We start from the raw sequence: 72,089 nt of genomic DNA on the forward strand, positions 1-72,089 counted from the left end.
TTTACGGTTGACAAATCTCTTCACAGTAACCCAATGAGATAAGTGAAGCATTATTCTTTGCCCCTCATCTTGTTTTAGTTAAAGAAACTGATGATCAGAATGCACCAGAGCCTTGCCTGCCTTCAAATAGTGGGCAAGATTCAGGGCTGAGAGCCCTGGGAGGCCCCCTGCTTCTTACACTGAGATCTTTTGCTCCTTCCCCCCTCCCTCCGCACCCCGTGTATTCCCTGTTTAGACCAACCAGCTTCCCTCTGCAGGGGGTGCCTTTTGGAAGAATTGTCCTCATTTGGTTCACTGATGTAAAACATCTAATTGATTGGGGTTTGGGGATTTGTGCGTGTGTGTTACTAATTTCAACTTTTATTAGCTTGTAATACAACTTAAAGCAAGTCTTATACAACATTCTGTATCTTTTTGGTGAAGCAGCAACAATCTAGATTTTAAGAAAGCTCCTCAACTCAAAACTGTATTTTGCATTTTTTAAACCTTTAAAAAATTGAGACACAATTGACATATAACATTATATTAGTTTCAGGTGTACAACATAATGATTCAATATCTGTATATATTGTGAAATATAATCGAATGCTTTTGACAATGAGTAGTAACAGCTGCCATGGTTAATTGTCAAAAGGATATCTGACATGGCCTGATCTTTAGTTATGTACGACTGCTTTCTGCTTTCTGGAGCTGAGACAAAGAAGGTAATCTTTCTCTGGAGCCAGCCCAGAACCTAGATCAAATTACATGAAAATCCACATTGGTTTAGTGGTTAGTCAATCACACAGTCAACGTGAAAAAACAATACTGGGCATTTTATACCATGCATTATACTTCAACATCCATTCAAATACATTACTGCGTTCAGGCCATCCATCAATCCTGAGATGGGAGGTAAGGTAAACATTTTTATCTTTAGGTGAAAGATAAGAAAACAGTTCAGAATGATTACCTAGATAATCAGTAAATTACCTAGGGTTGGATAGTTACTATTTTCTTGGCTATAAAAAATTTTAGAAGTCTGGAGACTAGTTAAAAGAACTATTATCAGGAACCAAGGTGAATATGCCCTATGGGTCAAGAGACTTGAAGCACAATAAAACAAAGCAACCACGCAGTGAAAGAGGGGGAAACTCTTTTGTACCTAACTGGCAAATTTGAAAGGGTTAGTGTTGAGAAACAAGTAGCAAATAAATAAAAAATCATGTTTATTACATTAATCTCTGGCAGGCAAGTATGGAAGCAATGGTATACTCTGGTTGGTTAAAATGGTGTTACAACACCCAGAAAAAAGAAAGTGGATTGTACTAATGCTACAAACATTGCTAACTGTGTAAGAACTCCTCGAATACACTGTGGAGGAGGGTTCTTTTATGATCCTTGGCAAACTCCAAGATCTTGATTTCTACTGATATGCCACTTAACTTTTTTGAACCTCAGTTTTTTCATCTATAAAATGGGGGAAATGATGCCTACTTCATACAGTGTTGCTGAGGGAGTTATATAGCTCAGCATCTAACACCTAATGGATTCGTGAGAGGAGGGAGAGATTCAGTAAGTGTTACTTTAAGATGTTTTCCTTCAGATGAAAGATGTTACTTTTCCCAAAACTGTAACAACAAGGATCAGTGAGGTATAATATGTAACTGTTTATAATATAGCTGGTACTTGTAACTAAACAAACCCTGAAATCACAAGCATGCCAGAGTAGTGTTGCCTTTCAAACTGTTTCCCTCGGGAGAACGTCTACTTATTCTTGTGATACTCAAAACATCTCTAGGAACAAGAATTGCCTTCAGAGCCAATTACAAGGCTGTCAAGAAAACCAGTCTCATTTGTTAATTGTCACACTTCATTTTCAACTCAAAATGTATGGCCTAGCTCTATCACTCCTCTTATTCATTTGACTTCACTCTAAGTGACACATGGCTATTCCCAAACACCTTGTCTATTCTCCGATGACCAAGATCTATTCCAACCGAGTAAATCTGAACATGTGCCACAGGCCATGAAGGGACTTATCAAGCATCTGAATAATCTTTCAAGGATATTTTTTCAAAGAGACTGCACACATGCTTCAGTTCTGCCATATTTGTTTTTAAATCAATATTATCACTTCATATTAGCCGTGTATAAGTAGATATTTGGAGCAGAATAAATGAAATTGAAGCTAAGACAAACGTCATAGCTTTGTTTTGTTGTTGGAATTGTGTCACTGTCCCTTATACGTTCTATCTCTACCTCAGTACTTGAAGCCTTCTTGAGTCCCAGTAGCAAATGTTTGCTAAATATTCATGGAATCGTTCAAATCCTTATTTTGATTTTTAAGAACATGGACAGTGTCTCGTACAACTTTGGCTCCCACAAAGCACCTAGCATAGTGCCTCGCACTGAGTAGAATCATAGATTCATAGACGACTAGAGCTAGAAAGAGCCTTAGGAGATTGAAACTCAGAGAGAAGAAGTGATGGGTCTGTGTTACATAAGGAGCTGGCACGCTGCTTGAGGAGCAGGCTTTCAAACCCGGACCTTCACACTTCTCAGTGCCCTGCTGCAGCCAGCAGGCCACATTTCAGTGGTTGATAAGATCTCCCGGTTGCTTATTATTTGAATGAACTTTGTATATCCAACATGGGTTGGCAGTCTTATTCCTGTAACTCCTCTGACTTCTGATTTACTGCTGGAAATATACTACACTTTGGTATAATGGTCCCAGTTCAAGCCCCAGCCACTCATTTCCTAACATGATACTGCATATGTGCTTTTCTTGATGTGTAGGCAAAAATCAGCAGAACCTCTTTTATAGTACCCAGCAGTCAGTCTCAAATATTTAACAAAAATCCCTATTATTCATAATAATACACACTTAATTTTACTTCATTCAAATAATAACATTAGCAGATATTAATGACATATGTATTTGGATCAGTATAAGCAGATCTAAAAATAAACAATAATGCAGTTTGTTTACCTTCACCCCTTTTGGAGTCGTAAGAAAATATTGTCCAATTGCCAGTAACACCCAAAATATGAAGTTGTGTTCAATCAAAATGTTGCTTTAAATGATGTAATTATGTGATATGATTATATTATGATTACATTAGGCAAAAGTCCAACCAGAAGAACCAAATTTTAACATTTAATAAAATATTACACCAAAGCACAAATTAGCTAGTTGTTTGGGGTCACTTTTCAAACCATAAAAATATCATTTCTGGACCTCCTTGGTGGCACAGTGGTTAAGAATCCACCTGCCAATGCATGGGACACGGGTTCAATCCCTGGTCCGGGAAGATCCCTCATGCTGCAAAGCAACTAAGCCCGTGCGCCACAACTACTGAGCCTGCGCTCTAAAGCCCGTGCTCCACAACAAGGGAAGCCACTGCAAATGAGAAGCCCACACACCACAATGAAGAATAGCCCCCGCTTGCCGCAACTAGAGGAAGCCTGCGCTCAGCAACGAAGACCCAACACAGCCAAAAAAAAAAAAAATATATATATATATATATATATATATATAATTTTAAAATAACACAACCATCTACTGCCACATATCTTCTATATCTTCTGTCTTTTAACTCATGGAAATATGCTGTGGTTTAGCAAAACCAGAGCCTTTGGAGACTCTCAATTCTGAGACTGTCCCACGTAGTGACTCTGAATTGGATTCTCCCCCTTCAGGTGAAAGTCTAAAAATCTCTTGTTTTTCTTTTTTGTTTGTTTTTTGGTTTTGTTTTTGTTTTAAATAGCAAGTTTTAATAATTATGAAACACAACATACCTTGAAGACTCAGGCTGCTCTGAGTACAGTTTACTTTGGAAGGCCCAATTATTTATTTGAAAGGTTTGTCTGCATAATGTGAAAGCGAATCTAACCTTAATCATCTTTTTGACCAAAACGCACAGAAACTTTAAAAATTAAAGAGGATAGGTATAATTGTGTTGATTTTTTTTCACACACACACACTGTATTTTATTTTTATAAGAGATAAATAAACTGACACCAAGCATTGTAAGTGGATGACCACAACAAAAGCAACAGTGATTGCAATTACCAAACACGAAACACACTCATACTATGTCATAATACTGACATTCAGTCCAGTAATCCTCCACGGTAACAGCTCCTTTACTTTGCAGTGAAAATTGATTTGTATATTTTTTGCCTCTGAGTCCTTGTGGGATTTTTTTTTTATTCAAACAGAAAGTTACAAAAATTATAATCATCCTCATCAGTTCACTCAGTCTCATGTAATTAATTTTTTTTCACCTTGATCTTTTGTTAGCACTTTTATGAATTCATCAGTTTTCCATTAGAGTTCCGAAAATGATTATTCATTCAGTTCAGCAGTACAGTCAGTTAGAAACCTGTACTTGTCTGAGTCTTTTCCATGAATTCCTTGAAGATGAAACCCTTTTACAGGAACGTTTTTGCAAAAGCATCAGAGTACACTCAGAACTGTCTGTAAATGACAAAAGACTTAAAAATGACCACAGTTAAAGATTTGATGAAAGTTCATAATAATGCAATTGACAAGGAGAAAAATCTCTTATTTTTCTTAATTCTCTACCTAACCCATCCTCTATACTTTTCTCTCACCTGCTCACATCTCACTGACCTCAAAGAAACTTCAACAAGTACATGAAAATAGCTCACAAAGTCCAGCTCAACCAAGAGCCCTCAGTGTGCAATGCCAGGGTATAGGAACGAAATTCCTTAATTAGAACCCCTTTTATAATGTAAACAAATTACACCGTCTTGCACACGATAGGAATTGGATCTGGGGAATCCATCCTTTGAAGAAAGATATGGAGACAAAATGTACCTCTAAAGCCATTAAAATTTAAAAATGAACTTTTAGATATTCATATACTGCTATTAATGACATGGAAGAGGGTTTCACAATAGTCATTTAAATGAAAACAGCAGGGTACAAAACAGTAAGTACAATATAGTAATATATATATATTATTAAGATATATGTGTGTGTGTGTGTATATATATATATATATATATATATATATATATATATATATTACATTTAGTACCCTTGATATGGGTTGATAAGAATGCCCCTCTACTTCTGTGGGTCTTCTTCCGCAAATCTCATAACCCCAGTGTAATTATGAGAAAATCAGGCAAATCCCATTGAGGGACATTCTACAAATACCTGACTGGTACTCCTCAAGACTGTCAATATCATCAAAAACTAAGAAAGTCTGAGAAACTGTCACACCTAAGAGGAGCCTAAAGAAATATGACAACTAACTATAATGTGATAACTAAATGTAACAGATGGGATCTTGGAACAGAAAAAGGACATTAGGTAAAAACTAAGGAAATTTGACTAAAATATGGACTTCCATTAATAATAATGAACCAATACTGATTCATTAAGTATAACAAATGTAGCATACTAATGTAAGATGTTAATAATAGGGGAAACAGTGTGGGTTGTATGGGAATTCTCTGTACTATCTTCACAATTTTTCTATAAATCTAAATCTCTTCTAAAATAAAAGTTTATTTAAAAATATGTAACTGTGGCTACCTCTGAGTAGTAGTAGTATTTTAGATGAAGTTCATGTTCTTCTGTTTTACAGTCCATAGTTTCACATATATGTACCAGATCTATTTATTGTGTATAGACAATGTTTGTTTTTTATATAACCCTTAAGGGATCCACAGCCCCTAGTTTGGAAACTTTGACCTTAACCTTAGGTGAATCTGGAATCCTGTTCATAGTCCAGTCTTTCCTGAATACTGAAAGGAGGCTGAACTTTCCAGGCTGTCTGAAAACATTTTGGAATTCCCACTTTTATTCTCTGCTACCTTTTCCCAAGTCAGATGCATTCTCAATTGATGTCATTAATCAATGATGGTTAGAGAGGAAAGTAGGGTAAGAGGTGGGAAGAAATATTTATAATCAACCTATAAATTATGAATAGTGGAACACAATTCACACCCAAACGACTCCTTCCTAATCTTAATATGAAATGCTCATCTTTTCTGACACGCAAATATGTGCCAAAAAAGATTTACTTTCTCACGATAAATTCTCTTTATTTGCACATATTTAATTTTAGTTACAAATTCACATAAAACAGAGGAAGAAAATAAAGGGCTTTATTTCCTATAAGGTACCTAACACGTTGTAGTTGATGAGTTTGGACAAGTTTCCTTCCTTCCCTTCTTCTTTGCTATTAGGTCCATAGCTCTTATGTTTTTTACACCACTTACTTTGGATGTCATCTTAAGTGTCCAAAAACTCATCCTCCATAAATCATGGTTTACAGAGCAATATGTGGCTGGAGGGGCAAGCATAAAAAGGGATAACCCTCATTTTAATCCATTAAAAGTTTTATTGAATACCTCCTAGGTGTGGGGGATACAGGGCCTGGCACACAGTACTGTTCAATAAATATTTGTTGAGTTAATGAACAAGATTCCTGCCATCATGAAATTTACACACTCATAGAGGAGACAAACAGAGAATTAAAATACAGTGGGTAAGTACAGTGTTCTATGGGAGCACAGAGGAGGGGAAGGGGTACCTTATCTTTTCTAAAGCACCCAAGAATGGCATCCTAAAAGTTAAGACATCAAAGCTAAAATCTAGGGGAGAAGTGGGAGTTAAACGGGAGAGGTGGTGAGTACGGGGTGGGAGGAGTTGGAAAAGGGAAAGGTACAGAGGCAAAAATTCTCATGGTATGTGTAAGGAATAATTTAGATATACAGCAGTTCCTGTTGAGGATTCATAAATGAAAAAAAATTTTAAAGTCAGTTTAGAACCAAATGAAGGAGATCCTTGATTGCCCAAGTGAAGAATGTGTGCTTCATCTTGGAGGTGGTAAGGCATTATCACTTATTTTTCAGTAAGGCACTGACTGACACGTACAATATTCTAGGAATCTTGGGTCAACCTGGAAAGGACAATGTAAGAGGTGGAGTGGGGTATTAGGAGGCTCTTGTAGTGTGAGGTGATGAGGAACTGAACTAAATAGTGAGGCTCAGAATGGGTAAAGGTGGTGGTAAATGAATGCAGGAAATATTAATAAGAAAGGATCGATAGGATTTGGTGGCCTGACCAAGTATAAGGGGGAAAGGGAGATGATCCATACAAGAGATGCTCATTAAGTACAAGTGCTTCATCAGTTGGTTTGACTTGCCGTGGTTCTCAAACTTGATTTTGCATCAGAATCCCCTGGGGGACTTATTCAAACCTAGATTGTTGGGCCTAACCCCTGAGCTTCTGATTCAGTAGGTTGACAATGGGACCTGAAACTTTGTGCTTCTAACAAGTTCCCAGGTGATACCCATGCTACTGCTCTGGGGACCACGCTTTGAGAACCACTGGACTCTGGAATACGTCCCATCTTCTGCAACAAACAGGCCATTAAAATCTTGTTTTAGTCTTTTTGGCAAATGGTGCTGAAACATCTAGTTAGCTACATGCAAAAGAATGAAATTAGACCGTCACCTCGCACCATACACAACATAAACTCAAAATGGATAAAAGACCTAAATGTAAGAGCTAAAACTATAAAACTCTTAGGAGAAAACATAGGTTAAATTTTCATGACCTTGGATTTGGCCAAGCATTCTTAGACATGACACCAAAAGCACAAGCAAAGATAAAATGGATATATTGAACTTAATCAAAATTTAAAACTTTTGTGCTTCAAAAGACACTATCAAGAAAGTGAAAGGACAGTCTATAGAATGAGAGATCACATTTACAGATCATGTCTGTTAAGAAACTTGTATCTGAAATATATAAAGAACACTTACAACTCAATAATAAAAAGACCAATAACCCAATTCTAAACTGGGAAAGGGATCTAAATAGACATTTTCCCAAAGAAGATATACAAATGATGAAAAAGCATGTGGAAAGATGCTGAGAGAACAGAGTAGTAGTTACCAGAGGGGAAAAGCTTGGGGGGTGGAGGGCAAAACCAGTAAAGGGGGTCAACTGTATGGTGACAGATGGAAATAAATGTTTGGTGGTAAGCATAGCACACTGTAGTGTATAGATGTAGAAGTATAATGTACACATGAAACTTATATAGTGTTTTAAACCAATGTTACCTCAATAAAAAATAAATTAGAATGAAAGAAAGAAAAGGGAGGGAGGGAGGAAGGAAGGAAGGAAGGAAGTCAACATCATTAATCAAGGAAAGGCAAATCAAAATGATAAAAGATACCATGGCATACCTACTAGTATGGCTCAAATCAAAAAGTTAGACAATGACAAATATTGGGGAGGATGAGGAGAAACTGGAACTCTTATACACTGCTGGTGGAAATGTAAAATGGTGCAGCCATTTTGGAAAACAGTCTGTTTCTTAAATAGTTACCTAGAATGACCATATGGCACAGCAATTCTACTCCTATGTATATATCCAAGAGAAATGAAAACATATATGTCCACACAAAAACTTGTATGTTTATAGTAGCATTATTCATAATAGTGAAAAGGTGGAAACAATTCAAATATCCATTAACTGATGAATGGATAAACAAAATGTGGTATATCAATACCATAGAATATTATTCGGCCATGAAAAGAAAAGAAATACTGATCCATGCTAGTACATGGATGAGCCTCTCCATGATGCTAAGGGAGAGAAGCCACTTACAAAAGACCACATATTATATGATTCCATTTATACAGAATGCCCAGAACAGGCAAACCTATAGAGATGTAGATTAGTGGTTGCTTAGGGGTGGAGGGATTAGGGGTACAGGGTGGGCAGTAGCTAAAAAGTTTCTTTTTGAGGGGATGAAAATGTTCTAAAAAACTGTGATGATGGTTGCACAACTCTGTGAATATAGTAAATGCCATTGAATTATACAATTTAAATGGATGAACTATATAGTATGCAAATTATATCTCAATAAAGATATTTTTTAAAAAGAATGCTGATAAGAAATCCATAGGGGAAAAAATGAAGAGAGGGAAAAGACTTCTAGGCAGAAGTAATATCATAAACAGAGGTACATGGGAAAGAAATATCATATATGCATAATAGTATAAGCAGTTTAATCAATTCCTCACTGTTTAACACTATGTTGCAGGCACTGTTCTAGGCGCTGGAATATGCAGTGAACAAAACTGAGTAAAATCCCTGTCCTTGTTGAACTTACATTCTAACAGGGGAAATATACTAAACAAAATGCCTAGTTAGAAGAGAATAAGTGTTATTGAAAACAAAAAAAATGAAGCAGATAAGAGGGATTGAAGGCATTGTATTGGGGGGTGGTTTACAATTTTATATAGAGTAGCCTCATTGCAGAAGCAGCTTTTGAGTAAAAGACCCAAGGAGAGGAAGGGAGCTGTGTGTCTCTGGGGAAAGAATTCCAGACAGATGGCACAGCAGGTACAGAGGCTGGTGTCAGAGTGTGCCTAACATTTTGGAGCAGCCAGATCATGCAGGGCCTTCTAGACAATTCTAAGGATGCTGACTTCACTCTGAGTGAAGTGGGAAACCACTGGAGGGTTTTATGGCTGTAACAGGAACACTCTGGTTCCTGTGTTGAAAAGACACTGAGTGAGGGGTAAGTATGGCAGCAGCAAGAGCAGTTAGGAGACTAGAGCAATAACCCAGGAAAGTGAAAATGGTAGTTTGGACCAGATTCATTGCAGTAGAGGTGGTAAGAAGTATCACCAAGCAGGACCCTGTGGGGTCTTCCCGGGACAGACCCCTTCCCCACATCCTCTGCTTTAGCTCCTCTCTACAGTACCTAGGTAAGAGTATCTGATGCACATTTCCTGAGTTGTTTTGTAGATGATAAACCCCCACCAAATGGAAGAAATTAACTACGTGATGACCCTGACCGCATAGCCCCCAGACCTACTGAAGCCTAAGGATCGATAATGTTAACCCTTGTGACACTGCCCTGTCACCTCACCATCAACCAATCAGAGAACTGTGCACGAGCTGATCACAAACACTGGGACTCCCTTCCCTCACCTGGCCTTTAAAAATGCTTTGCTGGGGCTTCCCTGGTGGCGCAGTGGTTGAGAGTCCGCCTGCCAATGCAGGGAACGCGGGTTCGAGCCCTGGTCTGGGAGCATCCCACATGCCGCAGAGCAGCTAAGCCCGTGCACCACAACTACTGAGCAACTGCTGAGCCTGCACTCTGGAGCTTGTGCTCCACAACAGGAGGAGCCACCGCAGTGAGAAGCCTGCGCACCGCAACGAAGAGTGGCCCCCGCTCGTCGCAACTAGAGAAAGCCCACGCGCAGCAACGAAGATCCAAGGAAGCCAGAAATAAATGAATAAAATAAATACATTTATTACAAAAAATGCCTTGCTGAAACCTATCAGGGAGTTTGGGTCTTTTAAGCCCTAACTGCCTGGACTCCTTGCTTGGTGCCCTGCAATAAATGCTGTACTTCCCTTCACCACAACCTGGTGTCAGTAGATTGGCTTTACTGCACTCAGATGAGTGGACTCAAGTCTGTTTTGGTAACAGAAGTGGTCAAATTTTGGATATATTATGAAGGTAATTCCTTCAGTATCTCCACATGGATTGGATATGGCAGGAGAGAAACAGAAGACTCAGGGACCATCACAAGGGTTTGGCCTGAACAGCTGCAAGCTGGAATTGCCATTTACTGAGGATTTTTTTTTTTGAGGAGAGGTGGTTGTCAAGGTTCAGTGTTGGACATGTTAAATCTGAGATGTCTGAATACATACAAGTACAGCTATAGAGTAAGAGTGAATCTAGAGCTGAGGGGAATGGTCTGGGCTGCACATGGAAATTTAGGAGTCTTCAGTTTAAAAGATGGTATTTAAAGCCCTGAGACTGGGTGCAAATTTACTAAAACCGTGATGAGTTTAGTTGCACTAGAACATAAAGGATGTGAAGGTGGGGGATGTACTTGGAAGGTAAGCAGGTATGAGCAACTCTATGCCAATTAAACCGACAACCTAGAAGAAATGGACAATTCTTAGAAAGGTACAATCTCCCAAGACTGAGCCAGGAAGAAATAGAAAATATGAACAGACAAATTACTAGTACTGAAGTTGAATCAGTGATTTAAAAACTCCCAACAAACAAAAGTCCAGGACCAGATGGCTTCACAGGTGAATTCTACCAAACATTTAGAGAAGAGTTAATGCCTATCCTTCTGAAACTATTCCAGAAAATTGCAAAGGAAGGAATACTTTCGAACCTGATACCAAAACCAAAGATGCCACACACACAAAAAGAAAATTACAGGCCAATATCACTGATGAGCATAGATGCAAAAATCTTCAACAAAATACTAGCAAACTGAATCCAACAACACATTAAAAGGATCATATACCATGATCCAGTGGGATTTATCCCAGGGATGCAAGGACTTTTCAATATCTGCAAATCAGTCAGTGTGATACACCATATTAACAAATTGAAGAATAAAAACTATATGATCATCTCAGTAGATGCAGAAGGTAAGCAGGGACAAAATTATAGGTGACCTTATATTCTATGCATATGAATTTGCAGTTTATCTTGATAGGGAGTTGCTGAAATCAGCAGAAAGATGTACTCAGACTTGCTTCAAACACACTTGCTTCATGACACTCTGGAAGTGTGAAGGAAGGATTAGAGACATACACTACCTAGGTTACTACAGACTTTAGGAAGGAACTTTCACAGTAATGTTTCTCAAATCTCTCTATACACCAGACCAGACATAGGATGGGACAACTCCCAAGGCTCATCAAAGTGAACCATTATATTAATTTTATTCACCTTGTTCACATGGGAAAAGCATTCAATGAGTTCATTGACACCAGTGCTGTGGTCAGCTTGAAAATTAGATTTCTCTCTGTGAAAGAATTCATTATTTAGAATTTTAGGAACTAGTTCACCCTCACCTCAAAACTTTAATCCTTTCCAGGTGACACAAAATTGAGTACCAGGCCATTCAAAGTTGAAAGTCAAACTAAGACTTACAGTTTCTTGAGCCATGGTGATTCCCTCTGGTGCCTCTCTTCCACTGATGTCACAGCGGCAAGGAAGTGTGTTGTGTCGTCTTTTCTAAAATCCAGGAAATGTATTTTATTTTTATTGTTATGAAAACTTTGAAAAATAAAGAAAAAAAAGTGGGAGTTTCTATTTAATGTTTTGCTGACACCTAGTGCTGGAACTCTGCATATTCAACTAGCTGCTCTTAAAAAAGAAAAAAAATTAACAGGATTTATACAGTGCCATGAGTTCAGCAATAACAACAATCTCTTTTGGCAAATAATATCTATCTAAACATCATTTCTCATACTTATATATCAGCCTTTTAAAGCATTCAGACACCAGTCCTTTTAAATGACTAAGAATTCAATGTGAAGGCAATTTCTTTCTATTCTCAATTTTGGTTACCTGCTGGGGGAATTCCTGAGAGCACATGAAGGCCCAAGGAGGTCAAGATTTCACTTTCTGGAAGTTGTGAACACTTAGGATAAATTCCCTTTAGAAGTTGAATCAGGTGGGACTGAGGATAAATTCCCTTTAGAAGTTGAATCAGGTGGGACTGGAATTCACAATGTTTTCATAACCATACTTTTCAACTATTTAAGAATCCTCAATTTCACATTGAGGGTTTATACTAAACAGCCAAAATTTAGCCCTGTATGTAACTATTATAAACTACCATTTGCCAAAAAGAATGAATTAGTAAATGGGGGAGGGGAAAATGACTTCTTTTTTCCCCCAGCTTTATTGAGACATAATTAACATAGAACACTGTGTAAATTTAAAGTGTGCAATGGGACGATTCCATGTATGTATATGTTGTGAAATGATGACCATGATAAGGCTAGTTAACACATCCTTCACCTCAGTTACGTCATTTGTGTGTGGTGAGAACTTTTAAGACTTACTCTCTTAGCAACTTTCAAATACACAATACAATATTGCTAACTACAGTCACCAGGCTGTGCATTCCATCCCCAGAACTTACTCATCTCGTAACTGGAAGTTTGAACCCTCTGAACACCTTCACCCATTTCCCTCACACCCTTGGCCCTGGCAACCACCAATTTACTCAGTTTCTGTGAGTTTGGGTTTTTTTTAGATTTCACATATAGGTGAGATCATACCATATTTGTCTTTCTCTGTTTGACTTTTTTCACCTAGCATAATGCTGCCACAAATGTCAGGATTTCCTTCATTTTTATGGCTGAGAAGCATTTTACTTTATACATACATATATATAATATATATAATATACATACTATATAATATATATAATATATAATACATAGTATATTTAGTATGATAATATAGTATAATATTATATATAATATATATTATATATAATAGTATATATATTTTATATTATACAATACATACTTATATATATTTTATAAAATAAAATAAATGTGTGTTTGTGTGTGTGTATATATATATATATATATATACATCACATTTTGTTTATCCATTCATCTGTCAACAACAGACACTTAGATTGTTTCCATGTCTTGGCTATTGTAAATAATGCTGCAGCGAACATGGGGGTATAGATATCTCTTTCAGATACAATTCCATTTCCTTTGAATATATACCCAGAAGTGGGATTGCTGGATCAGATGGTAATTCTGTTTTTAATTTCTTGAGGAACCTCCATATTGTTTCCCATATAGGCGTACCAATTTATATTCACAAAAAAAGTGTACCAGGGGTTCCTTTTCTCCGCACCCTCACTAACACTTGTTACTTCTTGTTTTTTTTTGATAATAGCCAAAAAGTGACTTCTTATGGTATGCAATAATTTTGAGGCAACAGGCATTATTTGCATACACATCATTAAAAACAGGGTTTGAACTATTGTCTGGTAACTAAGTCATGTAGGCAGTAGAAGCATTCAAGAGGATTACATTTGTGTTTGGAAGTGTTTTAGCTACAGAGGCTAAAATGAAGAAATGAAAAATGTAAGGTTTGTAAAAATGAAGGTACCGGTTCTCTGCTTGAATCTGCATCTGCTAGTTGTGTGATCTTAGATCTCAACCTCCCTGAGCCTCAGTTGCCTCCTCTTTAAACTAGGGATAGTAGTACTTGCTGTGGGTTGTGGTGAGGATTGAAGTGTTCTACAAAGTTCCTGACGCATAGCAAGTGCCCAATAAACAAGAATTGCTATTTGTAATAACAGTATGAAAAATAATTAAGCTTATTCCCTGCCCCCTCGCATGGAGTTGAATATGGTCCCAGGGGCAAGAGAAGGAGGTTCCCTGTTGCAAAGTCTCCAGGGCATTGTGGAATGTAATTGTGACAACCTCGGCATCAACAGGAAGTGCCACAGACCCAAGTTAAGTGGCCCCTGGCAGGTCATGGCTGCATGTTCTCAGAGGGGATAGGAAATCAGTAGGAACAGTCAGCCTTGCTCACGTTTAGAGAAACAGAAAGATAACTCCGAAATTTTTAACACTGTTTTACCACTCATTCACTACTCTATATGCCAAAGAAACAGAACTGCTTGCTCTGAAACAAGGTGGTTAATACAGTGTAGGCTCTGGGGTCAGACTGACCTGAGTTTGAATTCAAGCTCTGCCACTGACAAACTGTGTGACTTTGTACAAATTACTTAACTTCTCTGAGCTTTATTCCATTCATTGTAAAATTGGGAATAATAATAATAACAATTAACTCTTACAGCTATTACAAGAATTAAATGTGTGTGAATCACTTTGCACAATGCCTGGAATATAGTCTGTAATCAATAGATCATTATTATTATACCATTAAATCATCCAACTTGCCACTATGACAAATATGGCCTTGATGTTTGAACTAGCCTGGTAGTCTCAAATGAATTGTAGTTATCTGAGAGGCATGTCTTCCATGTCTTTAGCTTTCTAAAGGTTAAACCTGATCATAATCACCATTCATTAAATCATCATTCATTAGTACATGCCAGGCATTTAGGTACTTTTTCTTCCTTAATCTTCACAACACCTAAATAAGGTAAATACTATTTTTCTCTTTCCACATAAGGAAAGGGAGACCCAAAGAAGATTCGGTAACTTGCCCCAGGTCATACTAGTAGCAAAGCCAAGTTTTGAACTTAGGCCTGGTTTCTGAATCCTCTACTTTTGCTCAGTGCAGCACTGCTCGACCTTTCAAAAACCACCTTCCATGACTTCCTACGGCCTCCAGGGCAAAAGTCAAACCCCTCAGCTTACTACATAAGGCTTTTCTTTAGCTGGGTCTGGCCCCTACTAACCCCTCTGGCGTCCATGCCTACAGCCCAATCACTGCATCCAAAAATCCTTCCCTGATGCCCTTCAGGAGCACACTGGCCATATCTCTGTCATGGCACTTGCCACACTATAATATAAATATTGATTACATTGTCTGTGTTCCTCAAGGGGCCATGAACTCTTTAGGGCGCTGTGTCTTATCCATCTTTCTATTCCCACTATTTAGCAAAGTGCTTGGTGTAAAGTAGGAATTCAACCAATGTACATTGAGTGAGTGAATGAATGAATGAATGAGTGGATAGATTAATGAATATTGAGCAGGGAAGGTCCAAGTACAAAGTCCTACCACTTTTTAGAACAGTGGTGCTTAAAGTGTGGTCCCTGGACCAGCAGCAGCAGTGCAAATTATTTTCCCCACCCCAGAATCAGAAACTCTGGGGCTGAGACGGAGCCATCTGTAATTTAACAACACCCCCAGGTGATTCAGATGCACAGAAATGAAGGGTATGGTTATACAACAGATTAAAATTTTCAATAAACATGCAGATATAAACAATTAAAAGATTATGGTTATTTTTTAAACTACTTCCTATATTTATTTGGTACTTAATAAATTAACAAAAGGCTTTCCTAACTACTATCTTTGACATTAAAAATGAAACGGAGGTCTTCCCTGGTGGTGCAGTGGTTGGGAGTCCGCCTGCCGATGCAGGGGACACGGGATCGTACCCAGTCCGGGAGGATCCCACATGCCGCGGAGCGGCTGGGCCCGTGAGCCATGGCCGCTGAGCCTGCGCGTCCGGAGCCTGTGCTCCGCGATGGGAGAGGCCACAACAGTGAGAGGCCCGCATAACGCAAAAAAAAAAAAAAATGAAATGGAGAGGAAAAATTATTAAGGAGTTCAGATCTGTTTTAGGTACATACCTATTCAGTAGGCCCCTGAGTTCCAAGGAACTAACTCTCTCTGCCGTCATATCTGGAAAATAAAGAGTTTTGTGTCTCCACAGGAGTGTTTGCCTGGCTGGGCTCAGGTAGTGGCCTCTGTGGTAAGCAGCCCTTCTGGTGAAATCCCATTGGGTGGATGGAGGATTCCAGGTGGGCAAGGTTAAATGTGATTAAATACTAATTGGGGTCATACGAAAGCCAAAGCTATGGGGGAAAAGATGTACTCAGGCTATGAGGGCTACATGAGTATTTTTAATACTTTACACAAACATGAAGTTTCAGTAAGTAAAAGAAGCAGCTTGCAAAATTATACGACCCCATTCTTAGTTTAAAAAATATTCTTTCATTCTCAGAGAAAGAAATTTGTGAATGGCATTAATATATAATGGTGATTTTTTTCTTTGGGTAGTGGGATGACCCTTAAAAATGTTTTTCAAAATGTTTTTTGAAAGTTTTTTTCAAAAAACATTTTTTATAATGAGAAAAAGATAATAAAGGTATAAAATTGCTTCTGTGGACCTGGAGGGGACTGACATGCAGAACTAACAGCTGGTGTAGCTGGAGGCATGATTTGAAAAAGAAGATTGGAAACTTAGAGGCTGGAAAAAACCCAGGACGATCTGATATCGAGGGGCCTCCCGAAAACATTGAAGAAGAGGCGATGCTCTGCTGGAGATTTCCATAGGCAAAGACCGAGGACACTACAGACTTACTTTTCTGCTAACTCAAAGGCAGCTTTAAGCAAAGAGAAGGCAGGCGCCTGGGACGTGGATAGACATGCCCTGGGTGTTTGTGGGTTTTTTTTTCCAGGACCTGGAAGGTGAGAGGGCTCACTTGGAAGGTGGAATTATCCAGAACAGTTAATGGCTCCAGGGATCATAACGGAAGTAGGTATAAACTAGAAGGGAGGAATAAGAGAAGTGAACAACTAGTGCCTGAAGCAAACTGTTTAGCACTTTAAACTTGTGCCAAGCTAAGTGCATAAAATGAGCTTATGTACCTGTAATTTACAGATACTGCATATAGTTTATACCCTAAGATTTCTTCACATTGTGGTAAAACTCAGCTGTGTTCTTGAAAATGATTGCCCCAGCAATAGTTACTTTGGAGTGGAGGTTGATACAGAATTAAAGAAAAATTCTAAATCTCAAGGGCACACTCTTGGGAGAAGTGACCCCTCCCCCCATCTTTGAGCCTTGGAAGTGGAAAGTTATTATTTGCGCAGTTACATTTATTGAGCAGTTAGTGTTTGGAAGCCTAAGTGCGTTGAATGGATTGACTCATTTATTCTTCAAAGGAGCCTTATGAGTTAGACACTGCTATTATGCCCAACTTTACAAGTAAGGGAATCGAGATCTAACTGGCAAAGGGCAATGTTAGGACTGTCTGACTTTGACGCCCAAATTCCTTCCATAACGCTAGCCTGCATTCATTAGTCCTGAAAATACCCTAAAGCAAGTAACAATAGTTATAAAATACTACACTTAGTAATGCCTAGGGTGACGTTATAAAGAAACAGATATGTTTCTGTGGTGGTCATACTATGTTCATAGGAAATGTGAATTACTGTGATCTTTTTGAAGGACAATTTGGTAATATTTACAAGAAGAATTTTAATGTAAGTACCCCTTGTTTCAATTATTGAGTTACTGGAAATTCACCCTAAGGTTTAACTGACAAAGAACATGTGCAAGATGTTCAGTGCAAAGAACTAGAATCAACCAGTGTCCTTTAGTAGAAAACTGGTTAGCTAATTCATGGTTCAGCCATTTTAAAACATGAAGTAGATCTATATGTTCTGAAGTGGAAAAATCACCAAGATATAGTAAGTGGAAAAGGCAAGGTGCTGAATGGTGTGTATAGTAAGATTACTTTTGTAGTAATTTAAAAAACACATATAGAAGATGGATTGATAGATGTAGTAGCATATAAACATTTTTTCCCCAAAAGGAAACAAAAAAGCCTTTAACAATAAATGCCTTTGGAAAGAGTAACTGAGTTATTATATTTGTACCATTTGGAGATACTTGGGCTTTAAAAGTTTTGTTTTCTTCTCCATGTTCACTGAGTTTTTTTTTTTAGAAAAACACTTTATTAAATCTTTAAAATAAAAACCCAATAGCTAGCATTTATTGAAGGTTCGTAATGAGTGAGGGACTGTGCTAAGCATTTTACATATAATTCATTATAGTCTGACATTAAATGATTAGCTCCATTTTCTAGGTGAGATGTTCGAGGCTCAGGTGAAATCACTTGCTTGAGGTCCCACAGCTAGGAAGTGGGGAAGCTGCCGTTTGAAATGCCTGTCCACCTCAATTCAGGGCCCTTGGCTCTCAACTACCAGGCTGTGCTCTTCTAATTGGTCTTTATATTCTCATCGCCTAATAAGAGTGAACTGGCAAACAACTGGAGTCTAATGAGGTAATGTATGTGAAAATACTTTTCTAAGTATAGAGATGTTTGGGGAGGACAGGCTGAGCAGCAGGAGGGAATTTAAATTGGGAGACCTGTCCACTGACCCCTAGACAGTCAGGATATTGGTGTTTTTCTTTTTCCCTGAAGAGGGGAGGATCAACGAATTTTTTTCTCCTTTAAAATATCATAAAATTATATTTATTCCCTTTTTCCTCAATAATACCTGATCACTGTTTTAAAATTACAATGATATGGAGAAATGAAAGTCCTTTCATAATACCCCTCACTGATAATTAATGACTGTGTTTCAGATTATAATGGCTATATAACTATATATTGCACACACTCCCACATATTTTACATAAATGGGAGCAACTATATATTTGTTCAGTATATTGCTTTTTTTAATCCTTACAGTATATCTTGGCCATCTTTTCATATCAGCACTTAAAAATCTACTTTTTTTAATAGCTGCACGGTATCTTATTTTGTGAATGTGTGTGTATGTACACATTATTTTTTAAATCATCTACTGAAGGACGTTTAAGTTACTTCCAATTGTTTACTCTCCTAGACGCTGCTGTAACGAATACCCTTCCTAAGAAAGTTTAGAAGGATCTTCAGACTGTGTGACATTTGTCTACCCTGTAGTCGATGAGAGTGACCCAATCGGACTCTGTACCGAGGGCAGGAGTATGTTTCCCTGCGGGGAGAAACGAAGAATTCTCTCCAAAATACTTTGGCCAACACAATCATATTAGAGTTGCCAACAGGTGGGACCACCTCAACAAGAAGGGCACCCTGTTTAGCCAGTTTAGTAACAGCAGAGACTTGCTACAATTGCTCAGCACTGATTGCTGGATCAGAAGAGGAATTTCCAGACTCAGTTACAAGCAGGGCTGGTGCAGGGCTGTGGATTCCCCCAGACAGTCTGGAGACAGCTAGCCAGGGAGGTGGGCAGCAGAGCTCCAAATCAGGCAACAGCACGTGTGGAAGCGCAGTGACCTACAAGGAGACTCATAATTCATAGACCAAACCTCTTCCAGCAGAGGGCAGTGCCTCAGATATCAGGTGGGACTCAGGCCAGCTGGAGCCAGAGCTGGGGACTTCGCGGGACAGATGACACCAACCCTAGGCTGAGGAGAAATTGAGCTAAACTCTCCTTTGGATACTGTAAGTGACATTGGGGAGTACTCAGGGAGAGACACAGTGGGACTTCACACTACTGTAATTTGCCTGTTGTCTAATGTCTAACAATCTGGGTTTGGTAATAAATCCCTATTTATACAGTTCAGCCATTAGGGCTTACAAGTAAGGGGATTTGGGGTCAATTTAATTCGACTGGCCACTGACTCAGGTTTCTGGGTGCATGCCTGAATCAAAAAGGGAGTGACATGCCTAAAATATAACCTAGGCTTCTGGGACCCTGGGGCTCTGTGGATCTGACACAAGGTTTACAAATAGAAAGTTAGCAGAGGGAAAGATATGTAAGAAGTACCAATTTTATCTAAAAATAGAAACTTAGTGTGTTTAACCCGAGTCCTTTGCTTCTGAATTCAAAGACTATGAAGGATGGCCGTTAAAACAAACTTTAACTTGGAAGAGCCAGCCATGCAAATTGCTGTGTCTGCAAATAATGAAAAGATTAAAAGAAGTTAGTCTGCTGGCCTAAACAATTTCCAATCAAGGCTTCCCTGCTGCGTAGCGGTTGGAATAAAACATGGGGCAAAGCTGAGTTACAGTACCGTAAAGTGTACTTCTAATCCTGTTGTTTTTCGACCCTGGTGATAAGAAAGAAAGGAATGACTTTGGCATTTGCTGATGGAGACAAGGCAGATTTGCCAGATGATAAAAGTACCGTGTGTGTGCTTAATTATTTGTCAGGCACGGCTAAATAAAACACACCACAGAGGAAATCAGAACCATTAGCGAAGTCGAAGGCTAGTTTGCACGCGTTTCTTCGAAAAATGTCAAGTGGAAGAAATACCAGCAAAGAGAATCAACTTTCTTGGCTGTTTTATTTTCCCTTCTGCTTCTAGTCCGGAGATGTTTGGCGTTCTCCGGGTCGTTAGATCCGCCAAGAGTGGATCGAGTCCTCAGGCCGGGCTGGGGGCAGCTGAGACGCGGAGAGGCTTCCGCGAGGTCGGGGTGGGACTGTCCGCAGCATCAGCAGCAGGAACAGCAGCTGCGGGCAGCCGGGCGGAAAAAGGGAGGACGCCGGAGGTTCTGGGAGAGGCCCTTTGCCAAGGCCATAGCCCCGACCCGAAACCGTCCCCTGGCCGTCTCGCCCAGCAGGGCGCGGCCCCAGCGCCAGCCGGCTCGCCCCGGAGAGGTGGGACTTTCCCCACCGGAAGTGATCCCGTCCAGTCTCGGGGAACTGGGGCACCTCAACCAGTGTGTCAGGGAAACCCTTCCGGGTGTGTGCGGTGGGGGGGGGGGGTGGGGGGTGAGAAAAAAAAGAGGTGGGTTCGCCTGGAGTCCCAGCGGCCGCCGCCGCCGGACGGCCCCCGCCCCTTTTCCCTCTGCGAGCCGCAGCGCAGGGGCGGCGGTGAGACCAAGGAGCCGGCCGATGGCCATGGCCTTGGCGTGACAGAGCCTCCCGGGCGGCCGGGCGGGTGAGGACGGCAGGGTAAGCGGCGGCGGTGTTGGCGGCGGTGGCCGGGTCCGGGTGGGAGCCGGGGGCGGGGGGAGGGGAGGCGGCCGGCCGGGCCGCCCGGCTGGGGCGGGCGGGGGTCCGGCGGGTAACGCGCGCCCTCTCCCCGCCCCATCACAGGCCGGACGACGCCCGCGGGAGCCGCGGCCCAGAGACCCGTCCGGGCAGCAGAGACTGGAACAGAGCACACAGGCCCGGGCCGGCTCGGCGGCGCGAGCAGGAAGCGGGGTCCCTGGGCCCCTTTGTGTGAAGGGCGGGGGAGGGGTACGGGGCAGCCCCCGGCCGCAGGCTCCTCCGACGCCCGCCTTCCCGCGGGAGCCCCCGTCGGTCCTGCGGCGCCCACCCCTTCCCTCCGGGGGGCGCGCCTCGCCTCCCCCCCACTCCGGGCTGCTCCGGGCTCGCCCTCTCCCCACGCCCCCTGCCTGGGCTTCAGTTCCTATAGGAAGGGCATTACCATCCCATCCCCACCCACCCCGACACTTCGCTCTTTCCCCTCCCCCTCCTTTAACTTCCTCTTCTTCCCTCGTTGGGCCCTCGGCTGCTCTGCACTCTCCTCCCGGGTTCGCAGATTTCCGCCCACCTTCCGCCTCCCAGAGCCGCGCCGCAGCGAGCGGGGTGTAATTTTTCCCTCCCTCTGGTAGGAGTTGGGGAAGGTGAGACTCATGAGGGAATACAAGGTAGTGGTGTTAGGGAGCGGAGGGGTTGGCAAATCTGCCCTGACTGTGCAGTTTGTCACTGGGACTTTCATTGAGAAATATGACCCCACCATTGAAGATTTCTACCGCAAAGAGATCGAAGTGGACTCTTCCCCCTCCGTGCTGGAAATTCTGGACACCGCAGGAACTGAGCAGTTTGCCTCCATGAGAGATCTCTACATCAAAAACGGCCAAGGTTTCATCCTGGTTTATAGTCTGGTTAATCAACAGTCTTTTCAGGTAACCAAACCAAGTCTTGTAATTTGTTAGAAGGGGGTGTGGTAATCCTACATTTACTTCTGGTTTGCTTGCACCGTGCGTAAATGACTGTGTTTTGCTTTTGAAAGTTAGACATGGCGCATTTTTGAGGTTACTCCTGGCACGGAAAAGTATCGAGTTGTTTCTGTAGAGAGGACTAAAGTCTCAACCGTCAACAAATGTTTTAAAGTTATTTTTAAGTGAAAGAGAAGTGAAAAAGAAATGTCAGCTTGTGTATATTTAGCCTGGACAATATAGCCTTCTGAAGTTGCTTGTTCAAGTCAACAAGTCTTGGTTAATGTACTCAACAAAACAACATTTAAAAGATAATCTCGGGCAAATAGAGCACTTCAGAAGGAAAATTATTTGGAGCCGATTATCTGTTGCACAGATAACTCCTCTGCGTCTGCTTCCCCCCTCCCCCTCTCTGTTCTCAGCCAAGTCTCTCAGCCAGATTTATAAATCTTAGGGCTGCAAGATGAAGAACTCAAGACCTGCCTTCTAGGCATTTTACTTACTTGGAGCGTGTGAAGGGAAGTTACTAATTGAAAAGACTAGTACCTAGAATTAATAACGAACAAAAATCTAGAATGACTCTCCTTTTTTGCAGTTCATCCAAATCATTTCTGATAATATTGACAATATTTATAGAAAATATGTGGAACTGGGAACACTGAACAAGTGCAGATTTCTAACCCCCGGCCGGTGGCCGAACTGGAGGTGGTCCAATTTCTTCGGAAAATCTGTCGTGTCCTTCACTGGAAGACAGACTGGAGGTTTAACATTATTTTAAGAGATGCAATAAATGTTGCTATTTATTCCTTGAAAATAAATAACCTCATATTGACCCGTTATATTGACCTCCATTGATTTAGGAAATGGATATTTTTTTCTGCATTTAAAGGTGTGCACTAATGTTGCTTACATAAGGGACATTAAGTGCTTTAGCCAAGCCAATGTGCTAATTCCACTTTTCTTAGTATTTTAACTTAAAGTACTATAGTGAGCTTTTCCAGTAACCAGATATAGCAACTTCAGGATTTTTTTTCTTTTAAAGGTAATAATAAATGAAACAACGCTACTGTGACCAAACTAAAGTTCATTTTATGTAGGCTTAAATTCCAAAGCATTACTATTATAAAAGCATTTTTCACCAGAAAGTACCAATGTGCTAAAGGTGCTATTTGACAGGCGTTTTCTTTCTAAAGGATCCTTGGGACATTTGTTATTCTATTAGCTGACTCTCTTGAGGCTGGCAGTCTTTTGAAGGGTTTTTCATAAGATATCCATTATAGCTACTTCTTTTATACACATAAATAAAGAGTGAAAAACTGCCATTATTTCAATGGAGACTGAAACTCTTTTAAGCCCAAATGCCGTAAATTTGGATTCTCAGCTGAACTTGTGTTTCCATAAGGACACAGGGAAAAGAAGCTTAACCTAGAAGACTGAATTGATATGTGATCAAACAAAATTGTTACAAATGTCAAATAACCGTATGTTTTTGTAAATTTTCAGTCCCTTGTTCTTCCTTCATCCTGCAAGTGAATACTGTGCACTGTAACTATTCAAATTAAACACGTGTTATATTTAAGTCAAATCTTTTAAGTTACAAAAAAATCCAAAAAACTAATGTTAGTATTAAATCTATAGCATGTCTTAAATCAGTACTACCCGCCCCCCCCCCAAAGTTCACCCTCCTAGAGAATTGTTAAGGCTCTTACCTTTTGTAATTAATTGTAATTACTTAGAAAAAGTAATACATGCGGGAGAAAATTCAAGTTGTAAACCCGAACATAGGCAAAGGAAAGTTTGACTTCTTCCCGCCCAGACTCCCCCCTGCATTGTCCCTCCCAGGAGCTGCTCACTAGTGTACAGTAATTTCTAACATTGAAGTGTATTTTGAGGATAAAGGCATACCGTTACATTTAAAATGAAACATTGACATGTGTGAATCTGTTTTTAACTTTGGTCTTCTAGACACAAAGCAGTGTTTTTGTTCCCACCTAAAACACTTTCTCTCAAGCGCTCTTGCTAAATGGCTAGGAATGCATAGATGCTGCCATCCTGTGCTAGGATAACAGGTGTTATCAGGAGTGATGACAAGCCGGCAGGTTTAAGGACATGGCCAGACACCCTTTTGTACAAATGGATTCATCATATTTGGGAATTTGCTTTTCAAATCAGTATCGACTGAGGGAAAGAAGTGATTAAATGAGTCCTAAAGTTAGTGTGCAACCTATGTTTTATATTCTTGGCAGAAATCCAGCAGGTGGAATCTGGAAATTACCTAGTTGCTACTTCAATGGAGAAAATGACATTTTCTCTATTTGGGTGTGTGGTTTTATTTTGGATTCAGCGTTCTCTACTTACTGAAGGATGACTTCTTGCAATATTGCAATATTTCTTTTATGGTTATGCAAATAGCATAATTTTTTTCCTTTCTCTTTGTGACTGTTTACATAGGATATCAAGCCAATGAGAGATCAGATTGTCAGAGTGAAGAGATATGAAAAAGTCCCACTGATCCTAGTAGGAAATAAAGTGGATCTGGAACCAGAAAGAGAGGTTATGTCTTCAGAAGGCAGAGCTCTGGCTCAAGAATGGGGCTGTCCTTTCATGGAGACATCGGCAAAAAGTAAATCAATGGTGGATGAACTTTTTGCCGAGATCGTCAGGCAAATGAACTATTCTTCCCTGCCCGAGAAGCAAGATCAGTGTTGTACAACTTGCGTTGTCCAGTAAAAAAAAAGATAACCTCAATCATGGCCATACCGAGCAGGTTAGTTGTTGATGGAACCTTATGTTTTTGGTCAAGTGGAACAAAAAGCTGGGTAATACTAATAATACACATTGTGCTACCTTAAATTTCTTTATTTTTAAAATAGTATTTCCCTTAGCGCAAAATAGTCAACATTCAATGTAGAAAATCGAAAAAAATACAGATTAGTAAAATGAAGGTAAGAAATTGCCTGTATTCCCATCACCAAGATTTGTTTTTTAAAGCAACTTACTGTGCTTCTCTCTCTGGTAACATTCCTTTGGGGTGGGGTAAGTTAAAGGATGATACACCTTTCCCTGTTTTGGTGATGTAGCATCCAAAATGCATGGGAGAGCATCCAGTAATAATTTGAGAAGATGATTAGCTTTGTGTTTTCTATACTTTTCTGGGCTGGAGAGCTGCTGTAATTGAAATCATCAATTTACTAATCACCCAAGTGCTAGATTTACAGGATGATTATTTAATCAAGTTAATCTGTACCTTGCACTGGAGGGACTTAAGTGACCTCTGATAATAATAAATTATAGTGCCACAATGTACCTTGACTTCATTATGAATATATGGTCCAGATGAGAATCTGGTGAAATCATCTGTGATGTGTTTAGAACGGACAGTCCCAAGCCTAGGAAAATAATGTATTCAGTTTAATAAATAATGGAGTTAATAAGAACAATAGTAAAATCTTCAAACCTTTCATTGGGCTAATAACTTAATAAAGGTTTTTTTAATGAATGTGTTTTTGGAAAAGTAAGGTTATATAAAATTTACTGAGCATTTAAAATGAGATTATTTTATTCATGTCATGATCTTTTAATCTAGATTGTAATTGGGCAGATAGTCTCACTTAGACAATAATACTTAGATTATAAGATAAGACAACAAATATCCTGGATGACTGAGAAACCACAGAAAATGCCAGACTAGCCTGACAATATCAGGAATGGAATTGATTGTTTTGAGCCAAGACTGACCTCAAGTCTAAGAGGCAGTGTTGCAAATGGCAACAGTCATTTCAGATTGCAGAGATGATTCCTAATCAAAGGTCTGGCTTTATATGTGCTCCCTGGAGAAAAGACTAACAGTCCCTAATTTATCTTTTCAGACAAGATCTTCTGTCAGCTGGTGTCATCTTTGAAAATGAAGGATGACAACAGTGCTTTATTCAAAATGCTTTCACTCATCAGTTTTTGAGCATACCAGAATGAGATGAAAACACATTTATTGTCTTATACCTAGCTCCATCTGTTATCATATAGTGTCACTGTGCAGACTGTAGCCCAGCATATGTTTTGTTGATAGCATCACACTTGCAATATAGTTTTTTGAGGCAGGAACAGGCCTATGTAGGTGATTGAGTCCAGGGTTCTTGATACCACAATGTCTCTTCTTAAATTGTAAGCCAGCTTCAAGTTTGAGCAAGTTCTGTGTGGTGTCGCATCTTTACCGTTATGCTCTACTTCTCTATCTGACACTTCTAACCAGGCAAATGACGTAAGTGTGTGCATTTTAGTTTTATCATCTTTATAAAAAATTAACCAGCTCCTGCAAAATGTTCCCAGTTTTTTTCTGTCATTAATGTAGACAGCTATAGGAAGGAAACTGAATAAAATTGGTCTCACATGTAGAGGGCCACTGTCTTATTCAAATTGGCAAATGAGTAATGTCTAAAGCTATTTTTAAAGATTTCTTATTCTGAGTTATTTCTGAGTTTATTTCATTTTGCAGCTTGTGTGATCTAAATTACTTTTAATCTGTTTGGTTACCTACACGAATGATTAAGTAGACTTTTTAATATCTCAAGGAAACTATGTTTATATTTTTTGTTAACTAAGGTACTGAAATCAGAAAATATTAATAACAATAATTGCTCATTTTTATAATAATGGGTTAAGTTGCCTGTGTAGTTTTTGTTTGGTTTTTATAAGCAGAATACACAATTGAAGGTGTGAGTCTTGAAATAAAATATCTAATCAGCTGGATTTCTGAAAATGTTATAGGGAGTCCCCTGACCAAGATCTTTTAGAACAAAGCACACTATACGCAGTGGGTTTTTTTGCTATCAAATAAAATTGAACTGATGTGCACAGGTATCTGTAATTGGAGGTCCATAAAGTTTGTGGTTGTGCTTGCTTACTATTTATTTGAAAAAATAGGTGATGGATTCTGAGTCCTGTAGCTTGAGTCATAGAGCTCTGAAGTCTACCAGTCCCAGATTCAGATTGAAGATCAAACTTTGACAAATAAAGGTGATTTGGGAAATGTTTGTCCTTAATATTTATAAGAGTACCTTGTCCAAATTAGAGATAGTAAGACTCAAGTGAGTCAGAAGAACTGTGATTGTTGTAAGTTGGTTTCTCTTAATTGAAAGGGAAAATATATTAATGTTCTAAGCATTACTGCTGATAATTCCTCACATTTATTTCTTACCACCCTTCAATTTGAGTCACCAGTCTGTTGCCCAACACCTGTTTATCTGCATGGCTCCCAGGATTGTTTCCTCACCTTTCACCCTCCCACTGGCAGTAATCTTACTGTAAGTCTGGAAGCAATGCCAGATTCCTTATGCACTGCTTTCGTGGCTGGTTTCCTTACTGACCTGAGGAGCCTGCCACCAACTGCTTTGAAGGACTTCGTTTACTATGCAGCAGAAGTATAATAGAAACCCAGGTCAGTGTTGCAGCCCTGTCTTGGTTTTATTAACTGTATCATCGTTCCCCTGTATTGGTGTAAATAGTTGACATTAGGCTGTTGTGAGATACTGTCGTTGAGAATGATGAGTGTTTTGTTAATAATCTCATAATACTATAAAAGAAGTAAATCACAGTGCTGTGGGGTTTCAGGGAAAGGAGAGACCACGTTCAGTTAGAGCAGGTTCTCAACATTCAGGACTCTTTGCTGTAGCGACCATCCTGTGCATTGCAGAATGTTTAGCAGCATCCCTAGCCTCGACCTACTAGATGCCAAGAGCATTCCCCCCGCCCCTCTGTCGTGGTGAACAGTAATATTTTCAGACATCGCCAGGTGTCTCCTGGGGGGCAAAATTGCCCCTGGTTAAGAACCACTGATTTAGAGGAACCGGGGAGCAGTAGCGTTTGAGTCAGGCCTTGAAGAATGGGTAGGATTTGAGTGGATGGGGGGAGGGGTAGAGGTGATTTCCAAACAGAGGGAATGCCAGAAAGAAAGAAAATAATATCCTAAAAATATTCTGTTAGGGAAGTACAGTAAAGTTATTCCTTAAATGTGATCATTTGGTAAATACTCTTTTGGCAAATAGAATTTTTTTAAAGATTATTTTTTCAAGGATTCCTGTATCTCAGTCCAGTATTGACAGAAATTAATATAATTATTTTTTTAAAAAAACAGGAATAAAAGAAGGTGTTCTTTACTACAGCTTGAAGGTCTCCTGCAGGATTTTATCCTATTTTTCTCCGTGTATTATGGACGGGTTCTCTGGACGAGAGTAAGTGGTGCATAAGAGTACCAAACACCGGGAATCAAACTGAAAGAACAAAGATCATTATTTATGTCAGCCTCAGTTCATTATATATGTCAGCCCGAAGAAAAAGGGAGATTCTTGATTCAAGACTAGTACATCATTTCACGTGGCGGCAGAATGCCCGGGATGTTAACAAAGGCTCCTGAAAGGCTGAACCATCTATGAATGTCATTTTAGTCTAGCTGGCCTTACTATTTCTAAACACAGTGGAATTGATTAGCATTTTCAGGTTTTTTTAAAATAAATAAATATGTGGAATCAGAATTGTTTCTAATCTTTTTTCCAGCTTTTAATTAGATATGATATGCCGGGGATTTAGCAGATGTGAGGGGGAAATCATGAAAATTAAATCACATTTTGTACTTTAAAATGCTGGCATTTTCATATCCAAGTTAAATATTAATCATGTCAGTAAAACACTGGGGTGGAATTCTATTGTTGAAGTTACAGTTTAGATAGATACTTCCTTTTTTCCCCCCTGCCCTATCTTGCTTATCACTTTGGAGAAGATAGCTTACTTTAAATGCTCGTTCGTCATCCAGTTCACATAGTGAGCCAGAATGGAGCCTGTGACACAGCGGCCCTGAGTGGAGGGGAGGAGAAAGCATTCCTTGGGGTAGTGTGCACCATATAGATCTGCAATGGACCTGGGGGAAAAGGGAAGAACAGAGTTGCCTTGTCCTTTCTGCCCACTAATTCTCCCAGACCTTCACTGACCCCCACAAGGTTCATGGTTTGGGACTGTTCAGGGTGGATAGGTGCCTAGTTAGACCTGCTCTGGGTGTGGAGGTGTCTGTGATTAGAATGACTCTTTGTATATCTGTTCCCACTTTAACTGCTTCCTTTTAACCTCAAGATTAGGCTTTTATTGCAGAATAAAATGCATTTGAGCCATTCACTTTTACTCTGTTACCTCTCTAGCTTAGAATGAGCCATCAGTAGAATTAACAAAAATTGCATCATGGAGTTGGAGAATTGCCACTGAGGAAGTATTCTAGCCATACTTCAGGAAAGATTCTCCTCGTGGGAGTACTTCTCAGTGGAATTCTAAAATCCAGAAGATAATATCACCAAGAAAAACTTAAATCCTGTCAGCTGTTGGAAAAACTTATCCTACTAAAAACATACTCCCAAATTCCTTTGATTAGCCACAGTCTTAGGAGTATGGGATTCAGAAAAAGCAATTTAGAGTTGAGGGAAGCAGTGCCCTACCTGGTTTAATTCAAAGCTAGCAGCTCGGATCAGATCATTGGGCTCACACTGCTTATTATCAGTGGGCATGACCATACTGTTTGAGATCTCAGAATTGAATTCATCATATTAATTTAAACTTAGAGATTTTAGGTCTAGGACATAAGAAAAATAGCTTTTCCTTTTTACCCTGGGTTTACTGTAAACTTTTAGTGTGCATGTTCTCCTTAAAGCACGGTTCACCTTCCATTTGAGGATTCTATGCCATAGGTTCAGCTTCTGCTCTCTAATGGGTGACAGATGAGCACTTTTAATGATCCTATAGCTCTCTCACTCCACCCCCTAATAAGCTTCATGAGTGTTATGCAAATTACAATGGAGAAACAAGCAAGATATTTGACAAAAAACATAAACTCTATCAACAGAATTCTAGCCTAGTGCTTTGCTAATATAATTAATATTTAACTTGGATATGAAAATGCCAAGTAAAAACGGGAAAACGAAATTTCTTTTTTTAAAAGTTCCTTTGGTTAAGTCCCCAGAATATCATATGTATAAAACTGGAAAAAGTTAAAATTGATTATGGTTGCACATTTATATTTGCTAAAAAGAATGCTAGTAAATACCATTGTATTTAGAAATGCTAAATCCAGCTAAGCTAGAAAGGCATTCATAAACTGCTAAGCCTTTTAGGAGCCTTTGTTAATATCCCAGGCATTCTGCTGCCACGTGAAATGATGTGCTAGTCTTGAATCAAGAGTCTCCCTTTTTCTTCACGCTGACATAAATAATGATCTTTGTTCTTTCAGTTCTGTGTTTGGTACTCTCGTGTACCAATTTACCCCACTTGGGAGACCCTATTTCATAATTTCCTGAGCAAAAGGTTTGGACTGTTGTTTGGGATTTTTTTTTATTCTTTCCTAACAAAATCTAATTAGAAAAAAGTGGAAAAGTGAAACCAGTTAAGCAAGAATTTGAGCAGAAGCTTCCAGCGTTCAGATTTGTTGGGTGTCTTGCTGGAAACTTGAGAGTAAGGACGAGCATCACTTGGGTTCTATCTCACAAGTAGCATGTACTTTTGCAGTGTGTCTGGATGTGATATCCTGGGAGTTAAAAAGTATGACTTTGACCAGCTGCCTTTAAAACTTCTGGAATGTTTTTTAAATGAATAAGAGTTGTTAGTACACTGAAAATTTTGCTTTCATAGTGTGGAGCAGTAGCGTTTACATTTTGCATTCAGGGAACTTCTAATCTGAGAGAGACTGTACTTTTGGCTTCATGCAAGCTTTTGCCTCAGAATTTATTACTGCAGAGAATTAAAATTTATTACTCTCTGGAAAAGTAGTTGGTATTAATACTTTGTTTAATGGTATGCCTCATATTAATACTGTTGAATCTGACCCGAGATTTATCTATGTCTCTTGATTTCACTGGAGTATTGTCATCCTGTGGAATGTGGATAGACCAAGTATTAACCAGGTTTTTAGAGGGTGGGAAATAATGCATTTATCACATTTTATTTAATGTAGATTATGGTTAATAAGCTGGTATGTATTCTTAATGTTTATTTTGGCTAGAAATAATTACTACTTCCTCAATTTGATTTCAGAGAATGCCTGAACTATTAAATCATCCAAGTCTTCCCTATTTAAGAGACATATTCATATTTGGAAATCTTAAACTCTTTATAATTGCTTATTTTGAAAAATGTGGGTTAAAATTTATAGTCAAGGGCTTCCCTGGTGGCGCAGTGATTGAGAGCCTGCCTGCCGATGCAGGGGACACGGGTTCGTGCTCTGGTCCGGGAGGATCCCACGTGCCGCGGAGCGGCTGGGCCTGCGCGTCCAGAGCCTGTGCTCCGCAGCGGGAGAGGCCACAGCGGTGAGAGGCCCACGTACCGGAAAAAAAAAAAATTAGAGTCAACTTACTAATTCATGTTAATTGACGAAAGTCTGATCTGAAAAAGAGTCCTCACAATGAACTGAGTATATAATGAAATACTGTTGTGTTCAAATAGGTATAAAAATTGAAATGAGGCCAAAAATTAAAAATATAAAGGTCTTTAATTTGGATATCAAAGGCATAATCCTGGTCTTTTCGAAATTTATAACGTAGTTGAGAAATGAAAAAGTTACCTGACGTTTGACATGTAAGGTGCTTTCACATAGTACCTTATGTGATGTTTACCACAACCCTGTCAGGAAAGAATTTTTATCCTTATTTTAATGATGAGGAAACTGGACTTGTCCAAGCTTAAATAACCAGTGTCCTAATTAACAACTTGCGTTAATGCAAAGAAAGTCTTAATTTTAATTGGAAGAAAAATTTTTCTTTAATAATTTCTGAAGAGGCAAACTTTTGTTCTGTTTTTCCTAATGTGTTTAGGTGGCAGAATTTCAATAATAATGAGAGACGTTCTTTAAAACTAATCATTTTTATGATATAGCTGCTAATAAAGAGTTCTCTCAGGCTCTTTGAACACTAATAGATGTGTAGCTGTCAAATGAAATTAAAATTTTGCATGTATAAACATTGGTAGAGCCCTAAGATGATCTTAAGTTGGTTTCACTTGGCATTGTTTCATAGTTGCTATTCTACTCTTTGTTTCTGGCTTTATTTAACAATTTTAATCTTTTACACTAAAAAATGTAATTCCATTCCCCTAGAAGCACTTTGGTGATCCAGCATATTTAAAAGACATTGTGTCTGAATGATAGATTTTTTTCCCCCTGGTATTAATTAGGAGGGCAGAAGTCTACCAATTCTAAGAGCAGAGACTGAGAAATCTCAATCATAGGAGAAGCTTTTATGGTTGGGAGGATGTACTGAAGAGGGCAGACCAGAGTGGGAAATTTGAACTACTGCTGTCACCTAGCATCTAACCCAAGTCGGGGTACCTAGTAGATGCTTGATAGCTAGACTTTGATTGAATTACATTCTCTTATTTTAAAATCTCAAAAAAAAACCCCTAACTTTTGAAGTTTTGCATATTGTCAAGTTAGTTCATAATCAGTATACATTTAATTCTAATACTATTTCCCAATAAAAACATGAAGAGATCAAAGTAGAAGTGACATTTGCCACTTTTACACTGTAAGATCTTTTAAACATGTAATAACATTTTTAATATTGTATACTTTATAAAATATAATATTTTTAAAAATAGAAGTTACAGTATATTACATCCAGTGCATCATTATAGTGTTGCTAAAATTTAATGATTCTTTTGGACCACAGAAAATTATTTTTGCTTAAATTTATGGGGAACACAGTGAAATTCCACTTTACGATTCTGGTACCATTTGCATGTGTATAGAGATCTGTTGTCAGTGTTTTCATTTTAAACTGTAATCTATATTTCTACATTTTAATGACATTTTAATCTTAATTGCAGATAAAACTCAGAGGAAATTTGCACAGATGCTGCTTTGGAGAACTTTACAACCTGGGTTGCAGAACTGAGCCTTGGTAAACCTGTCTCTATTACAGCATGTTGCCATACATCTAATTAAGTGCATAAGGTCTTTGGCCTTCAAGATCCATTGACCTTAAACAGGAATGCTTAGCACGTTTACCATATGTTTAAAATCTGTTCTTTATCAATCAGTCCTTTTGTAGCTTTCTAAGTTCTTATTGATGGCTAATATGCAAGAATTAATTTTTAATATTTTAATTGATTTCTTTAATCAGTTTCTCAACTTGTATTTATTAAATACTCAAACTCAGTATTACCTACTCAATGCCTTTTAAAAGAAAGTTATAATGGAGAAAAAATTGAGCCTTAAACAAATGGTTACTTCTGTATATTACCTCGCACCAGTGCTTCATTCTATTTGTAAAATCTTTCTCCTTTAAATGGTTGGTTAATACTTTGAGCCTTTGTTTACGTGTGGCAGTGTTGTAAAAAGAAACTAAAGATCACATTTTACCTGTATGGATGGAATATCCCTTTTCTTCAAGTGCAGTTTGTGATGTGTTTTTGTAATTAAAATGTTCTGAAAGTTACAATTGATATTTGAAATTGACTGTAGAGCATTTAGCTGAAGAGTTAAGTATTTGATTCCATTAGGTTTTCACATGTGTTAATCTCATTTACAGCATCAAATTGCAGCAGTAACATTTTCCTTTCTGTGAAGTTCTAAATTTAGTTATGACCTACTTAGCAATGCCTTTGAAGAGGGATATTGTATCCATGGTAAATTAATTGTATACCTAAACAGAGATAGCTCAGCTTTGCCTGTCAGGCTTGCAATTGACATCTAGTAGACTTCTGCACATGTAAAATTAAATTCAAATAAAATCATATACAGTTTCTAGTTCTTAATATTTGTCTTTCTGAGTAATAGTTTAAAGCAATATTTGTTAAAGTTTTCTTGCACTATCACAATTGCTTTTTAGTTATTTCTCAAGAAGCATGTTTGTAGTAGAGACAAAAATCTGTGTAACAGGAGGGAGGATAGCGCCAAGTCTCTGGGCGTTTTGTTTTTGTTTTTGTTTTTTTTGCAAATGTGCTTCTAATAGCCATTGCCTTCCATGTTGTTTACCTAATCAGCACATTTTGTCTGAATACTTGAACATTTTAACAGTAACACAGGTATAGAAGCAGAAAGAAAACTTATAAAGAGTAATCTTGTGGTTCAGTTTTAACATCATGACGAGCGCTTTTTCTAGCAATGATTTAAAAATTTTGTAAGTTTGACAGTATTTTGTTGTTGGGTTTTTATTTGGTTTTAGTTGTGTGCTTTTAATTTGCAGAAGTTAATAACTGCAGCTCACCTACTGCACCAAAGTTCTCGATTTTAGGAGCCCAGCTTTAGTCATTTGAACATGCTTCTAAATAAAACAAAACAAAAAAAACCAAAACTATACTTTTGATCTATAATAATAGCTCAATAACTTTGTCAAGGAAAGCTCTAATATATGCAGTGATGGTTTTTGGAAGGGTGTGGCAATTTTAAATTTATATTGTGTGTGATGTTCAAATAAAGTGTTATCTACATTCATGTGATTTATTGGTCAGCATGACCATTAATTATTGCGTAGAAATTAATTAAACTTTGATTTCCTTTTTTAAAATCGTGTTGCATTTGATTCCTGATCAAATTCCCTCAAAGTGAACTCTTGATTTTAGATTTTGAATTTTATGGTGAGATTGTAAGGGTGGAGGCAATTGAAACTTTGTTTCTTATTTATAAACTGCTTGAAATGAATACCTAATTTAAGTTTGCACTTTAACACCAAACTTAAAACCAAACACTCAGTTCAAAGTAGGTTAGGTGATTGTGGTTCATCTTTATTAGCTTTGTGAAATTCTAAAGGAATCAAATAATTCATAATTTAACTTTTCTGCAGATGGATTTTTTTTTAATACAGTGTTTCTTTCCTATGGATAGTTCTCATTCTCTTGCTCTCTCTCGCTCTCTCTGTCACTGACCTCAGCAGCAAGTTTAACTTGAATTCACTTAGGATCACAGGAATCAGGGGAAAGTGATTTAAAGGTGGTTTCTCCAGCACATTTTAAGAAAAGGGACCAAAAGTTATTTTAGCTTCCTCAATAGATTGCATGTCAAGTTGCTTATTAGGATAATAAATTAATATTAAATGCAATATATGTCTCGTCTTTACTATGGCATCTGTTTAGGAGTTGTTCAAATCACTGCAGTAGGGCTCTGCAAATAAAATCATGTAACCTATTATCATGGATCTAATGTACTGTAACTTTATCAATGAAAGGTAAAAAATCTCGAATAACAAGTACAAACATTGAACAATGACCTATAAAGATTTGTAAAAGTAAAATTTTTCCAATAGATTTCATTCTTGTCATTTTGTAAGACGACCCTGCAGTCCACCTGTTTGTAACTTTTTTAATAAAATAGACATCTGTATTACTGAGGTTGTTTTCTTGAATTATTTGGTGTATTACTACTTGTTATTTGCTAGCTTGTAAATCTCATAACTCAAAGTCATTACTTTTTATCAAAATGATAATGTGTATTGCAGTACATGTTTAGACAAGTTAAACGTTCACTTGTGTCCTTAGTCACCATTCTGGCATATATGGGGAAAAACTGAGATATATCCTAAAATGTAATATTTAATCAATTGAATAACTTATAAATAAATTAGAAATTAGAAATAATGGGTAAAAAAGTATAATGTATATGACTTGTCCCAAATGGAGAAAGTGGCCCAGCTACAAATCTGGCTGGGAATTGTCCATGTGTAGGACTTTCCAGATGATATTAAGCAATATAATTAAATTCTGAAATAATGAATTAAGAAAATTCAACACAATTATCACTTTGTTTTGTCCAGTGAAAGGTTTTGCCAATCACTTTAATTCACTGCTTAACCTAGTGTTTTTAAATTGTTGAACAGAATAGATGTTTTAATCTCAATGTTCTTTAAAGCCACATGTTTTCTTCGAAGTTGGACAGTTCTGTCTGTCCAAATGTATTATGAACTGGACTTTTTTAATTGTAAAAAATGGGCAGATTTATATACCTGTGTCATAACATACAGAAGATATTATGTTGTTTATTACCATCGATTATCAGTCTTTAGTTGGGCTCTAAATACCCCATATATGCCATACTAGATGCTGTCCTTCAAGTCCAAAAGCCCTTTTCTACAAGGAAGGCTCTCATGACTTCAGAGCCCTCCCCCTTTTTTTCTACCGAAGGAATAGCATCCCTCATCCAGCAAGGTCAACATTTTTAACCAAGTGAATAACAGAGAGAGAGGGTGGAGTAGGGTAAATGCCTGATGAGCCATATCAGTAGGGTACTCTGTCACAGCCAGGTCACCTTTATATCTTCACCTTTTCTGCCCTTTTCATGTTCTCATCTGGGGAGAAGATTCATCCTCCAGGACATAGCCGCTTGTGTGGGTCAATATCCAAAGCTGTAAGACTTCTCGTTCAGATTTAAAACAGGGACAGTTTTTAGATAGGCTCCTGCTTTCACATATACTTATCTCATTTGAACCTTACAGCTATCTGGTGTTTTGGACTTTATCGTCCCCAATTTGTTGTTGATGAAACCAAAGCTCAGGAAAGTTGTGACTTAAGATCATAAAGGCAAAGTCAAATGATTAAAATGTTGAGGAGGATACTTTGGGACAAGGCTTAAAATTAATTCATCATTGGGTAGTGTCAAATATGTGCTGTTAAAATTATAAGCTCATGGAAACAACACAAAAGACACACAGCAAGAAATAACTGTTTTGAGTCAGTGTGACAGTTCATATGTAACAAAATACTATGCGTCCTATTTAAAGGTAATGTGTTTGTTATATTGCTAAGAGTTTATGTAAGACATAAGCTATTTTCATTATAGCTATTTTTCTTTGGAAAGTCAATGTCTTAAATCAGAATTTGGCAGTCTTTGGCCGCCAGGCAGAATCCAGCCCAGTTAGCAGTGCCAAAAGAACTATAGTTAGGTTTAGCAGCTGTATCCTGAATCCATTGCAGAGTTCAGCTGCACCCTTTTTCTACCTAAACTTAGCGTTTGAATGGAGGACCAGAAGTGCAGTTGATCCCAGACACATCCTTTGTCAGCAAACAAACCTACTTCAGTGCTTAGGCATTGCTCTCTATGGCCCAGGCTGCCCCATTCACAAACTCAATGGTCCTGTCATTGTACAGGACCCATTCATCAGTTTTCTCCCATAGACTGTGAGCTCTCTGAAGGTAGGGCCTTGCCTAAGTCACTTCTTACCTCTAGTGTGTTATAGGTGCTCAATAAATATTTTATGAAATTATAATCACAGAACCAGTATGGCAGATGGGTGTTGACTCTTTAGAAAACTCTAACCCTGCCATTTCCTACTGGTCATTTTCATTTATAGCAGGTAGTATGGGAAATGCATTTTCTTCCTCCACCTTCCTGCATCCTCTGCAGCACTAAGTTGATTTTTTTTGCTCCTTTGTTTTGCTTTCTGTTTTTGTTTATGAGAGAAGTAATTGTTTCCAAACTCATTTTCAAGAGAAATGTATACCATAAAGAGATGGTCCATACAGGCATACCGTAAATATGGACGGAAGGGCCTTGAGTCTAAGATTAAATTCCCCCAGAATCTAGGGAGGAGAATACAGTCAAGAAAGAGTATTTGCTGCTCATGCCTGGATTTCCTCTCCAGTAGATTTCGAAGCTGACCCAGACCTGTCCCAGCCTCATTCTTAGACAAGTCAGAGAAATGTTCATATTGGGTCCCCCAACCTCTCAAATATTTCCCCTTAATGAGGCAATAATTCCTATTCTCTCTGCAAAATCTCAGGCGATTCCCCACCTACACCCCTACAGTCATCTTCTTGGCCTTTCCTTTAATCCTTGTCCCCATTCCTTCATCGTACCTACCAATTAACTTGTACCCCATGTAACCAAACTCCTACCCTGCCCCCTCCCTTCTTTCCATAAGACAGTTTTATGAGTAATAAAACTAATGGAAGTAAAGATTTTTTACTCTGGTTCCCCCAACACCAAGATTCAGTCTCCAAATCCTTTGACACCAGTAGTTGGAGACATTTTCAGGTTGGCCTTAAACCAATGTCAGGTTATCCCCCAGATGTTAGTCCCATGTATGTGCTTCAATATCAATGATCTGTGCAGTCTGCCGTGTAACCAGAGACTCCCAGATGCCCCAAAAAGCCCTCCAGGAATTGGCTCCTGAGGCTCTAGATACTTTTACTCATGCTGTAAGCCTCAGAGAATGCCCTGGACTTAGTAGTTTGAAGCTCCTACCAGCTGCTGTAAGCTTTAAAGTTTGGAAGGGGGATGTGAGGGAGCGAGGGGCTTAAGCCCATCTGAACTTTCTCTTGGACCTTGAAAGTGGACAGGTGTGAAGTCTATAGTTAAGAAATGTAAGGATCTCTGGGGGTTCTGACCCTTCAGTAAATCCCAGTTTGGGGGTTCATTGTTTAGGAGGGAGCCTCAGGAATCCCTTATACAAGTGGGCATCGTTTTCTCTGGTTTCCTGCAGTCCCTCTTTTGAACACTTGCATGGTTACCCTTAGAAAAATCCCAACCAAAGCATAGACATTATGCCATGCCCCCAGGATATCTCTACAAGTGTTTTGGCCCTTTGCTCAGGTCCCAAAATATATAGAAGTAAATGGGGGGTGTGGACATTTAAATGGCAAATGCAAGGCTTTATCATGCTGCTTGGTTACAAGCTGAGTCTGGTGGATGCTTGAGTCTTCTGGCCACTATGGCATGGCAATCGAAACCCTTGTTCTCTAACCCAAGAGAAGTCTGAGCTGCAGGCCTTTGGCTCTCCAGCTGGCTAAAAAGAATATTTTCAGTGACCGAGGGATGGAAATCCGACCCAGAAAAGAGTGATATCCATTTGACAGTAAATAGTTGCTTGGTGGGGAAGATAACTATTCCAGACAAAAAAGGGACAAGAAAATCAACACCTTTATTTAACTTCATTTAACTGAGCTTCTATGTATATGCCAGGCACTGTACTATGAGGCTGAGTTTACAAGAGGAATGTGATATGACTTTATCCTCTGGTGGAGCTTACATTCCAGCCTGGGAGACAGCCCTACGAGCAATAATTATGAGGCAATATGCTGTATGCTCTAATATCAGCATGTACCAGATGCCAGGGAGCCCAGAGAAGGGAAAGGATTTGTGTATCCAATATTTTCATCATGAGCATCTTTGCCATAAGAATTTTTGCCACAAACATTTTTGTTGCATAACTAACTGGCCGTAAGATAATTTTGCCATAAAAGATAAAATAACGAAAAATAAAAGAGGGGCATTGAGAAGGACATAATGAAACATGAAAAATAAATAACAGAATTAAAAGGACCACATTTTCACCACATAACTAATTGGCTGTAAGCAGTTTTGCCCTAAAAGATAAAATAATGAAAAATAAAAGAGGGACATTAAAGACAACATAATAAAGCATGAAAATGAATAAAATTTAAAAGACTATTGCAAAATACAAGAAAGCATTTTAAATGTGTGTAGATTCACGGCAATGCTACAAAAATAACTGATTTTATTTTGTGGGTTGTACGTTAAGTACTTATCTTCCAAGTCTTCTGTTCATAGTATTTTTTCCTTTTTTCTAACTTGTGGATTCCTCTCCTCGTTTGGCATTGAACTTTTTCTTTTTTGCTAAAATGTCTTCCTTCATTAAGAGAGGTATCAATTTTCAAATGCTAGGTTGCATATCCATAACAGAGCTCTGGGGACTTCCCTGGTGGTCCAGTGGCTAAGACTCCGTGCTCCCAATTCTGGGAGCCTGGATTCGATCCCTGGTCAGGGAACTGGATCCCACATGCTGCAACTAAGAGTTCGCATGCTGCAACTAAAGATACCACGTGCTGCAACGAAGATCCTGCGTGCCACAGCTAAGACCTGGCGCAGCCAAATAAGTAAATAAATATTAAAAACAAAAACAAAACAAAACAGAGCTCTGTATTGTGTTGTGAAAGCCTCTACACTGTTGGGTGTTCTTGGCATGTTGTCACGTGTCCCTTGATAGACATTCCAAAGTTCTATGGGAAACTCAGGTTCAAGTCTGTGCCTTTGAGGCCCTTGGCCTCTTTCTCCTCCAATACAGTGTGTTTAAATAAGAAACTAACTCGGTGCAAATTATCATCCATCATCTGTCAGCTCCATAAAGCCATCAATAACATCACTAATTGGAGGAAATGCATTTCAACTAGTTGGAACCAAACTGTCAAACCAAAAACTGTCAACCAGTGTTTTTAATTTTTCAGGGCAAAATTGCCTTACAGCAAATTAGTTAAATGGCAAAAAATGCTTGTGGCAAAGATGCTTAGAGTGAACGTAACTGGAAGTGGGGTTTGTTCTCCCTGTAGGGGGTCAAGGGAAGGTCGAAAGAACTTGCCTTATGAGTTGGTTCTTGAAAGCTAAGGAGAAGTTTGCAGTAAGGGCATTTCAGATAGACTTTGTAGGAGGAGAACGAGAAGAGATGTGGAGCCCCAAATGTGCCTGGTGGTCTTGGGAGCCCTCTAGTTAACAAGGATAGCAAAAGGGGCAGGCTGGAAAAAGGATGGGAAGGAGGGATGACAGATGAGGCTGGACAGCAGCACAGGCTGGATTACAAGGGTCTTGCGTGCCGTGCAGCGATGGGGAGCCACTGGCAGGCTGCAGCAGGGCAATGGCAGGAATGGATAGGTGTTTTAGAAGGATGCCAAAGTGGAGGATAAATTGGAAGAGGATTCTGGGGCAGGGAGACCTGTTAGACCACTGCAATCATATAAACAAGAAAGAACAAGTGCCCTAATAGGGCAAAATCAGGATGTCTTCAAAAAATGAAGAGATGGTGATAAATTAATATGGCCTAAGATAGGGACTCAAGTCACAAATCTGCTCATATCACATTCTTCAGCTTAAAATTCTCTCATGACTCTCCAGGATCCACTGCCCTAAACAAGGGAGTTCACATTCCAACTTGGTCTACCTCTCCAACCTCATCTTTTTCTATGCCTCCTTTCATAACCTAATCTCCAGTCCCCATGACCCCAAACTTTTGCTGGTTCCCAAATAAGCCCTGTTCATTCACATTTCCATGCCTTTGCAGGAGCTATTCCCATCATGGGCAGTACACTCTCCCCAAATCTCCTCCCTCTAGAGAATTCTACTCATCTTTCAGGACGTAACTCATACCTCATCTCCACGGATCCCTGATTTCTGTCTCATTGCCCTCAGGCAGAGACATTCATTTGTTTCTCTCTTCCTCTTCCTGCCTTGACAGCGCCCAGTGAGTACTTATCACATTATTTCACATTTATCCATTTACATATCTGTCTCCCCCCCCCAAAGACAATCAGCTTCTCTTAGGAGAGAAATGGATCCTTTGTCATCAAGCCCAGCTTTTGATGCATAGAAGGATTCAATAAATGCTGAGTGATTAAGTCAATTTTGGCGGTAGAACTGACAGGACTTGATGTGATTATTGGTTATGATGAAGAGGGGGAATAGAAACTAAGTAGTTTCTAGCTTGGGTAATTGGACAGTCATAAATAATCTAGCTTCCATAGAGCTTCCCCTGCCTCCAATCCTGACCCACTATAATCTTTCCTTTACGAAACAGCCGGAGTGATCTTTTACAAATGCAAATATAATCCTGTATCTCCCCCTAGCCAAAAGCTCCCCAAGGGCTCCTTATCACTATCAGACTGAGCCCAAACTTCTTAAGGTAACATGGCCCCTGCCTATTTGTCCATCCTTATTTCCCCCACTCTGTCCTCACACCTTTCCCTTTAATATCCTGTGGCTTTGTAGTTTCTTGCATATACTCTCATGCCCTTGCTCACTCTCTTTCTTCCTTCTGAAGCCCCTTGCCTCTTCTTCTTTGCCTATCTCCTACACATACATCGAAATTGCTTGTTTGCCTCCCTTGGCAAGAAAGTAAACTCTGATAGGGAAAGGACTGTGTCTTGTTTACTAGTTATTCTACAACCTATCACGAAGCAGACCATCAATAAAGATTTGTTGAACTGAGTTCAGCTGCATAGACGATGATACTATTAACAGAACTGTCATATAGCAGCAACTCTTGAAAGGCTTGAAGCCATTGAAAGGTCTTTGAATAAAAAATTCCATCAGAATGGTGCTTCACCAAGATGGCTGGAATTGAGGTATGGAGAAGAAGTAGGAGGGGAAAGGGTTAGAGACGGTTAAGGAGAATGTTGCAGTCATCAGGCGAGAGGTGTTAGAGGCCTAAGGTAATGACAGTGGAAATGGATGTAAGTGAGGGGATCTGAGAGACATATTACAGTGGTAGATTTTTTTTTTGGCTTGCAGGATCTTAGTTTCCAGACCAGGGATCAAACCTGGGCCCCCTGCAGTGGAAGCGTGGAGTCCTAACCACTGGACAGCCAGGGAATTCCCTACAGTGGTAGATTTGACAGCAAATATATTATGAAAGTCAGTAGATCCCACTGTGGGCCTGTGTTGGTCTTCCATCAACACTTAAGGCAAAAAAGAAGCAACCCATCTCCTTTGTGAACAATGACACTGCAGTCTTACTCATCAGAAGAATGTGGGCTTTGTGACAGGGCCAAAAAAATTATTAGCAGCACAGAGGACATTTATTGAGTCTACATTCAGATAATGTATTTGGCTTGGTCCCCTCCACTCTTCAGTTTGCCTTCCCCCAGCTTGTGCAGTGAGAACTGATATTTCTAATGCTGTCCTTCTGAGCCTTCAGGCAGAAAAGAAAACCAATGATGGCAATAGCTTCCTTTAATAGAGTGCTGGCTTGCTAAGTGTCAGATGCTACACATACATACTTTCATTTGTTTTCCACACTAAATCCTCCTTCCAAGCCTATGAGACAGAAATTATTATCCTCATTCTCCAGATGAGGAAAATGAAGCTCAGAGAACCACAGCTGGGTCACCTAACGACACAGTCATTTTGTTCCGGTCTGTCTAACTTCAATTGCATGCTCCTTCAACTACACCAGTGGTTCTCAGCCTCAGCAGCACATTAAAATCACCCGGGCAGTATTTTATTTTCTCTCTCTCTCTTTTAAACAACTTTACTGAGATATAATTCACACCGTACAATTCACTCATTTCAATGACTTTAATATATTCACATATACGTGCAAACCTGACCCAAGTCAATTTTAGAACATCTTCATTACCTCAAAAAGAAATCCCATACTCATTAGCTATCACCCTGCTATTCCTCCATCCTCCACCCCCAGCCCTAAGCAGCCACTAAGCTACCTGCTGTCTTTATAGGTTTCCCTGTGCTGGACTTTCATATGAATGGAATCATAGAATATTTGGACCTTTGTGACTGGCTTCTGTCACTTAGCATAATGTTTTCAAGTTTCATCCAGGTTGTAGCCTATATTCGTCCTCCATTCCTTTTTTGTGGCTGAATAATATTCCATTTTATGGCTATACCACATTTTGTTTATCTCTTCATCCATTGATTGGCATTGGGTTGTTTTCACCTTTTGGCTTTTATGAATAGTGCTGCTATAAACCATTCATGTACAAGTGTTTGTGTGGATATATGTTTTCACTACTCTTGGGTATATGCCTGAGAGTGGAATCGCTGGTCATATGGCAACTCTATATTTAATCATTTAAGAAACTGCTAGACTGTTTCACCTGGAGAGTTTTTAGACTATACTAATGCCCTGCCCACCCCACCCATCACTTACCCTCTGAGCAAATGAATCATACTCCCTGGAGTTGGGTCCTAGTTGATTCCAATAATCCCCTCCCTCAACAGATTCCAGTGCACACCCTACATGGAGCACCACTGCACTATACCATGATCTCAAGTATATTTGCTATGTGACACTACTGAGGATTATCTATTTTTGAAGAATTATTAACTACAAGGATTCAACAAGAAGCCAGTGCTTCAATATTTATTTATTAGCTAAGCCAACCACCCTGGTGACTCATGATTCTGGGAAGAGAATGTTTGACTAGAACGTTCAAGGCTTGTAGCTCTCTTTTCTGTCACCAAGGCTAATCTTCAGATCAGGAAGACTGGAAAGCAAATATTGAGCTGGATTTTTAATGTGCTGAGGAGGCATTGCTTCTACACACTGCTGGTCACAGTGCCTAGAATGACACTATGAAAAATTCTTTCACTGGGGTCTGGAAAAATTATAGGTCTTCGAGAGTTCCTTAAGAAACTGCAAAGCTCCCTGGTAGAAAGGAAATTGACAGGAAGGGAGAGAGAGCCAGGTGGACACATGACTTCTTTTTGGCAAGAGGCCAAGGGCAGGGGAATTGCCAGGAAGGATTGCTTGCCTGCTTTCAGCCCCTCTCTGCCTTCAGGCTGTTCCATGCTCCCACATTGCTGCAGGGTGAGATACTTTCTGACTTTGCCAGCAGGAGACACTGGGTACAGGCGTGGAGTGTGGGGCTGGGGATGGGTGAGGGGGGGCCAAAAAGACACATCCTGGATTTCATCATTCCACCCAAGTCCCCTCCCTGTTTGGCCCAGCTCAGTGCCTGGAGATTAACAGCTGAAGATTTTCAAAATATTTCCAGGAGTATGTTTACAGCAAAACATGTTGAATCAATTGCTAATTATGAATTCTCTGTCCACTTCGTATTGCTTCCAGGACTTTGCCCTGTTGACCCTTTTTCTCAATTCGTCTCAGGAAAAGAAATGCCACACTTTTGAGAATTCAGCCATTTCTCCTTAGCAACATGGGGTCTGTAGTTTAGGTATGTACAAAACACTTTCACATATGTTTGTTACAATTTTTGACCCTTAAAAAACTTTGGGAGATACTATCATCTCTATTTACAGATGAGGAAACTGAGGCTTAGAAACAGTTAGGTGACTTACCTAAAGACACACTACTAGTTTTAGGCAGAGATGGAGCTAGACCTTGGGCCTCCTAATTCCATGTTCTTTCTGTTCTACTCTGCCTAGATGAATATCCACTATGCCTTAAGAAGCATCTGTAAGTGAAAGAATCAACCCCAAATTTAATTTTGTGAGTCTTTTTTCCCTCATATTTCCCTAATCCCTGAACTTTTAATAACAGTAAAAAGTATCACTAAGTGACTTTAAGGAACTAGCTGAGCTCCCATAACATGAATTTACAATGGGACTAATTATTGTTGCTTGTTTTTAATATTTGCCAGTATCATTTAATGTAAAAGTTCTCAAAATTTCTTAAGGTCCTAAATACTTCTGGAAATGTAAGTACAATGCATGGTCTATTCAAATAAATGCATATATGTATATATATATATATATATATATATATATATATATATATATATATATATATATATATATATATATTACAAGTCAGAGGGTTCATGAAGCCCATCTTTGGATCCCAGGTTATGAACCCATAGAGGGACTAGGAACAGAAAAAAAAAGAAACATGACTGTATTTGTCCAGGATTGAGGATTAGCAAGACGGATATGACAGAAGTTACAAAATAGAGCAAATTCAACTGGAATGTTTGACAAAGCAGAGCGCTGAGTTTGGGCCGGAGAGAAAAATAATGAAGCTAGAAGGTGGCTGCCAGACTTGGAGAATGAGGATTGAGGATGGGAATTGAGGTCTTGATGAAACCAAAAAGCATGTTGATTAGGAGACAAGTAAAGGGATGGGGGATTGTGATTAGGGATGGAGGGGTGTCTCAGATTGAGACATTTCTGAGATGGAGCTCTCTCTTCTGAGCTTCAGAAATGTATATCCAGTTGCCTAGTTAGCATCTCCACTTGGATACCTAACAGAATTCTCGATTTCCCCCTCCCACATCAACCTATTTCTCTTCCAAGATTTCCCATCTCAGTTATTGGCACTACCCAGTTGTTGAAGCTGAAAACCTGGGTCATTCTTTTTTTTTTTTTTTTGTGGTATGCGGGCCCCTCACTGTTGGGGCCCCTCCCGTCGCGGAGCACAGGCTCCGGACGCGCAGGCGCAGTGGCCACGGCCCACAGGCCCAGCCTCTCTGCGGCATGTGGGATCCTCCCGGACCGGGGCACGAACCCGTGTCCCCCGCACCGGCTGGCGGACTCCCAACCACTGCGCCACCAGGGAAGCCCCTGGGTCATTCTTGATTCTTCTCTTTCCCTCTCACACCCAGCCCATCAGCTAGTCCTGTCAGTTTTACTTCCATCGTGTATTCTATACCCATCAGCTTTTCTTCATCTCCCTTGCTACCAGTCCAGTCCAGAACAGGCTCATCTCTCACCTTGACTACTGGAATAACCCCTTAACTGACCTCCCTACATTCAAAATTGACCTCCCCACCCCCTATTCCATCTTCCACCCAATGGCTAGAGGGATATTTTTAAAATGTAAAGCACATGGGCTTTACATGGGCCTCACCTATCTCTTCATCCTCATTTCTCCACTACCCCTTAATGACCTACAGATTATGCATTTCTCTGACTTGAGCACTTGGCACACTTAATTATAAAATAATTCTTTTTTAGAAAAGAAAATGCTTCATAAAGAGATGGCATTTAAATGTACCTTTAAAAAGGTGGAGCTTTTTGAAATAATCCAGATAATCTTGATGAGGGTTGACCGTGGCTTTAGACTCTGGATGTAGCAGAGTGGGTAGAGCTCTACTTCTTCCTCTTTTGTTCCTTTTTCTTCTCTGTCTGAGCAGTTCAGTCCCCATGCCATTAAGAGGGATGGAGCAAGGTGCGTGGAAAGGCAGCTTGGAGTGAGAAGTCAGAGCCAGGTCACTGTCAGAAGGGCATCCCTGCAGAGCCCCAGCATCTGTGCGGAGTCAGACTCCAAGCAGGTGCAGTTTAAAATCTAAGCAGCGTGGGCAGGTGTCCATGCAGGGGGAGGACCCAGAATGGGACATCCGAGCCCAAATGGAGGGTGTCCATCTGCGAGGTGAGCACCTGCCATAGGATGTTGGAACCCAAGTGAATGACAGTGGCCTCCATGAAGGGGGAAAACTCAGCGTCAGAACCAGAGCAGGGTAAGAGAGGGCATCCGTGTGGAGGAAAGGCTTGGCAAAGGGTGTCAGAGCCCAGAGAGGGTGAGGAGGGCATCCACACATGGGAGTGGCCAGGCATGGGTTGTCAGAGCCTGAACGGGGTGAGAAGGTTGTCCATTCCTGGGTGATGAAGGCATGCATGGGTGAGCAGCCTTGTGTGGGGTGTTGGAGTCCATTCAGGGTGAGAAAGGAGTCCACAAAATAATAAAACAAGGGGAAAAAGAGTAATTTCACAGTGGAAAACCTTAACCAAGTGATGGAAGTGAACACCATCAGTAATAGAATACATTGAAATCATGTGCCCCCGATAGGATGCAATGAAAAGTCGGAAGCATCGCTTCTATGACAACTGTGCCAAAAATGCATAACCTGAACCTAGTCATGAGAAAACATGAGACAAACTCAAATAGGGGACACCTACATTTTGTAAAAAAATATTTGAGTATTTTGTAATACTCAAATGTGTCAGAGTTTTTAGATTTAATTAGAATTTTTTTAACATGGAAAATAATTGCAACAAATATAGTAGACAAGGGATTAATAGATTTAACGTATAAGAAACTCATACAAATAGAGAAGAAAAACTTAAAACTTCAAGAGAAAAGCAATTGCTTTGTACTCACTTGAGGAATTTCATTTCTCCAACAACCAGGCTGACAAAGACTCAGTTCTTTCATAGAACCCTGCATTTTTCCTTCATTGCACTGTTTCCTTCACAACGGTTATTAAGGAAATATTTACATGTCTTTGTATTTAATGTCCGTCTCCCACATTAGACTGTAAGCTCAAAAAAGGCACTGATTTTTTTTGCCTGTTTTTTGTATATTGCTCTGTCCTCAGTATTTAGTAGAGTGCTTGGTGTATAGTTCTTGGTCAATAAATATTGGTTGATTGAATAAATGCTGAGGAGAGAGAGAGAGAGATCATCCTATAAGTTATTTCGAGAAAGAGGCCTCTTGCATGATGGATACTGTGGGCCAGCCACAATGTACCCCAGGAGCCAGTGGGGATGGGAACAGTCCCATTCACCCATCTGTTTTGAGTCAGGCCAAAGACAAGGGTAGGTTTAGCTATCTGTGTAACTGTGGAAAACTGGAACCCCTCAGCAGAAACCTTCACAATGCTGGCACCTAGGACATGGAGAAGCTGTCTGCCTGCCCACAGGAGATCCAGCCTGAGAACCTGGCAGCCTCAAAGCCTCACCTGGAACTGACACACATCCGGAAGAGTCCACCACAGAAATTGTCTTTGCCCTGCAGCTTCTGGCAGGGATCCAGGGTCACCATGCCATAGCTCTCTCTCTCTCAGGGCCCAGATGAAAAAGGGGGCAATTGCCCAACAGAGTGTCTGCTGGGACGTCCGCAAGGATGAGCTCTTACAGAGGTCCGCCTTTCTTACCTCGTATTCAGAAAGGAGGTCTGGCCCTGAGTCTTTTCTAAGTAGTCGGGGGTGGAGAAGGGGAAGCCTTCCAGGCAGAAAGAAAAAGAACTAAAGGCATAAAACAATAATACACATTGGGATCTAGAAGTAGTTTGATATGACTGAAGCTTTGGGGAGGAGGTGTAGCAAACAAAAGATGAGGTTCAAAGTGCGAAAGGCCACCCCGTGAATGGCTTACTAAGGAAACCGAACTTTATCCTGTAGGCAATGGAAAGTGACTGAAAACTTTCATGCTGTGACATTTTCACTCTGAATGCCAGGTGGAGAACGGTATGAAATGAGAGACAAACTAGGCAAAAGGCTATTTAAATGGTCCAAAGTGTAGTAAAGCCTCCAACTAGGGTAAAGCTAGTGAGTACAAAGAGAAAGGGTCATTTAAGAGAAAGAGAACATGTAGATTAGAGGTGAGGGGTGAAATGGGGCAACAAATCTAGGCTGATGGTACTTTCACTGAGGTAGACAATATAAGCAATGAGATTTGTTTGGACACGTTGAACTTGAGGTGCCCAGTCGTTGGATACACAGGTCTGGAGCTCAGAAAAGAAGTCGAGGCTGGAGATACAGATTTGGAAATCATTAACATATAACTGAAGCCTTGACAGGAAATGGGATCACCCACAGAAGGTATAGCATGACAGCAAAAAGCCAAGGAGAGAGCCTGGAGAATGACCAATGATTAAAGGATGGTCAGAGCCAGAGGAGAGAGCAAAGGAGACTGTGAAGTTGGAGAAAATAGCAGAGGTTCTATCTCTTAAGAGAGAGCTGATTTTTGAGACATGGGGAGGGGTCAATAGTGTCAAATGGCATTATGAAGTCAAGCAGTGTGAGGGCTGAAAACAAGTGATTGAATGCAGTAATTAGGAGGTTACTGGGGACATTTCCTAGGGTTGTTCCTGGCAAGATATGAGGGCAGAAGACTGACACCATTAAGAACCTGAAGGAGAGTTCTATATCCTAAGACTTTCCATCATATCTGTGTAAAACCTTCATAATTCCATGAGAAAATAAATCTTTATTTCAAAAATGTACTTTCAGTTTTGAAAATAAATGCAGCAATATGTTCCCAGTGGAAAAAGGATGGTTCTGTCTGGATCAAAGAAGGTCCAATTTTTCATGGCAGCACAAGGGATGGCCTAGAACCTTAGAGGTCATGGCTTGATGTTTGGCTCTGATTCATATGGTTCAATGGGAGCACTAACTGCAGGTGACTGTGCTGCGTATGGGTGGACGTTATAGGGTATTTGCCCATAATGCATGATTACAACAGTCTTTGGTAAGTTCAAACTGGGGTCCAGGAAGAAAGATATTGGTCAGAGCCAGAGGAATGGTGCTAAACATCAAGTCCAAAGAACAAGTATAACCATCATCAGTAAGAGGAATCATGAGATCAGAAGCTGAAAGAATAAGATATAAGTGGGGAGGAAAGTCTAGGGCAGAAAGTTCAGAACTGAGGCTGTGAATAATTCAGATCGAGGCCTGGTTTTGGGTAATGCTACCTATGCGGTGTGAACTGTCAGGTTTGATGGCTTCAAAGAGCTACACAGTCCTGCCCAGTGAGGCTGATTTAAAAAAAAAAAAAGCCTCTTTAGAGCTATTAGCCTATAGGTAAAGAGCCCCTGAATGAATGTTCTACCTGATGTCTGAGGAAGCATGACTGTACATGGTAGTAAGAGTTGGACTTTTGGTCTATGTAGAATCCCAAGGCTGTTCTCAGTAGAAGATGTCATTTCTGAGAAGGCTTTGCTTCACGTTAAAAGTCAAACCGTGCCCACAACTTGACCTCATTATTCTGTTAGTATTGTTGGTTGATTTGTGTCCCCCCAAAGATATGTTAAAGTCCTAACCCCCAGGACCTCAGAATGGGACCTTATTTGGAAATAGAGTTGTAGTAGTAGTTGTAGATGGAATCAAGTTAAGATGAGGTCATAGTGGGGTAGGGTGAGCCCTTAATCCAATTTGACTGGTGTCCTCATAAGAGGAGAAGAGACCCAGAGAGATACATAGGGACATGCCATGTGATGACAGAGGCAGAGACTGTGTGATGCAGATTTAAGCCAAGGAACACCCAGGATTGGTGGCTACCACCAGAAGCTAGGAAGAGTCAAGGAAGGATTCTACCCAGAGTCTCAGAGGGAGTATGGCCCTGCTGACACTTTGATTTTAGACTTCTAGCCTCTGGAACTAAGAAAGAATCAATTTCTATTGTTTTAAGCCACCCAGTTTGTGATAATTTGTCAGAGCAGCCCTTGAAAACAAATACAGTTAGCAAGTATAAAAGAATACCACTGCTCCAGGGACAAGCTTCCAGTCGAGAATAAACCCTCACAAGAGGGGTTACTGTAAATATTCCACTCAGGCCGAAACCTCTGGCTACGTGACAGAAGAACTGACAAGCTATAAAGAGTGGTGAAAATCTTGGTGTCATTCCATGGATTCTAGATGATCTTTGCTCTTGGAGAGATTTAAGCTAGCTTGGTCCATAATTCCCAAAGTTTGAACTGGAAATCAAAATTTATGTCTTAATGTGGGTGGTTTGTTACAAATCAAATCCAGATTTTAGTCGAGGTAGTATTTTTATAGAGATAATAAATAGCAACAACCACAAAATATGTAAAGAGGACATCAACGTTTTTCGGAGGGTGCGTGGCCTTTTTATTTGCCTTTCATTTTCCATCAACAGACTTTATTTTCAAAGCAGTTTTAAGTTTACAGAAAAATTGAGCAGAAAGTACAGAGAGTTCCCATATACCCACTCTGTCCACTCCCCTACTCACCACCCTGCACACACTTTCCCTTATTGTTAATATCTTGCGTTAGTGTGATACATGTTGCAGTTGATAAGCGAATATCAATACATTATTATTAACTAAAGTCCATAGTTTACATTAGGGTTCACTCTGTGTTGTACGGTTCTATGAGTTTTGACAAATGGATAATGTCATTTATCTACCATTAAAGTATCATGTGGAATGATTTTTCACTGCCCTATAGATACCCTGTGCTTCACCTATTCATCCTTACCTCCCCCAGAACCCTTGGCGACTTCTGATCTTTTTACTGTCTCCATACTTTTTCCTTTTCCAGACTGTAATTTAGTTGGAATCACACAGTATGTAGCCTTTTCAGATTTGGCTTCTTTCACTTAGCAATATGTGTTTAAGGTTCCTCAATGTTTTTAGTTTGCTAAGTCATTACTTCTTAGAATGAATAATATTCTATTATTTGGATGTACCACAATTGGCTAATCCATTTACCTATCAAAGGACATCTTAATTACTTCCAAGTTTTGGCAGTTATAAATGAAACTGCCATAAACATTCATGTGCAGGTTTTGGCGTGGATGTAATTTTTCAATTCACTGGGGTAAATACCAAGAAGTGTGATTGCTGGATCATATGGTAAGAGTGTGTCTAGTTTTATAAGAAACTGCAAACTGTCTTCCAAAGTGGCTGTACCATTTTGCATTCCCAGCAGCAATGAATGAGAGTTCCTGTTGCTCCACATTCTTATTAGCATTTGGTGTTACCAGTGCTTTGGATTTTATCCACTCTAAAGGTGTGTGGTGGTATCTCATTGTTCTTTCAGGAAGCAAACCTTTCAGGAATAAATAGTTTAAGATGAAAGCTAGAGGACTTCCCTGGTGGAGCAGTGGTTAAGAATCCACCTGCCAATGCAGGGGACATGGGTTTGATCCCTGGTCCGGGAAGATTCCACATGCCGCAGAGCAACTAAGCCCGTGCGCCACAGCTACTGAGCCCGTGCTCTGGAACCCGTGAGTCACAACTACTGAGCCCATGCACCCTAGAGCCCGTGCGCCACAACTACTGAGCCCACACTCTGCAACTACTGAAGCCCATGTGCTCTAGGGCCTGCGTGCTGCAACTACTGAAGCCTGTGCACCTAGAGCCTGTGCTCTGCAACAAGACGCTGCAATGAGAAGCCCATGCACCACAATGAAGAGTAGCCCCCACTCGCCTCAACTAGAGAAAGCCCGCGCACAGCAATGAAGACCCAACGCAGCCAAGGGGGAAAAAAAAGATTAAAGCTAGAAAATCCCCGCCCCCAAAAAAAGCTAGAAAATCAACTCCTTTAAGATTCTAATGGAGACTTCTATAACTTAAGCCATTCCTTTGTAACTATATAAAACCTTCAGAATTCCATGGGTAAATGCACCTTTATTTAAAAATAAACCTTCGGTTTGAAAATAAATGCAGAAGTATGTTCCAAGTGAAGAAAGGATGGTTCCTGAATTGTTGCAGAGCTTGTGAGCATTTCAGAGGTCAAGTCATGACTCTGATACGTCTTTGCTAAGTCTGGGACTCGCATTTTATCTTTAGCCACCCTCTCCATAGACTTATACCGTCACAACTCCAAGAAGGATATTCCTTCCAGTCTCCTCTTTCCCTGTCTCTGTTCACTTTGTAACATCTCTGTCTCTATCGCTCTGCTTTCATCTCCCTTAGGGTCTTGGGTGTCGTGTCCCTCACTCTGTGATCCCCTACTCCCATGCCGAATTTCAATTCTGTCCACTCATCTGAACCTGAAAACATTATGCTAAGCCAAAGAAGGCAGACCTAAAAGGCCACATATCATATGATGCCATTTATATGAAATATCTAGGATGGGCAAATGCACAGAGATGGAAAGTAGAGGAGAGATTACTAGGAGCTGAGGTGAGGTGGAAATGGGGAGTTATTGCTTATGGCTACAGAGTTTCTGTTTTGGGTCACCTAAGGTATGCTTTTTGTTTCTGAATTTATTGAATAGAATTTTTATGTTTCTTCTTCTAAATTTTAAAAAATCGGCTGAGCGGAACACTATTTAATTTTTTAAAAATTACATTGCTCTTTCCTTGTATGTGGCCTTTATTTCCTCCCGTAAATGCATAGCCTTCTATCAGGGTCTACTGGGCCTTGGAGCTTGAGTCTTCCCTTTGTAACTTCTCAGAAAGGAACATATGTAAAGAATAAAGCTCTCTAGGTTCTCTACTATGAACTAGCTAAGGTGCTTTCTGGAAACTCACAGAGATCCCCATCCTTGATTGCATCCCTAATATCTAATGACTGGTCAGAGTAAGCCTTGTAGTAAGTCAATAGACTAGGCCCACTTTCTAGTTTTCAAGGTCCAGTGGCTTCCAAAACTTCTCTCTGCCTTGGGATTCCAGATATTGTTTTCTGGCACCCAGATAGTAATTAGAATATTTCTCTCTATAGGTGTCTCCACAGGCGATACTTTATCTCTGTAAAGAAGCCTGATAATTAATTCCCTGGTGTCAGACTTTGAATCTTTGGAAAAACTCCCTGTTTTATTAAATGGGATTGAAGAGTGTTTTGTAGTCTTGCCCACATGGGTTCCTATAGGGCCAAGGAAAGGCTGGTGCCTTGGTTAGTAACAGCTGAGGACAGAAGTGGTTAGGTTTTGCTTTGTGGGCATAAATTTTGTTCTTATTACTGCTCAGTTGAGGATTAGAAGAAGTTTCGAAAGGCACTTCCAGTTCTGAAATTCCATGCTTTGCGTAAAAGTGAGCATACCTTGTTGCCCACCCTCAACTCACACATCAAAACCTTAATGCGTGGTCTACAACCTGGACCCAAACTTCCTCACCGTTTGCCCACACTAGGTACCCTGAAATCGGGGTCTTTTCCCTTCTTCCTTGCCTTGCTTTGCCTGCATACCCGCACCTTCTCAACACTTCCCACAGCTCTTCACCACCCAAGACTGCTCAGGGCAGTTTCAGCTTGTTGTCTCTGATATTCCTTTCTTAGCTTTCATCCTCTTTGAGCTTTCTACAACAGCTGACATTATTGATTTTCCTTCTCCTCCTTGAAACTCTTATTTTGAAAACCTCATGATATTGGCCTATTCTCTTCTCTCTTTATACTTTCAGATTCTGAAATAGTATCCCTCCAAGGGCTTTCATTATTGTTTCTGAGATGAAGACTCTCAAATCGGTATCTATAGTCCAGTCCTCTGACATTCTATCTTACTTTCTGATACACATCTTCATCTAGATATCCCAGAGGTGCTTCAAATTCAGCATCATCTCACCTCTGTGCCCCACCCCCAACCTCTCTTCTTTTTTTTTTAACTATAGTTGATTCACAATATTGTGTTAGTTTCAGCTGTATAGCTTCAGATTCGTTTCCATTTTAGGTTATTACAAGATGTTGAATATAGTTCCCTGTGCTATACAGTAGGTTCTTGTTGGTTATCTGTTTTACATATAGTAGTGTGTATATGTTAATCTCATACTTCTAATTTATCCCTCTCCCTCCCCTTTCCCCTTTGGTAACCATACGTTTGTCTTCTGTGTCTGTGAGTCTGTTTCTGTTTTGTAATTAAGTTGATATGTATTATTCTTTTTTAGATTCCACATATAAGTGATATCATACAATATTTTTCCTTCTCTGCCTGACTTACTTCACTTTGGATCCATCCATGTTGCTGCAAATGGCAATATTTCATTCTTTTTTGTGGCTGAGTAATATTCCACTGTATATATTTCCCACATCTTCTTATCTATTCATCTGTTGATAGACACTTAGGTTGCTTCCATGTCTTGATTATTGTGAATAGTGCTGCTATGAACATTAGGGTGAATGTATCTTTTTGAATTAAAGTTTTTCACCTTTTCCAGATATATGTCCAGGAGTGGGATTGATGGATCATATGGTAACTCTATTTTTCATTTTTAAAGGAATCTCCAGACTCTTTTCTATAATGGCTGCACCAATTTACATTCCTACCAACAGCGTAGTGGAGTTTCTCTGCCCTGAACTCCAGTCCTTTATTTCTTGCTCCCCGATTTACATCTCCATTCACAGTCCCTGTCACTAAGAAACACCATGCCCCCATCCTGAACTGATGACCTCAGGACTTATTAAACATGAAAGAGAAATAAACTTCTCTTATTTGGGGATTCACTATTGCTCATAACTAAACCTAATCCCAATAATACAGTATTATTCAGCCTTCTCTGCCTTGTCTTAACGATAAGATCCTCCTAAATCCCTGTTTGAGCTTTAAGAATGTGTTTTTCAATGTGTGATATGAAATGAGTTGAGTCCAAGGTATTCTCTTGTTAACCAGGCAAAGGACAATTCTTGGATGGACCCCTCTAAACCAAGATTGCCAATACTTGTGTGCTTGCTTCCATCTGGCTTCCAGTTTTAAACACAAAAGATTATTTCTGGGGTCCAAGAAAAGCACTACTTTTGATCATAACTGGAGAATATGGTAGAGGTGGATTATTTCATTTCACTCATTTCCATTCATGTATTAGTCTCAGGGAGAGGCACTAGAGTGTGATGGTTAAGAACATGGACTCTGAAGCCCTATTACTTGAGTTTAAATCCCAGCCCTATTACTTCCTAGCTTTGTGACTTTAGGCAAGCTATTTAACCTCTCCACACTTTCATTTCCTCACCTCTCAAACAGTGATGATAATAGGGCACACCTTATAGGATTGTTGTGAGGATTAAATGAATTAAAATACACAGAGCACACACGTAGGCACACAGAGCAATGTCTGACACATTTAAGGGCTTACTATAAGTGAACGTTATAATGCTTGACTTTATCACCCACTAGGGATATAATGGTGAATAAAATTGATAATTCCCCGCCTTCATGGATCTTACAGTCTAGTACAGAGGGTAGGCATTAAAAACTTAAGTAATTTTTAATTTAGAGTTACGATTAATGCTACAAAGGGGCTGATTAGCATGCTTAAGAGAGAAGGCTCTTCTAGTCCAAGTATTCAGGCAAGACACCTCCGCTGCAGCATGGAGAATGAGTAAATTAGCCTGGGGAAGAGGGCTAAGAGAAAGAGAAGGAGGCTGAGAGAAGCCAGGATGCTTGGCTGGTCTCTGATAGGTCTAGGGTGCTCAGCCTGCTAGTCCACATTCCTGGTAGGAATTGAGGCCGCCTACAGGGAAGGACTGCATATGCTTCCCTGGTCCTTGAGGACCAGGGAAAAGAGAATTCCAGTGGCTTGCCCTATGGAAACAAATCCTCTAATCCCCTGGGAAATTGCAAGGCAGAGGGACACAACCCTGGGGTGGGAGGGTGGGGGGGTGTGGGGGGGAGGTGACTGCTGGAGGCTACATTTTGTCAAGGTAGATTAAAGCATCCATGAAGATATTCTGCAAGGAAAAGTCAAGGCAAGGAATCACACAAAAGTGGCCAAATTGCTTTTGCAGCTGAATTTTAAAAGAAGGCCTTTGAACACTTAAGAAATCATATTTGCTGTACATATGTGAAGAGTTGAGTCAAGAGACCTCAAATGCTCAAATGTATTCCTGGCATGCACAACCTTAAATTAGAGGGGCTAAATAAAGCTGTGGCCTGCCCTTTCTGAAAGTTTGCCAACCACTGATATAGATCATGTGGGACATGGGGCCTCATCTGGGCTGATCTTAGGACAGACGTTGGAACTTGCTTTCTTGCTGAAATGTCTGACATCAGCCCTAATTTTTAGTCATGTATCCCTCTCCCCAAGACATCAAGTACTCAGGGCCCTCAGGGAGGGTACGTTTAGTCCCCAGGAGGCTAAAGGGCTCCTTGTTTAGAGAACAAATGATTCCGGGTCCCAAGCAGCCTTCCCCAAGTTGTTTTTTCCTTTCTGCATAGACCCATCATCTTCATGGCTTTTAGAGATGCCCTTTGACTTTTGAGCAACATGTGAAGCTTTCTTTTAGTCCAGCATCAGCGAACATTCCAGACCTCCCAGGCAGCTCAGAGTCATGCTGCACATCACCTTGTTTGGAAACATCACCATCTGGTGGATTTCACTGTATCTGCTCTCAAAGACCTGGCTGTGTTTTGACAATTGAGGGCATCCATGACTTGCTGGGTGTTTCAGCCAGCTACACTGGCTCTGAGACTGGTATTTGAGGAAGCCAGAGTTGAGGGGCAAATAAGGAAGAATGTTCTACGCTTCACGCTTCTAAGCTGCAATCTTGGCACACTGTCAGCTCTCTCTCTACGGCTTGATTGGCTTTTCTCAGCAGCACAATGTGCCCCCAGTGGCCCTTCTCTTAAAGAGTTTCATTGCACCTCCTTGAACCTGGATTGTCTTCGCAGGGATCACAGGAAATTTTCAAGGAGTGGAAAGGATCTAATAAATGGCTGCTTCCTTTGTAGCTGTATGAAATTCAATCCCTGGAATCTGACAGGAGGCAAGACTGCCTTCCTTCAAATGCAGGCCCATACTGGCATGGTGAAGCCCAGGGACCTTGGGTCAGGTGACCCCCAGGAAGCTCAGCCGAGACACAAGCTGTGGGATCCACACTGCTCTTCCTCTTTCTTAGCCGAAAAGCATTAGTGAAGTCTCTTGAACACTGTCTTTCATTAGTATGAGTGTAGGGAGCAGAAACACAAGCATGTTCACTAAAAGACAGTATCTGCTCAAGTAAAAAATGTCTGGACTTTGGAGTTAAACAGACTTAGATTCAAATCCCAGCCCTTCCACATACGGATTGTGTGGATGAAGCACAGAAACAGCAGCAAGGAACTCAATCTCCCTGAGTTTTAGTCTCTTTATCTGAGAAATGGGGTAATCATAGCATCTACTTTATGCAGTTCCAATGAAAATGAAATGAAAGAGCAATGTTGCTGTCATTAACCCTCACCTGATAATTTTAAAATACAATATTTTAATTTACTTGGGGTTTTCTTGCAGTTTTGACAACAAAAGTGTTCAAATCTCTTTCTTGCTCTCTAAGCCAGAGGCCTTTACTCAGAACTGATTTATACTGAGAATGATGTTCTCTGATAAAAGCAACTATTTAGTTTCCAACAAGTTTTTTTTTTAACCCAAAGAACTGTGTTTAAATTACAGATCTACTTTAGATCTAATTATCTGATTTGTTTAGCATGGTCCTTCTCAAACTTCATTTTCTTCTAGGCAGCAGGGTCCTTTTTTTTCAAATGAATTCTCACTTGGAACCCTGATGTATTGAATAAATAAAAGCAAATATGCCCGGGGTGGAGCTGCAGCTAGAGCTGGGGGAAGAAAAGCAAGTTTCTCTTTGGTTTCCACTTGAATGCAAGCCCTAGAGCAGCAGGTATTTTGCCTGTTATGTTCACTGCTATATCTCCAATGTCTAAAATAAATAATGCCTTACATTAACAGGGCTCAACAGAGATTTTTGAACGAATGATGGAGGAATAGCATATGAAGAAGCCTGGCACATAATAGGCACCCAAGAAAATCTTAGTGCCTCTTACGTAACTAAAGCCCTGCAGGAAGCTGAGCTCACACGTGGGAGAAGACTTATGTCCTCCCTTCTCACCCACCCATCTTCTTACCCCTCTTGCTATTCTCTTAGACCAGTTAGGTGTGTAATGGGAGACTGGCTATGCCAAGAGCAAAAAAGCCACCAGACGGAGTGCCTTTGGCCTCGTCATTTCTTTCTCACCTTCCCCAAAACTGGGCATGTGACAGAGCTTGCAAAAATCAGACTGAGCACCTGGTTAAGCCAGAATATTCACCAAACACCCTCTTCAGTAACAGTGCATCACTAAGAACAGACACAACACATTTGGCTCTGTAGCCAACAAGGCAAATTTGAGATTTGGACAAATAAAGTTCACAGGCAGCCTGATGGAAAAAGAACAAATTCAAACTTCGGAGTCAATAGGCCCCAAGTTCCAGGTTTGCCAGCTACTGCTAGGGTGATCTTTGGGTAAGACCTCTTTGATCCTCAATTTTTTCGCCTACAAAATGATCTTCCTTCCTTTTCTGATAAAAGTAGTGCCCACATCATAGGTTTATGTGGAAATTAAATGAGCTGATTAGCTAATTGATTAACAAAGTGCCTAGCTCATAATGAACACTCGACAAAAGCTCATTTTCCCAGAAGTCTCAGAAGAATCCTGTCAAGATAAACTGTTTTATATAGATCTTCCCAAAGCGAAGATCAAAGATGTATACTACAGAAATTCAGAGACTCGCTCAGGGGTGAATGTTAAGATATAATGGAGGCATGTTTTAAGTGGTGAAATCCTGATGCTCGTATGGGGAGGAAAACCAGGATTCCTGAGTTCCCTGAGTGAGAGGTAGGCAAAAAGTGGGAGGCAATATGTGTAGTGGTCAAGAGTTGGACACCGAAGTCATGAATATGTGACCTGAGTTAAAATTCCGGCACTGGCATTTGATGATACCTATTTTTTATGGACCTCCATTTCCTCATCTGTAATATGGGGATGATAGTAAGAATTCCTGCTTCAGGGGGCTGTTTTGAGGATAAAATGTGATAACATATTCAAACTTTTTGAATATGGTAAGAGCTCTACATATAGTAATTATAATTATTAGTATTCTTGGGATTAACATACCTGGAAAGAAATACTGGACTAGAAAGAGTGGCAGTTTCCTCAACTCTAAACAGGGGCAAAGACTCATTTCTAGAGAGGTGGTTCTGCATGGATCCTGAGTGTCAGTCTTATATAGAGCTCATTCTTGAAAAGGAAAGTAGAAAGATGGTCATGGGAGGGCCCTTTACCTAGCAAAAGTTGTCACTTTCACTTTCTTGAGTTATCTTGACAACAACTTGTGAAGTAAGCAACCTGAGTGTCTTAAGCTGGTTCGCCACAAGCAGACACTGAGATAGTTTCATGTGCACATGGTTTATTAAGTAATTACTCCTGGAAGAACTGGAAAGAGTGGGGCAAGTAGGATACAGAAGGATAAGAAGCAAAAAAAAGGTGCAATTTTGGGCTAAGTCCCAACCTTAGTTTTATCCTTCAGGGAGGCTCTAACATGTAAATTATACATCAGAGCTGAGCTTTTATACTTCTGCATCAGCCATTGGTTAACTGCTGCCCTGGAGAGATTTAAATTTCACAGGATTTTCTGATTTGTCTGCACTTTTAGGAAAAATGGCTCCAGTCTCCCAGGGACAGTCTTCGTAAAAACTTTCGCAAGTGCTGGACTTTAAAAGCAAAATACATAGATGCTGGGAAGATGGGCACACAAAAATAGTAAAAGGTATTTGAGGGGATCTGGGCAAAGCACAGACACATTGACAAGGTTTGCTACCCAGGGGGTATTATCCCTATTTTATAGGTGAGGAAACAGGCTTAGATAACAACCTACCAAAATCACCCAGTTGGCAAATTATGGTACCAGGACTACTACTATAATTTTTAAAGATAGTTACCAAGATGTTGATGGTGAATATCTCAGGTTTGTTGAATAAATTCAGGTGACTCTAATTCCTTCTTTGTGTGTTTATGTTGCTAAACTTTAAAAAATGAACACTTATTTTTATATGATCATAAAAAACTATTTTCATGGGAGACACAGAAAAAGAATAAGTCAATACACCTAAGAAAGGTCCTTTAGGCTCTGACATTCTATTAAATCCATTGTAAAAAGTTGATTACCTTTCAAGACTATTGGCACTTTTATAAGGGACCCCTGAATAAGAAAAATACAAAACAACTAGAAAGCAATTAATAAGATGGCATTAGTGAGTCCTTACCTATCAAAAATTACTCTAAATGTAAATGAGCTAAATTCTTCACTCAAAAGACGTAGAGTGGCTGAATGGACCAAAAAAAAACCAAGAACCAGCAATATGCTCCCTATAGAAGACTCACTTCAGCTATAAGGACACATATAGACTCAAAACAAAGGGATTGGAGAAAGATATTCCATGCAAATGGAAAACAAAGGAGAACAGGGATGGCTATATTCATATCAGACAAAATAGACTTTAAGAAAAAAACTATAACAAGAGACAAAGAAGGTCACTCTATAATTACAAAGGGGTCAATTCATCAAGAGGACCTAACAGTCATAAATAGATATGTACTCAACCTCAGAGCACCTAAATATTGGGTTGGCCAAAAAGTTCTTTTGGGTTTTTCTGTAACCTTTTTTTTTCTTTTAAAGAGACAGCCTTTATTTTTAAGGGTTTTTTACATTGAAGAATTCAAAAAGTGGTAGGTTTTTGGAACTTATTGACCTGTATTTAAAAGGAACTGCTGACAAAGATTCACCAGAAATAATCTGAACAAGCGGGAAAATGCAATTAATACTACTGAAGCCTACTAAAGTAATGCCAGGACATATGGTTTATACGACATAATGACCTCTAAATGTTGTCACTGATATGAAACTGCTTCTTTTCTAAACACACAGTGGTATAATTAACAGTATTCAATCACTTCTGTTCTTTCTTGACTATATAAAAATTAAAATCTCAGTTAAAAAACTAATATATTCATCTCTTTAAATGTTTCTTACAGATACAATTTCAATATTTTCATTCAATAGTGGTGTGGTTTAAGAGATTTTTCATTCACAAGTGAAATAACAATCCACCCAAAGGGAACTGATAGTCTATAGACTCACAGTGCAAATAAAGAGTTCAGGAATGCAGCAACTGACCTTTCTAAAATGCAAAACAGATACAATTCCTCGAAGATACATGCAATAAGCTCTACTAAGCAGCTGGCCACAGAACTAGAACATTTGATAATTTTACTGATGACTTCAATGGGACTCCAGATGTTTCCAAACTCGAACTCTCATCTTAGGCTTTGTATTTTGCCTTTCTAGTTTTACTAATGACACAAACATGATTCAAATCCCTGAAGTATTCATTATAGTCAAAGGCATATCCTATAACAAACTTGTCTGGAATTTCAAATCCAGCAAAGTCTGGTCTATAACCAATGCTTCGAGGGGTCCTTTTCACCAGCAAGCTTGCAACCTTGACCATCTTTGGATTATGCTGCTTGACCAAGGAAAGCAAGGTCTGCATTGTTTTGTCAGTGTCAATTGTATCTTCAACAATCAAGAAATTCTTTCCAGTTAAAGTTGAGAGACTATCTCCAACAATTACTTTTATGTCACCTGTTGACTGCTTATTACAGTAGATTTTCAGTCTGATAAAATCTACAGTCATGGGAATAGATCTATCACTATTTCTGTTCGGTGCTTTGATGTAATCCAGCAGGTCAGCAAAGAATTTATAGCCCCACTTGAGCACACAGAGGCCCGTGATGTGATGGCCTCCCATCTCCTTCATCACATCTCAAGCCAGCCATTCGGTCCACGATGCTGGAGCTGTGGGTCACCATAATGGAGCTGGCTGGCGTGTGGGCTGAGGGCAGTCTGGGATGAGCTTTTTCTGTAACATCTTATGGAAAAACCCAAACGAAATTTTTGGCTAATCTAATATATTAAGCAAACACTAACTGATCTGAATGGAGAAATAGACAACAGTACAATAATAGTAGGGGACTTCAATAACCCCACTTTCAATAATAGATAGATCACCCAGACATAAAAGAAGGAAATGCTGGACTTGAATTATACTTTAGAGCAAATGGGCCTAACAGACGTATATAGAACATTCCATTCAACAGCAGCAGAATATATATTCCTCTCAAGTTCCACATGGAATATTCTCCAGGAAAGATCACATCACAAAACAATTCTTAGCCAATTTAAGAAGACTGAAGTCATACCAAGTAACTTTTCTGACCACAAAGGTATGAAACTAGGAATCAATAACAGAAGGAAAACTGGAAAATTCACACAAACATGTGGAAATTAAACAACACACTCCTGAACAACCAATGGGTCAAGGAGGAAATCAAAAGGAACATTTAAAAATATCTTGAAAACAAACAAAAATTGAAACATTACATACCAAAACTTATAGGATGCTGCAAAAGCACTATAAGAGGGAAGCTTTAGCAATAGGTACTTACATTAAGAAAAAAGAAAGATCTCAAATAAATAACCTAACTTTACACCTCAAAGAACTAGAAAAAGAAGAATTAACTAAGCCCAAATTTAGTAGAAGAAAAGAAATAAAGATCAGAACAGAAATAATGAAATAGAGACCAAAAAAAAAAAAAATAGAAAAGATCAATGAAACTAAGAGCTGTTTTTTAATTTTAAGACAACAAAAACTGACTAAATTTAAAGAGAAGACTCAAACAAATAAAATCAGAAATGAAAAGGAAATATTACAACCGATACCACAGAAATTAGAAAAACCATTAGAGATTACTATGTGCCCATCAACAGATGAATATATAAAGAAGATGCAATATATATATATATATATATATATATATACAATGGAATATTACTCAGCCATAAAAAAGAATGAAATTCTGCCATTTGCAGCAATGCAGGTAAACCTAGAGAATATCATGCTTAGTGAAATAAGTCAAACAAATACTGTATAATAACACTTATATGTGGAACCTAAAAAATAATGTATATGCAAAACATAGAGTCACAGATATAGAGAACAAACTAGTGGTTACCAAAGGGGAGAGGAACAAACTAGGGGTAAGGGATTAACAGATACAAACTACTATGAATAAAATAGATAAGCAGCAAGGATACATTTTAGAACACAGGGAATTTTTAGCTATTACCTTGTAACAATTTATAATATAATATAATCTGCAAAAATATTGAATAATTTTGCATGAGATTGTTCAATTTGAAGAAATTGAAGAAGACACAAATAAAAGGAAATATATCTAATGTTCATGTATTAGAAGAATTAATATTGTTAAAATGTCCATACTACTGAAAGCCATCTATAGATTCAATGTAATTCCTATCAAAATTCCAATGGCATTTTCCACTGAAATAGAGAAAAAATACTAAAATTTTTATGGAACTACAAAAGACCCTGAAGAACCAAAGTAATCCTGAAAAGAACAAAGTGAGAGGCATCACGCTTCTTGATTTCAAACTATGTTATTACAAACGTATAGTAATCAAAACAGTGTGGTACTGGCATAAAAATAGACAAAAGACCAATGGAACAGAATCAAGAACCCAGAAATAACCCCTTGCTTATACAGCCAACTAATACTGACAAGGGAGTCAATGATACTCAATGGCGAAAAGATAATCTCTTCAATAATTGGTATAGGGAAAACTGGATAATCACATGCAGAAGAATAAAATGGACCCTATCTCACATCACTCACAAAACATTAACTTGAAATGGATTTAAAGAATTAAACATAAGATCTAAAGCTATAATACTTCTAAAAGAAAACATAGAGGAAAAGCCCCTTGACAGTGGTCTTGGCAATGATTTTGGGGGCTATGACACTGAAAGCACAAGCAACAAAAGCCAAAGTAAACAAGTGGGACTAAATCAAACCAAAAATCTTCTGCACAGCAAAAGAAATAATTAAAAAAATGAAAAGGAAGCCTATGGAATGTAAGAAAATATTTGCAAATCATATATCTGATAAGGAGTTAATATCCAAAACATAGAAGGAACTCATAAAACTCAAAAACAAACACACAAAAAATATGATTAAAAAATGAGCAGAGGGAGGGCTTCCCTGGTGGTACAGTGGTTGAGAATCTGCCTGCTAATGCAGGGGACACGGGTTTGAGCCCTGGTCTGGGAAGATCCCACATGCCACAGAGCAACTAGGCCCGTGAGCCACAACTACTGAGCCTGCGCGTCTGGAGCCTGTGCTTCGCAACAAGAGAGGCCGCGATAGTGAGAGGCCCGCACACCGTGATGAAGAGTGGCCCCCGCTTGCTACAACTAGAGAAAGCTCTCACACAGAAACGAAGACCCAACACAGCAAAAATAAATAAATTAATTAATAAACTCCTACCCCCAACATCTTCTTAAAAAAAAAAATGAGCAGAGGAACTGAGTAGACACATTTCCAAAGAAGATACACAAGTGGCCAACAGGTACGTGAAAAGATGTTCAATATCATTAGTCATCAGGGAAATGCAAATCAAAGCCACAATGAGATGTTACCTCACACCTGTTAGAATGGCTATTATAAAAAAGATAAATTTTGGCAAGGATGTGGAGAAAGGGGAACCCTGGTGTACTATTGGTGGATATGTAAACTGGTGCAGCCACTATGGAGAACAGTGTGAAGTTTCCTCAAACAATTAAAAATAGAACTACCATATGATCCAGTAATCTCACTTCTGGGTACATATCCAAAAGAAATGAAATCAAGTCTTCAAAGAGATATTACACTCCCATGTTCATTGCCATGTTATTCACAATAACCAAGATATAGAAACCACCTTAGTGTCAGTCTACAGATAAATGGATATAGAAAATGAGGCATATATACACAAGGGAATATTATTGAGCCATGAGAAAGAAGGAAATCCTGCCATTTGTAACAATATGGATGGACCTTGAGGGCATTAAGTTAAGTGAAATAAGTCAGACAGAGAAAGACAAATACTGTATGATATCATTTATATGTAGCATCTATAAAACCCAAACTCACAGAAACAAAGTAGAATGGTGGTTGTAAGTGGCTGGGGGCGGGGGTGGGAATGGAGAGATGTCAGCCAAAGTGTACAAACTTCCACTTATAACATGAATAAGTCCTGGGGATCTAAAGTATAGCATGGTGACTATGGTTAACAATACTGTACTATATGATTGAAAGCTGCTAAGAGAGTAGATCTTAAATGTTCTCATCACAAAAAAGAAATGGTAATTACATGAGGTAATGGAGGTGATAACTAACCCTACTGAGGTAAACATTTTACAATGTATAAGTGTATCATATCATCGCATGTACACGTTAAACTTACACAATGTTTTATGTCAATTATATCTCAATAAAGCTGGAAAAAATAAGGAACTTTTGAAAAAGAATAGTCCTTAACCCCAAAGAAATAAGATACTAATGATGAAATGCCAGGAACTGGGGCCCTAATTTTGGTCAGAATTCTTAACTCTTACCCTTAAAGTCATATCACAGTTCACCCTTTGGATCTTAGGAAAAAACAGTGATGTGGTGCTTTTTATTTTTATTTCTGATTTAGGTTTATTTTCAAATGGTAAGGGTAAAAGCTATCTAGTACACTCTTCCATTTACATCCTAGCTCACCAACCCTGGGATCCATCGCCCAATCTCCTTTTGCTCCTATTCTGGCCTCCTGCTCAGCGTTCCCTCTCCACCTCCTTATGTGTGGAGGGACTAAAGTGAAGACAGACTGGCCAGGCTAATTTTTCCAGGGGTGAGCCCAACTTTGGATTTTTACTTTAAAGTAGAATATGAAAATTTCCTTTAAGACAGTTTCCTGTTTTGGATCACAGTCAATTAGTAACATTTTGCCAGTAATAACTGAAGGACTGAAGTCTAGGTGGAAAAAGAGAGAGGAAAAGAGAGAATTCATTTACTGTTTTAAACTTCAGCAAACAGTGAATTATTTATATTTATTTCCTTGATACTCACCCATTCAGCAAACGTTTATTTTGTGCCTACTGTGTGCCAGGCCCTGAATTTTATGATTTCATATATCTAGATCTTTTCTTTCTCACAACAACTCTATGAATTAGAATTGTCACCTTACTTTATAAGTTAGGAAACTGAGGCACAGGGAGCTGAAGTGACCTGTCTCAGGTCACATTGCTGGTAAGATTTTAAATAGATTCTTTGGTCACCAGAGTTACAGCTTTTTCCACCAGCCTTGCAGCTGACTCTCCACTTGGAGTTGTTGTGGAGACTGTGCTGTGAGCTGTCAAAATATTAGCAAAGGTATGCTCTCTTGTACATCAGATGACAGCATTTCATTGGTCTAATTTTACCAGCCTATGTATTTAGTGACATAGGATAAGTTGGTTCAATATAGATCAAGAGTGGTATTTTGGGATTCTTACCCAATCAGGTTTAAATGTACTTTTGAAAATGTGTCCTTCAAAAGCCAGAGTTTTACTTAATGGGGAAACCCTGGAAGCATTCCTGCTAATGTCAGGAGAGAGGAAATGATGCTCACTATTGGCACTATTATTTAATGTTTCTTTGGATGTATTAGCTAGCACACTCTTGCTGAAAGTGAAAATTGGTATAACATTTTCAAAGGGCAACTTGATAGTATCTATTAAAAGATAAATTTTCAGACCCAGTGATCCACCATTTCAAGTGCTAGAAATTTATCCTAGAGAGACGTCACCACAAATGTGCAAAGATTTATGTACAAGGATGTTTATTGCAGTATTGTTCATAAGGGAAAACAACCCAAATGTCTATTAATAAAGGAACTGAGAAAATATATAATAGTGCATAAAATACTAGATAGATCTAATGTACTAATCTGGAAAAATGTCCATGTTGTACAGATCAGTGAAGAAAGAAAGTTTAAAAATAGTATGGGACTTCCCTGGTGGTGTAGTCGTTAAGAATCCACCTGCCAATGCAGGGGCACGGGTTTGCACCCTGGTCCGGGAAGATCCCGCATGCCGCAGAACAACTAAGCCCGTGCGCCACAACTACTGAGCCTGCGCTCTAGAGCCTGCGAGCCACAACTACTGAGCCCGCATGCCACAACTACTGAAACCTACACGCCTAGAGCCCATGCTCTGCAACAAGAGAAGCCACCATAATGAGAAGCCCACGCACCACAACGAAGAGTAGCCCCTGCTCACCGCAGCTAGAGAAAGCCCGCATGCAGCAACGAAGACCCAATGCAGCCAAAAATAAATAAATTAATAAATTAATAAAAAAATACCACAGACTAAATGGCATAAACAACAGAATTTATTTCTCACCATTCTGGAGGCTAGAAATCCAGGATCGAGGTGTTGGCAGGTTTGGTTTCTTCTGAGACCTCTCTCCTAGGCTTGCAGATGGCTGCCCTCTCACTGTGCCCTCTCATGAACTTTCCTCTGTTTGTGTGCATCCCTGATCTCTCTCGTGTATAAAAATTTTCTTTTCTTATAAGAACACCAGTCAGATTGGATTAGGGCCCATCCTAAAGGTCTCATTTGAACTTACTTATTTCTTTAAAGGCCCTATCTCCAAATACAGTCACATTCTGAGGTACTGAGGGTTAGGGCTTCAATATATGAATTTGGGAGGAACACAGTTCATCTCATAACAGTTTTTGATCTCGTTTATGAATGTATGGGAGTTTATTGTACTAAACTCTTTGGTTTTGTGTATGTTTGAAAATTTATATTAAATACAACATTGTAGAAGAGGACATAAAAGTAGACCTGAACAAATTGACATACATGCCCCATGAATAAGAAGACTCTTCAATAAGTGGTGCTGGGAAAACTGGACAGCTACATGTAAAAGTATGAGATTAGATCACTCCCTAACACCATACACAAAAAAAAGCTCAAAATGGAATAAAAACCTAAATGTAAGGCCAGACACTATCAAACTCTGAGAGGAAAACATAGGCAGAACACTCTATGACATAAATCACAGCAAGATCCTTTTTGACCCACCTCCAAGAGAAATGGAAATAAAAACAAAAATAAACAAATGAGACCTAATGAAACTTAAAAGCTTTTGCACAGCAAAGGAAACCATAAACAAGACGAAGACAACCCTCAGAATGGGAGAAAATATTTGCAAATGAAGCAACTGACAAAGGATTAATCTCCAAACTTTACAAGCAGCTCATGCAGCTCAATAACAAAAAACCAAACAACACAATCCAAAAATGGGCAGAAGACCTAAATAAACATTTCTCCAAAGAAGATATACAGACTGCCAACAAACACATGAAAGAATGCTCGACATCATTAATCATTAGAGAAATGCAAATCAAGACTACAATGAGATATCATCTCACACTGGTCATAATGGCCATCATCAAAAAATCTAGAAACAATAAATGCTGGAGAGGGTGTGGAGAAAAGGGAACACTCTTGCACTGCTGGTGGGAATGTGAATTGGTTCAGCCACTATGGAGAACAGTATGGAGGTTCCTTAAAAAGCTACAAGAAGTACCATATGACCCAGCAATCCCACTACTGGGCATATACCCTGAGAAAACCATAATTCAAAAAGGGTCGTGTGGACTTCCCTGGTGGCGCAGTGGTTGAGAGTCCACCTGCCGATGCAGGGGAGGCGGGTTCGTGCCCCGTTCCGGGAAGATCCCACATGCCGCGGAGCGGCTGGGCTCGTGAGCCATGGCCGCTGAGCCTGCGCGTCCGGAGCCTGTGCTCCGCAATGGGGGAGGCCACAACAGTGAGAGGCCTGCGTACCGCAAAAAAAAAAAAAAAAAAAAAAAAAAAAAAAAAAAAAAAGATCATGTACCAAAATGTTCATTGCAGCTCTATTACAATAGGCCGGAGATGGAAACAACCTAAGTGCCCATCATCAGATGAATGGATAAAGAAGATGTGGTACATATACACAATGGAATATTACTCAGCCATAAAAAGAAATGAAATTGAGCTATTTGTAATGAGGTGGATAGACCTAGAGTCTGTCATACACAGTGAAGTAAGTCAGAAAGAGAAAGACAAATACCGTGTGCTAACACATATATGTGGAATTTAAGAAAAAAATGTCATGAAGAACCTAGGGATAAGACAGGAATAAAGACACAGACCTACTGGAGAACGGACTTGAGGATATGGGGAGGGGGAAGGGTGAGCTGTGACAAAGCGAGAGAGAGGCATGGACATATATACACTACCAAACGTAAGGTTGATAGCTAGTGGGAAGCAGCCGCATAGCACAGGGAGATCAGCTTGGTGCTTTGTGACCACCTGGAGGGGTGGGATAGGGAGGGTGGGAGGGAGGGAGACGTAAGAGGGAAGAGATATGGGAACATATGTATATGTATAACTGATTCACTTTGTTATAAAGCAGAAACTAACACACCATTGTAAAGCAATTATAGCCCAATAAAGATGTTAAAAAAAAAAAGACTCACCATCAGAAAGATATGTTTTCCATAAATAAATTTATAATTTTTAACACATCTTTATAAATATACCTGTTTCTTTGCCTGAAACTGTACAAGCTTATATAGAAAAATAAGTAAACAAGAATAGCAGGGAAAACTCTGTAAATATAGAGCAGTGTGGAGTAGAGCAGCCTTATTGGATATTAAAACATACTCTAGAGCCTCAAAACTTAAAACAATGTGAAACTAGTACATGGAAGGAAACAAAAATCCAAAAACAGGCCCAAATGCATGTGGCAATTTAATATATGATAAAGGCATCTTCTCAAATCGATGGGGGTAAAAATGAACTTTCTAATCAATGACATCAGGACAACTGAGTAGCTATTTGGAAAAAGGTTAAATTTGATCCATACTTCATACCATATATCAAGATAAAATCTAAATAGATCAAAGATTTAAATTTTAAAAAATTAAGCCATAAAAGTACTAATGGTAAACCTTGAAGTGAAGCAGGCCTTTCTAATTATGACACAAATCCAGAGGCCATTTAAACACTGATTGACAAATTTCACTTCGCCAAAATAAATAATTTCTCATGGCAAATAACACATACACATACACCATAAGCAAAGACAAAGGATAAATGGGGAAAATATTTGTAATTCATATCACAAAGGGATAATTTTCCTAGTTTTTAAAGAGTTTCTAGAGATTGAGGAAAAGGGACAATAACCAGTATTTTTTTCAAAAAGTGTGTGGAGCTACATGGAAAGATAGTTTATTTAAAAAAAAAAGAATACCCTGAAACATCTGAAAAGATACTCAACTTCTCTCATAATATGAAAAGTTCAAATTTAAAACTACACTGAGATTCTTTTTCTCACTTATCAATTTGTCTAAAATCAAAAAGTTTGACACCGTACTCTGTTGGTGAGCCTGGGGAAAATAGGAACGCTCATACATTGTGAGTAGGAATGCAAATTGGTACAACACTTGTATTAGGTTGGTAGGTGTGCCATTACAAAGTACCAGACACTAGGTGGCTTATAAGAACAGAAATTTATTTGAATTTATTTTCTCACAATTCTGGAGGCTACAAGTCTGAAATCAAAGTGCTGGAAGGGTTGGTTCCTTCTGAGACCTCTCTCCTTGTCTTGTAAGTGGCCATCTTCTCTTCCCTGTGTCTTCACATGGTCTTCCTTCTGTACATGTCTATGTCTTAATGTCCTCTACTTGTAGGGACACTAGTCATATTGGATTAGGGCCCACCCTAATGACCTCATTTCAACTTAATTACCTCTTTATAAACCCTATCTCCAAATAGAGTCACATTCTGAGTAACTGGGGGTTAGGACTTAAACACTTGAATTTTGGAGGACACAAATCAAATCATAACAACATTTATGGAAGGATATAGAAGTCGCTATAAAAATTACCAGTACATTACCCTTGTCCAGCAATTCCACCTCTGGAAATCGATCCTACAGATAAAATGACATACATATAAAATGACATATATATGAGGATATTCATTTCAAACTTTGTTCATAAAAGCAAAGAGTTGGAAACAACCCATGTCCACAAATAGGGGATTATTTGAGTCAACTGTATTTCACCTACACCGTGAAAAATTATGCAGCTGTAAAAAAAATCAGGAAGCTCTCCATGCAAAGCTAAAGAGAAATCAACAATGATATATGAAGTGAGAAAAGGAAGGCACAAAACAGCATGCAGTTTAACAGCATGCTACATATGTATGAGAAATACATTCGTATTTTCTTGTACAGTATTTGCATAAAGAAACACTGAAGGCTAAATAACAACAACAAAAAACTAATAAAATTGGTTACTGATAGGGATGTATGGGGGCACAGAATAGAGGGGACAGACGTGGAATTGAGCTTTTCCAT

The 72,089-nt window shown here is 39.4% G+C and overlaps 1 protein-coding gene and 1 pseudogene across 5 annotated transcripts; one reads left to right on the top strand and one right to left on the bottom strand.

Moving 5' to 3' along the window:
- Positions 1–19,529: 19,529 nt before the first annotated feature.
- RAP2C (RAP2C, member of RAS oncogene family) lies at positions 19,530–35,508 on the top strand. 5 transcript variants are annotated; one of them, XR_009518002.1, is made up of 5 exons: positions 20,991–21,180; positions 21,325–22,139; positions 24,624–24,939; positions 26,042–27,606; positions 33,021–35,508. XR_009518002.1 is itself a non-coding variant. In XM_060002388.1 (4 exons), exons 2-3 carry the CDS (start codon positions 21,867–21,869, stop codon positions 24,900–24,902), a joined length of 552 nt encoding a protein of 183 aa, XP_059858371.1. In that variant the 5' UTR covers positions 19,530–19,724; positions 21,325–21,866; the 3' UTR covers positions 24,903–24,939; positions 33,021–35,508. The 5 variants fall into 5 exon arrangements, 3 of the variants coding, with proteins under 3 accessions (XP_059858371.1, XP_059858372.1, XP_059858370.1); XR_009518001.1 differs by lacking the exon at positions 33,021–35,508 and adding an exon at positions 28,303–30,236; XM_060002388.1 differs by lacking the exons at positions 20,991–21,180; positions 26,042–27,606 and adding an exon at positions 19,530–19,724.
- Positions 35,509–62,071: 26,563 nt separating this feature from the next.
- On the bottom strand, positions 62,072–62,587 carry LOC132418898 (hypoxanthine-guanine phosphoribosyltransferase pseudogene; annotated as a pseudogene).
- Positions 62,588–72,089: the final 9,502 nt, after the last annotated feature.

This window comes from Delphinus delphis, chromosome X (genome assembly GCF_949987515.2).
Source record: "Delphinus delphis chromosome X, mDelDel1.2, whole genome shotgun sequence".
NCBI classification, from domain to species: domain Eukaryota; kingdom Metazoa; phylum Chordata; class Mammalia; order Artiodactyla; family Delphinidae; genus Delphinus; species Delphinus delphis.

Bases quoted from the DNA above. Each gene is read 5' to 3' on its own strand.
- RAP2C (XM_060002388.1), top strand. From the start codon at position 21,867: ATGAGGGAATACAAGGTAGTGGTGTTAGGGAGCGGAGGGGTTGGCAAA. The intron at 22,140-24,623 runs GTAACCAAACCA...CTGTTTACATAG, and splicing joins TTAATCAACAGTCTTTTCAG to GATATCAAGCCAATGAGAGA.